This window comes from Tamandua tetradactyla, chromosome 14 (genome assembly GCF_023851605.1).
Source record: "Tamandua tetradactyla isolate mTamTet1 chromosome 14, mTamTet1.pri, whole genome shotgun sequence".
Taxonomy (NCBI): domain Eukaryota; kingdom Metazoa; phylum Chordata; class Mammalia; order Pilosa; family Myrmecophagidae; genus Tamandua; species Tamandua tetradactyla.
Window position 1 is genome coordinate 43,032,091 of NC_135340.1, and position 63,801 is coordinate 43,095,891.

Sequence of the window (63,801 nt, forward strand, 5' to 3'; positions counted from 1 at the left end):
CTGCTGTAAGAATGTCTCGGCCCCATAGGATTTGATTGATTGTGGTTAGGAAGAGGGGCCTGAAGGTGCCCGATCAGCCTTCCCCATCTTCCCATTTTAGGGGAAGGGCGGAGCGCAAGGAGGGGCCGGAACCTGTGGCTCCGGAGACAGAGGGTCCCTCCTCCACTTTCCATTTTATTTTTAAAGAGACTGGTAGACATGATATTTCTGCACCAGAGTCGAGGGTGCCCGTATACCAGCACTTGTCTATTTTAAGTGAGAGGGTAGATTTGTTGGGTGTTATAGGGATTGTCCACATTATGGCTGGGGACGTGATTTGAGCTTGTGCCTCTTGGGCGTGGGGTTGAGGCGTGCCCCTTCTGGAGTTTAAATGCTGCTGTGTGGTAGATGAATGGCAGTCTCGGGCCCAGTGGTAGCCCTTATTACAGCGAGGGCAGGGTGTGGGAGGCTTGCGCTGGGGCCTGCTAGGGGGGAGGTCAACTGTTGGACAATCCCTTACAAAGTGGCCGGTTTTGCCACACTTGAAACAGCCTGAGGTGAGAGACATGGCGGTGGCGAGGGCTTGGGCCAGAGAGGAGGTAGGGGAGTCCACATTACTGCAAACTAGCACTCAGTCATGCAATCCCTTTTCTTTTATTGGGATGATCGCTTGTTTACAAGCGGGGTTTGCTCCCTTGAAAATGAGCTCTTTGGCGAGTGCTAGCTGGGCCTGCTCACCTGCGACTTTTCGCTCACAGGCTTCGGTAACCTGCGAGATGAAGGAGGTGAATTCTTCCTCCCGGCCTTGAGTGAGTTTAGTAAACTTCTCTGGCTTAGCGGCTGAGCACGTGCGGAAGGCTCATAGCGTTACTTCTCTTAATTGGAGCCAGAAGCCTGGTGGGGCCTGCGCGTATTGCGCTGGGAGGGTGAAGGGGCCTGTTCCGGTGAAAGCCTCACCCGGGAAGTCAATGCCAGAGGCGTGGTTAGAGATAATCTGTTTTTCCTCTTCTGAATGAAAATGAGCCCGCCAGTCAACGTATTGACCGGGGTTGAGGATGGCTCATGCTAGGGAGATCCAATCAAAGGGAGTACAAAATTGCTGAGACAGTTCTTCAAGGAGATGAGTAGCACAAGGGCTGTTAAGGCTATCCTCTTTGACTGCCTTGCGAAGGCGTTTAACCTCGTCAGCATTAAATGGGTACCAAGGGAGGGGGCGTTGGGGAGAGGGTTGGATGTTCATCGGGAAACAAGAGATAGGCTGCTGAGGCACGGGCGGTGCGTGGGTGAAGGGGTTGGTATGGCTAAGGGGTTTGGGGCAATGATTCCATGCAGAGTTGTGGGAGGGTTCCCAGGGGTTAATAGTGTTTGCGGCCTGCACGGATGGCGGCCAAGGGGATGAGTTTACAGGGGGGCGGTAGTAGAAAATGGCGGATAGGGTGGGGCAGAGGCATGAAATGGCTGCCGGGGTTTTTCCCCAGTGAGGGCTGGGGGAGGGCACATCCTGTCTTTGTTTGTGGAAGAAGGAGGAAGTGGCTCGCTAGATGGCGGGAGGGAGGGGTAGAGGCAGTTCCTGTTTTTGTCTGAAGAAGAAGGAGGAAGTTCGTCATCTTGTTCAGCATCGAGGTTGCTTAATTTGGGGGGATCGAGTTCAAGTGCATTATTTAATTGCTGAAATAGGGACTCAGTGTCAGAATCCGAGTCATCATGAGAGTCCTTTGGCTGAGACGATGGTTGCTGAAATAGGGCCTCTCGTGGGGAGGCGCAGGATGGGGGCCGAGAGCCTTGAAGGCAAGATTGGATAGTAATTAAGGTGGGTAAGAGTCCGGGGGGAAAATGTTTATTCTCGTGCTCTATGGCATGGGCGACCCGATCGATTATAGGTAGCAGGGTCCCACAGGTGGCATGTGATGAGCCATGGGTTAAACGGTAATAGAAGGTCCCAATAAACCTGGAGCTGACGGACAGAAGAGCCAGTAGATCATGTAGTGCTAGTATTGGGGTAAAGGCAATATTGGGATTATTTTAAGAAGGGAGGTTGCCGGGCTTATGAGGCGGGGCCCTTACCTTGCGAGTGAGGTGCTGTCGAGCAGGGCTGAAGAGAGGATGAGCGGTGGGGAGGTCCCTGTTCAGGCGCCACCTGCGGGAGCCATTTCCTGTCCTGGTTTCTGTGACTCCCGCTTGGGGTCCGTCTCTTAGCGAACGGGGGGACTCGGGCAGTCCGGATCTGCTTTCGGTCCTGGGGGCTCGAAGGTGTGGAGGGTGCACGATGCTCAAGGAAGAGTCACAGGAACGAGTGGAGGTGCACATTGAACGTTTATTAGAGGAAGTGCAGTTGCTTATATAGGGTGAAGCATTTAGGGGAGGGGTGAGCGAGAAGGGCTTAGAGCAATTTTTTGATTGGTTGGGACAGGTTTTATTGCCATAAATGGAAGGCTCAGGCGGGGGTTTTAGAGGAAGGGCTGGTCCTCACTTGAAGGACCAATGGGATGGTTAGAAATGTGCTGTAAATAGTTGCTAGGTAAAGAGCTGGAGGAACGGGGACCGAAGTGATATCCGGCACAGTATTTTGAATATTTCACTCCATTGTCTTTTGGCTTGAGTAATCTTCTTAATTCTTTGTTCTTATATATGTAATGCAGGTAGCTTCAAGAGATTCTTCTTTTGGTGTTCATCAGTTGAGTAAGATAGGCCTATGAGATGTTTATTTGCTTGTATTTATCCTGTTTGTATTTCTGAACTGCTTGAATTTCTGGTTTAGTAACTGTCATTAGTCTTTTTAAAATTTAAGTATTTCTTAAAATCCTCTTCTTTCCTATATTCCCTCTTTATTCTCTTTTGAGATTCCAATAACACACAAATTAGACTGCTTGATATTTTTCTACAGATCTTGGATACTCTGCTAATATTGTTTTATTTCACTCATTTATCTTCTTTTTAAGTTTGACTAATTCCTTTTGGTCTATCTTCATGATTACTGATTCTTTAGTTGTATTAAATCTATTAATGAGATTGTCAAAGACATTCTTAATTTGTTACTTTGGTTTTTAATAGATTTTAAATATTAAAAAATAAAATAAATAAAAAATAAAAAATAATTAAAAAATAGATTTTCATTTGATTTTTTTCTTACAGCTTCCATTTATCTTCTGCAAGTACTCGTTATATCCTATATATTGGTCAGCTTTTCTGTCAGAAGCTTGACTGTGTTAATACTATTTTTTTCAATTTCCTTAATATTTTCAACATCTGTGCCAGATCTATAGTTCTCTTGATTCCTTTGACTCTTTTTCCCTTTCTTTTTTTATTGGTCTGTGTATGCCTTATAAAATTTTTTGAAAACCAAAAGCCTCAGGTAGGACAGTACAGACTGAGGCAAATGCATTTTATGGTTGGAAATGAGTAAGCCTTTCCTTCCATTAAGTCTTTAGCATTAGAATTTGTGTCACTGTATAGTCAAAGTGTGAACAGGTTTCGAATTTTTTTGTGTCAGTGCATCACAGATTTCATATTCCTTCAACAGTACCCTGTGTTTTGGATAAAGTATTGTCTGTTGGAATATTTTATAAAATGCTTGTTCTAACCTCAGGCTTAGGTCTTCATTTTGAACTGTTTCTTAGAGAAATCCTTTCAAGTCTTTGTGAATTCCCGAGGAGTATATCATAATTACTTGTGACTTAGTGTTTTATAGTCTGTGGTTGAGTGTTGGGTGATTGTTCTATGTTGTTATGACTCAGCCTTGGTCTTAGATAAGCCCTGGGTTCCTGGGTCTTATAATTCAATCTGCTCTGTCCTTTTGTCCCTTACCTTTTGTATTTTTAAGTCAAACACTAATTAATGACTAATTGATATTCGTTAAGTGAAAAATGACAAATCAAATTTGAAGAAAATAATGTAAGCTCTAAATCTATTTAGCTATACTATAAATATCCAAATAATGTTAACAGAATTTTATATTAATCCTTACCTGTAGGCCTTTGTGACAGAAAAATACTAAACTAATACAGTAGTGGATATAGTGCCTTAATTAATGAATTAATAAATATTTGTATATATCTATATTTTCTATAGAATATCTTTTGAAATTACTATATTCTATATTTCTTATGAGAAATGAATGTTCACTTTTTAATCTTTCCACTAGAATTCCCACTTTTCTTTTATAGATTCAGTGTTTGTAATGAAATTATCTTAATCACCTCTCTTTTCACATAATTTTATACATTATCTATTTTCTTGAGCATTTAACAATAATTACTTAAAATCCATTATTTTCTTACATATCTGAATTTCTTTGCTTTAACTCTATTATCCCTTTTATTTTTTTATTAGTATGTGGTCCTTCCTCTTGGTAGATTGGATACATCTTATTTTTATTGAACATTTTGTATAACAAATTGAAGAGGTCCTTGTGATGTTTCCAACCTCTAGAGAACATTTACTCTTTGCTTTTCCAGGTAGATAGTGTGAAGTCTCATCAGCATTTATGGAAAAATAGATTTAATTTAGTCAAAACTGTAGACAGACTCCTAAGAAAACCTCCCTACATGAACCCAATCTTCTAACATTCCTATGTAAATGATCCCACATAGGCCTGAAGTTTTCTTTGTATGAAAGTTTTCATCTAAAATTATTTTTCAAATAGATACAAAGACTACTCATACTATCGATTTCTTCTTCAGTAAGGTTTGTTAGTTTGTATGATTCAGACAATCTATTTTATCTAATGTTTGAAATTCACTGCCATAATTTTGTTCATAGTTCTCTCTTATTACCCTTTGCTATGTTTAAAATTTATAGTATTGTCATATCTACCATCATGACATTGGTCTTTTCTGGTATCTCTTTTTCCTGATTGGTATGCAGACAGAAACAACTAGAAAAGCTTTAGAAATGAGATATCCATGCATTACCATTTAATGTTTAAATATCTTCACAGAAACATTTATAGATCATATTATGTATAGCAACAAAAATACAAAATAGGCAAAATTGCAATTAACAAAAATTTTTAGTGTTTATATAATGAACATAACAAAATGTAATTGTGGTTCATAAAAGAAGACAAATTATTTTAAAAGATATAAAATATTTCTGAATGAAAAAATCAATTACATAAAGATGTTAATTTTTCTTATATTTATTATAATTTCAAAATCATGAGACATTCTAACTTTAGAAAATAATTCTATTTCATTTAGCTAAGGTAAATAGCTAAGAAAACTTTGAATAATAAAAAAATACAGCATACTTACTGTACCAGACATTAAAATGTACTATAAAATATGAACATAAGTTGCACTCATAATTATGAGCCTCACTGCCTTGTTATTTTTTATAAATTCTTTTTCTGTGAATTGTTGCTTCTTTTTTTCTCTAATCTAAACAGTCCTAGCAAAGCAATACAAATGGATAAATGGATCTCATGAATAAAAGACCAACTGTTTCTGACTTCATCCTCTCAGGACTTACCAGTTCTCAAGAAATTTGTATCATTTTTTGTAATCTTCTTTCTTGTTTATATAGCTAAGAAATTTATGCTTTTCTTCTGTGGCAACTCCCAAAGTGATTGCAGATTTCCTTAGAAAGCACAAGATCATATCCTTTTGGGACTGCATGGCCCAGATGTTTTTAATGCACTTCTTTGGGAGTCATGAGATGTCTCTCCTGATAGCAATGTCCATCAACAGGTGTGTTACCATATGCAAACCCCAGCACTACAAGACCATCATGAATCACAGGGTCCTCATCGTGTTTCTGCTGCTCTCAAAGGTTATGGGTTCAGACATACCACAATGAATACCACAGATGGTATTTACAGTAGATTTACCTTTCTGTGGCACCAACCAATCATCCTCTCTGACTTCATGAGAGGATGAAGTCTGAAACAGTTGATCTTTTATTTATGAGATCCATTTATCCATTTGTATTGCTTTGCTAGGACTGTTTAGATTGGAGAAAAAAAGAAGCAACAATTCACAGAAAAAGAATTTATAAAAAATAACAAGGCAGTGAGGCTCATAATTATGAGTGCAACTTATGTTCATATTTTATAGTACATTTTAATGTCTGGTACAGTAAGTATGCTGTAGTTTTTTATTATTAGAAGTTTTCTTAGCTATTTACCTATTTAGCATTTTCTGTGACATTCCCCTTGTCATTAATATTGCATGCATTGAGACATATATACTGGAGCTCTTGTTATTACAGGTAGTGGGCTTCTGTCACTGGTCCACTTCATTCTCTTGCTGAAATCCTACATCATTATGTTAGTCACCACCTGGTAGCACTCCTCCAGTGCATCCCCCATGGCTCTATCCACTCTCTTTCCTCACATCATCATAGTAACTTTGGCCCAGCTATATTCATCTATGCTTTTCCATTCAACAGTTAATCTTCTTTTTAACATTCTTAATTTTTGATCATTCTGTTCTACATATATAATCAGTAATTCACAATATCATCACATAATTGCATATTAATCACCATGATCATTTCTTGGAACATTTGCATCTATTCAGAACAAGAAATAAAAAGAAAACAGAAAAAAAATTCATACATACCATACCCCTACCCCTTCCCCTAACCAATCACCAGCATTTTAATCTAAGTTTATTTTAACATTTGTTCCCCTATTATTCATCTTTATCCCATATGTAGTACTTGTCTCAACAGTTACTCTTAATAACTTTCTTTCAGTGTTTGCTGTATAATCATCCCCCTTTACTTAATCTAATTATTTATACTCTGAGGGGTCAGGAAATGAAGGCAACCTTAAGAGACAGAGCAGTCAGCATATCAGTTTCTGGGTGCCCCCATTAAATGATAATTTAGATTATCATTTCTACATTTCTATCATTTCTACATTTCTACATATTAAGTAACATCACTTTTGTTCCTTTCAAATGCCTAGAATTATTATTAAGATATTTTTGATCTAAGAATTTTAATGGAAAGTATACAAGTGCAGTCACAATACATAAATCAATATTCATTTACTGGCGACCTACTTGTCTTTAAAAAGGCAAGTAAATCCCCAGTAAATGAATACTTATTTAAATGTATAAGCATAACGTCTGCTTGCAAAACTTTTATAGTGTTTCAGTGAATCAAGTTGCAAAATGGGAAACTTCAGTAAAATGCCACCCAATTTGGCATTCAGTATAAATTTTATTGTATAATTTATATTATGTTTTAATAGGTGTTAAACAGGATGGGGATGATCAGATCCCAAGTTGGTGGCAGCAGTTAATCATCATAGACAAGGTGGGTGAAACCACCACCATAATGGATATAGACTCAAAGCAGCAGTCAAAATTATCTGACTCACAGGGACTTGTGGTGTTGACTAGTAGATCATGGGGTACCTAGAAGTAAAATAAATGGGCAGTCTACTAAATTCATGTTTGAGCTGTATTAGCAGAAGAGCTCTAGGCCAAGTAAACAGAAGTCTAACTTGAATTATAAAAGCAGGGAGTCGGTCAGCCCACGGTTGCTCAACAGGCAGAGTTCTCACCTCCCATGCCAGAGACCTGGATTCGATTCCTGCTGTCTGCCCATGTAAAAAAAAATTGCAGGGAGTTATGGCCCCTTAATACCCAGATTTGAGTCAGTTTACAGGCCCAGAGCCCTTTGGATGAGGGGAGGGCTCAGTACTCTTGGGGAAAGATCCTTTTAAAATCCCCAAATTTTACCCTGTTAAACTTCCTCCCCATGAGAGGAGATTATTGTTTTGTCTGGGGTGATTGATCCTGACTATCAAAGGAAAATAAGACTGTACTACACAATGGAGGTAAAGAGGAGTTTTCCTGGAATACAGGTGATCCCTAGGGCATCTCTTGATACTACCAAGATCAATGAAAAACTGCAACAACCCAATCCAGGCAGGACTACCAATGGCCCAGAAACTTCAGGAATGAAGGTTTGGGTCATCCCACCTGGCAAAGGACCACAGCCAGATGAAGTGCATGTTGATAGTAAAGGGTATGTGAGATGGGTAGAAAAAGAAAGTGATAAATATGAGCTACAACTATGTGACCAGTTACAGAAACAAGGATTATGATTGTATGACTATTTCCTCTGTTTTTTCCTGAGTATTTTTGCATTTGTACAAGTCAATATTTTGATTTCCTCTTATCATATGACATAAGTTGTATTGTTCATGCTACAGTATTTAAGTCATAGGATATGAAGTATAAGAGTGAATGTTACCTAAGGACATGCACTTCATTCTGGAGAGATGTAGTGTGTTCCTGGTTGTATACAGCACAGTTGTGTATTGTCAGGCAAAACATTACATCTGTTATTGTGTTCTATTTGGAAGTTAAGCCTGTTTCAAGGTGATGTGTATAGTGCCAAGTTGAGACAAGGTGGACTGTGATGGTTACAGTCTGGTGTCAATTTGGCCAAGTAATGATGCCCAGTTTTCTGGTCAGGTAATCACTAACCTAACCACTGCTGCAAGGATATTTTGTGGCTGGTTGATAAACCAGAAGGCTGGTCTATTAAATTATCTGTCAGTTGATTGCATCTGTGGCTCATTACATCTGCAATCAACTAAGCCATGCTTCCCACTAATAAGATGATCCAATGAGGTGAAGACTTTTCAGGGGAGATGGACTTTTTCACTGCTTCTTCAGCCAGTAAGCCTCTCCTGTGGAGTTTTTCCAGACCTTCATTGGAGCTGACAGCTTCCCAGCCTGCCCCCACAAATTTTGGACCCTTACATTGCCACGGTTGTGTGAGACACCTTTATAAATGTTGTATTTACAGATTTTTTCCCATTGGTTCTGTTTCTCTAGAGACCCTGAATAATACACCAGATGACAACAGAGACTATATTCAACGTTATTTTCACTGAATTCGGTGATACATAAAACAATTTTTTTTTGCATGAGCAGGCACTGGGAATCGAACCTGGGCCTCTGGCATGGCAGGTGGAAATTTTGCCACTGAGCCACCATTACGTCAGCAAACAAAACAATTTAAAAAATATTTACCATGTTCCATGCACTCTGGCCTGAAATAAGGATGCTCTGCTATAATGCAGACCTTGCCCTACTCAAAATAAAATCATTAGGCTGGGAGTTATGTACGTTAGGCATTGTGGTCTCTGAAGTCTTTTCTAAGGAGGAGACTTTTAAACAAAAATATTGAAAAAACAAAAAATTAGTAGTTTGGAAGAGTGAACACATTTTCCAGAAGAAGGACCCATATACTTAGATATTGTGGAGTGAGAAAGAGCTTGTAGGTGCTGAAGGTAGATCTTTGTAAATGGATAAAGGTGAATAAAAGTGAGAATGATCCATGCTGAAAGTCTGCATTTGTTCGATGATATAGAATACTAACTGTGGGCTTACTGAAACAGTACAAAGAGGACTTCCAAAGGTTAGTATGAAACCTAATATTATGTAAACATCCACAGAGCCATCTCCCAGGTGATATATTTTCTTTTGAACTATAACCTACTTCAAAAGTCAAACGTATGTATTCCCTCCTAACCCCTTCCTCAAAAATACTTCGTAAGTATTTTTGTCCCTACTGAAATTTGTCCATAATCCATGTTCTCTAAAAATTCTTACCTCTATTCTTGAAAATTCTACCTACATTATGCTTTCCACTTGCTTGGATAATCAATTCTGGGTATCCAATTTTGTGCCTGTATTATATTACTTAACTCTGTATTTAAGAATTTTCTCCTTCCATACAAATAACTACTCTAACAGTGATACAGCCCTAAACCCTGATATGTATATCCTCACCAGTGAAATATAAAGGAGGTGCTGTTGTTGTTGTTTCATGATAGCTGTGATTGACTGTTAGAGGCTACATGGGATACTAATAAAGAAGAAATCCTAATGCTGACTTTGAAAGAGCATCTACTAGAAACGTCTGCTAAATGCTTAGAAAGTGAATGGAACCATATTTACCATTTATTTACCTCTTTCATTTCTGGTAATATTTTTCAGATGGTTGGAGATGCTAGGGAAATATGGAAGAGTTGTGTATAAGTATCAATTAAAAAAAACACTTTTCCTGGCACATGAACTGATTAGCATCATTAATTGTCATTCAGCTTTTTAGCATGGTGATTTTTTTACCCATAAATGTTAATAATAAAAAAAATTAATACTAATACTCGTCTTCCATGTGGGAGATCCAAGTTAATTCCAGATCATGCACCCACCCCCCAAAAAAAGTTAATATCCAGTTCTGCCTCCATATTCTTCTATTTATATTGGTGGGTGGTACATTATAAAGTTCTACATTTTACCAAAGCATTTTGTAAAATTCTAAATTCTCACAATAGTTGATTGCTAAACTCTAGTAGTGTTACCATTAATCAATAAAAAACATTAAGTTGATAAAAACTCTCTCTTTTAATTACTCTTTCCCACCCTCCCTTATCTCTTTTCTTTTTTATTAATTAAAAAAAAATTAACAAAACATTTAGAAATCATTCCATTCTACATGTACAATCAGTAATTCTTAATATCATCACATAGTTGCATATTCATCATTTCTTAGTACATTTGCATTGATTTAGAAAAAGAAATAAAAAGACAACAATATAAGAATTAAAACGATAATAGAGAGAAAAAAAAACTATACCTCACATGCAGCTTAATTCAATGTTTTAACATAATTGCATTACAATTAGGTAGTATTGTGCTGTCCATTTCTGAGTTTTTTTTAAATTTTTTTATTTTTATTAATAAAAAAATTAACTAACACAACATTTAGAAATCATTCCATTCTACATATGCAATCAGTAATTCTTAATATCATCACATAGATGTATGATCATCATTTCTTAGTACATATGCATCGATTTAGAAAAAGAAATAGCAAGACAACAGAAAAAGAAATAAAATGATAATATAGAGAAAAAATAAAAATAAAAATAAAAAATACAAAAATATATAAGAAAAAAAGCTATACCTCAGATGCAGCTTCATTCAGTGTTTTAACATAATTACATTACAATTAGGTAGTATTGTGCTGTCCATTTTTTTTTTAGAAATCATACTATTCTACATATGCAATCAGTAATTCTTAACATCATCACATAGATGCATGATCATCGTTTCTTAGTACATTTGCATCGGTTTAGAAGAACTAGCAATATAACTGAAAAAGATATAGAATGTTAATATAGAGAAAAAAATAAAAGTAATAATAGTAAGAACAAAACAAAAAAAAACAAAAACCTATAGCTTGGATGCAGCTTCATTCAGTGTTTTAATATGATTACTTTACATTTAGGTATTATTGTGCTGACCATTTTTGAGTTTTTGTATCTAATCCTATTGCACAGTCTGTATCCCATCAGCTCCAATTACCCATTATCTTACCCTGTTTCTAACTCCTGCTGAACTCTGTTACCAATGACATATTCCAAGTTTATTCTCGAGTGTCGATTCACATCATTGGGACCATACAGTATTTGTCTTTTAGTTTTTGGCTAGACTCACTCAGCATAATGTTCTCTAGGTCCGTCCATGTTATTACATGCTTCATAAGTTTATCCTGCCTTAAAGCTGCATAATATTCCATCGTATGTATATACCACAGTTTGTTTAGCCACTCATCTGTTGATGGACATTTTGGCTGTTTCCATCTCTTTGCAATTGTAAATAATGCTGCTATAAACATTGGTGTGCAAATGTCCGTTTGAGTTTTTGCCCTTAATTCCTTTGAGTAGATTCCCAGCAATGGTATTTCTGGGTCGTATGGCAATTCTATATTCAGCTTTTTGAGGAACCACCAAACTGCCTTCCACAGTGGTTGCACCATTTGACATTCCCACCAACAGTGGATAAGTGTGCCTCTTTCTCCGCATCCTCTCCAGCACTTGTCATTTTCTGTTTTGTTGATAATGGGCATTCTGGTGGGTGTGAGATGATATCTCATTGTGGTTTTGATTTGCATTTCTCTAATGGCCAGGGACATTGAGCATCTCTTTATGTGCCTTTTGGCCATTTGTACTTCCTCCTCTGAGAGGTGTCTATTCAAGTCTTTTTTCCATTTTGTAATTGGGTTGGCTGTCTTTTTGTTGTTGAGTTGAACAATCTCTTTATAAATTCTGGATACTAGACCTTTATCTGATATGTCGTTTCCAAATATTGTTTCCCATTGTGTAGGCAGTCTTTCTACTTTCTTGATGAAGTTCTTTGATGCACAAAAGTGTTTAATTTTGAGGAGTTCCCATTTATTTATTTCCTTCTTCAGTGCTCTTGCTTTAGGTTTAAGTTTCATAAAACTGCCTCTGATTGTAAGATTCATAAGATATCTCCCTACATTTTCCTCTAACTGTCTAAGACCGTGGTTTGAGGGACTGCCTGTCCAATTCTCCCAGCCGGCCCGGGAAGGGGGAAGGGAGTGACTCCGGCCGCTTGCCGCCCCACCCGGTGAAGCCCGTGCCCCTCGGCGATCTCACCAGAGTGGGTTCTCTCAGCCAGCCAGCCGTTCCAGGATGGGGTACGCTGTCTTTTTATCTCTGTCATGGCTTTGGGAGCTGTTTTGTATCGTTTCTACTCCCCTAGTAGCTGTCCTGGAGGAGAAACTAAGATCTGCGCATCTTACTAAGCCGCCATCTTCTCTGGAATTCCCCTTCCTTATCTCTTAATCTTCTTTGACTGGAAAAGCCCTTTGTATAGTAAAATTAGATTTTTCTCATTGTGTAAGGAATTTTTTCTATGAATTTCTATTATAAACCTTGCCAATACTGCTTATTAAATTTTACTCAAATAAAATTATTCTATTATCAGATTAATTACAAATAATTTTAGTTATTAAATCAAGTTAATAGAATTATATTCTCCCCAAACTATCATCAACAACAGGTTCCTTCTCTGTCAATGTGCTCACCCTCCACCAAACATGCTGGTTTAATGTTTTCTAGAAAAAACATTTTCTAGGAAACTTCCTCAAAAAATTCACAAGGTTAATACATGTGGTAAATTCACAATCCACTTAAATAATGGAGGATGTTCTCATTATGAACATAAAGGAAAAACAACAGGTTCATTTTAGTAATTCCCTCTGGTGGTTGATCATCTGTCTGAATCTTCTGTATATGTTTCTCTCTCTTTTTTTTATTTGCAAATCATTATCCTGGATATTCCTCATGGTAAAAACAATAACTCACATATAGTCAGAATCTCACTGTGCCTATATTTCTCTGAAGCGGCCACCTCTCTGCTACAACTGGTAGGTTAAATAGTAAGGTTGACAGGTTGCAATTGAATGCTATATTAAAAGGTGATACATTTTATATAAAACTTGCACTGAATGTGAAACATATTATTCTGATCATGGAAGGAATAGCATACAATTTATTTTGATCAACTAGCATCTGAAGAAACTCACTCACTTATAGAAGAAGCAATAAGCTTACTCTGTATGTGATAAATAGCCTTCACATTCTTCATCAGATTTCAGTTTTATGAGTTAAGCTTGAGCTTTGAAATATAAATGGGATTAACTTAATCCACAGGACATAAAGGAGAAATAGTTTAAAAATATAAATTAATGGAGAGTCAAGTTCTTCTTTGGCAAAGTATCATATCTGTACAAGTCTGAAATTTCTAATAAAATAGATAAAAATGGTAAATAATGACTTATTTTAATATTAAATGCAAGTATTTTTATTTTACTTCTCTATGTTGAGTATTCATTTTAATTCAGAAAACTTTTCAACAATGCCAAGTAAAATAAATGATTTTTCAATTAACTTATTTTTATTTTCCACTCAAGTCTATGTTATTGTCTTGTTAACTTATATGACCTTTTACTTAATACAATTATCTAAGAAATTGCTCATATCTTCATTTTTGATAATTTTGCAACCCAAGGGATATTTTTAAACTCAATGGTCCTCTCTACATTTAAAACAATTCATTTAATATTTTATTCGATCAATGTATAAAAACAAAATCCTTTTGTCACTTAAAGAAATTGAGGTATATTTCAAATAAAAGTTTATTATTTTAAATAGGAAAACAGTAATAGTGGTTATTTTGGCAACTAATCTGATTTTTCACCTTCCAAACATTTTGTTTGTTGATAAGTGAGCATTACTTGTAGATTACACATGGTATCACACTTTCATAACTAGAAAATAATGAAAACTCATGATCACTAGAAATGGTGTAGCCCTAGTTCTATAAAAAAAACTGTCAGTTACACTTTTTCTTTACACCAACAATTGTATATAAGTGCTTTTGTGGAGATGTATGGAAATGACTCTGTCACTAAACTGACCACACCACCTAGCTCTTTATTACCCCCAAACAAGCAAAGGAGTGGATTAGTTTTTCATCTTTTAGCCCCATGGCATTGAACTAGTTTGGCTCTCTCATTTGCCAGTCATTCTTTCCTTTTTCAGATAACACTTAAGAGAAAACAAATTCGAGGTGAAGTCAAATTTATTCCTTTATTTTTCATTCCTTTTCACTTTACTCTTATCTGCATAGTATATGCTACTCAAAATTTAAGTTTGGTGTTTGAGCTTAAACCTGGCTCAAGTTAAAAAGACAACTTTTCTTATTCTTATTTTGACTTATTTTTAGCTGTGTCTGATTCAAAGGGTATTTTTAGATATTTAATCTGAAATGTTTATACACAAATTATTATAATGAGTTACTCCATATGTTGTAACAGATTTGAATCTACATATATGTAGATTTAGCTATTTTCAATAAATATGCTTTTAAAAACAGAAGAGGCTTAAAGTAATAAATATCCTTTTCTATTTTTAATTTTCCAATTTTATATACTGAACTTAAAAAAGTAATTTTTTATGAGACCTCAAGATTTTTTTCTTATTGGTAGTTTGAGATCAAGGATTGCATAACTTTGAGAATGATTTCAAAGTGACTATGTAGATATTACTTACATACTGCAAGAATGAGGATACAAAGAATGACAACAATAATTACTTTTAAAGAAGACATCTAGGAAATTATATCAATTCTACTCAATGGAGCAAAATGCTTTCATTATTACAAATTCTACTTTATCATTCTTCTGGACTAAAAGTCTTGTTTGATCTTGTTAGTCTCATATCCTCATAATCATTAGAAAGTGAGATTAAATTAAATACAATTTTGTGAATCACATACATAGTGCATAATAAATGTATATGTATACAATGAAACATGCAAATATATTCCACATATCTTACCCTTGAGAACTCATAATCTGTGAGATTGAAAAGCAGATATATTTAAATTTACAGGAAAAAATCAACCTTTAAAGGAGTTGACTGTATTTTCTAGTAAATATCAAGACCAATAAAAGAATTTAAATCTAACTCAGTTCATTTTTCTTATATTATGATATTTAAGCAAAACAATGTCATTTGAATACTTGATGGAATTGCTCAGGAACCAAAATTTTTGATACACACTGTTCACAAAAAATCTGGACAGTGAGAAATGTTTATGGACTATCCAGAAAGTTCCTGGAAAGTTCATTTTATTTTATAATTTTCTTGTTTCAAGGGCAAGTAAAGTGCGTATTGCAGACTATGGCCAATTAAGAACTAGGAATAAATGAAAAAAGTGATATATTTTGAGAGATGAAAGGGAGGCTAACAATATACTATATCTTATAGAGGAAAAGCACTAAAGAATTTGCTAATTAGGTATATAATTCAATTCAAATGTATAACTCTGAATAATCTAAATTGATGAAAGAGATGGAAAATGAATGACATAATTATATGAAAGATAACTATGTTTTCATCCATTTGAGCTAATTAATTTCACTGGTTCTGATTTGATTCATTTACCCATTCATCCATTAAACTCATGGGTCATGAACTCATGATAGACAAATGAGTTCTGCATGCAAAACTACGTTTAGAGAGTTTAATAATATTTTTTTTCATCTTTTGCAATTTCTGGTAGGAAAAAATGCAGAAATGTAAACATTGATTGACATCAATGTGAATATTGATTGCCATCAATGAGAATATTGATTGAATCAACAAAATATGTTTCTCAGAAATTCTGTCTCCTCATCTCTATAGGAATCAAATATTCACTTTCTATATATAACCTAACCTTCAAAACTATCAAAGATTAAATGATGACAATTTCCAGATTATCTTCATTTTAAAAACATTCTGAAATACTATATAGACTGGATGGATATGAAGAACAGCTCAATGATATTTGGGTTTGTTTTGTTAGGACTCACCAGCAACTGGGAACTTGAAATGTTCTTTCTCTTCACATTTTTGTTGGCCTATGCAGCAATCATGACAGGAAACCTTCTCATTGTGGTCACCATAATCTTTGACTCTCACCTGCACTCCATTCCAATGTACTTCCTCCTTGGAAAACTCTCCTTTCTTGAAATGTTTATTTCCACAATTACAACCCCTAAGATGGTCTTTGATCTCCTCAGGGAGAATAAAACAATTTCCTGGTGGGGCTGCATGGCTCAGATGTTCTTCCTCCACTTTTTAGGGGGCAGTGAGATGACTCTTCTCATAGTCATGGCTGTGGATTGGTACATTGCAATCTGCAAACCTCTCCGCTACACAACCATCATGAACCACCGGGTTCTCGTGGGCTCAGTGCTGCTGTCATGGGCTGTTGGTTTTGTGCACACCATGAGCCAGATGGTTTTTACTATCACATTGCCCTTCTGTGGTCCCAACGTGGTGGACAACATTTTCTGTGATCTTCCCCTTGTTCTAAAGCTCGCCTGCACTGACACCTATGTCCTGGAGCTGCTGGTGATTGCTGACAGCGGACTGCTGTCCTTCATCGGCTTCATGCTCCTGCTCATTTCTTACACCATCATCCTGGTAACTGTCCAGTGTTGATCCTCTGGGGCTCTCTCCAAGGCCCTGTCCACCCTGTCTGCTCACATCACTGTAGTCACTCTGTTCTTTGGGCCTTGCATCTTCATTTATCCTTGGTCATTTAGTAGCTATTCAGTAGATAAATTTCTCTCTGTGTTTTATTCAGTTATCACACCTTTACTGAACCCCATTATTTGTACCTTGAGGAATCAAGAGATGAAAGCAGTGATGAGAAGACTGCGGACCCAGCACATCAGCTCCAGACAGGACTTCTAGGCAGAACCATGATGATCAAGATGTTTAGTGCAAAATCCGGTATACACTACATCTCAGAATGATATTATCAATTTACTTTGCTTGTGCATATTTTAAAATATTGACAATTATGTTGAAATTACAAAATGAACTATCACTTTCTTTCTATGAAAGACTGTTTCTGTTGAAAGACTAATACCTTAATTGAAATTCAAATCAGGTTTTGAATGATAAATTATAAGTATTTCTAAAAATGAATTCAATAAAATAACTGGGTTATTATAGTGGGAAACACATAAAATTCCAAGACTAAATGCCCTTAAGTAAAGATAAATCAAATATGAATTTTGTTGTCTAACTTTAATTCAGATTTAGGTGTCTTTCATTTAAATTCTCTAAATTTTCAAGTATGCACCCTACTGAATGAACTCCTATGAACCCATAACACATGTGCATACATCCACCTCTTTGTGGCTCTTTGTACATGAAATGATTTTTTTTTTAATTTATAAAAGCAAACAGGCTAATTTTTAAGAGTGGGCACATCCATACAATGATTGTGAACCAGTGATATGAAGTAAACATTTATTTCAATTTTAAGAAAAACAAGAATTCCACCAAGAAAATAGCTTAAAATGAGTTTCATTCTGCTTCATTCCTTCATTCATATTTATATTTACATTTGCTCATGTCTCTCTTGAGAATCCAATAAGAGCTTTACTTTTGGGCTAATCCCCATGGACAAAGAATTAATTACAGTGCCTCTCCATATTCCATTTATTCACTTCACAACTCATAGGATATAATGGAAGTTCAATTTGTTTAAGTTGCATATATAAAGTCAGAAAGTGTACTGAGTTATATAGACAGATTTATAGTCTATGGACATTAGAATAAATAGACATTCTATATACTTGTATATATTGCATTCATGATGTTATACTTTCTCCCAATACCTAGTGGCATTTTATACTTCTCTTCAGCACATTTCCTTTATTGACTCTCCACAATAGGTATATAAATTATAGTAACTAGGGGCCTTCAAGGACATATACCTGCCATAAATGCATTATGTGTTTCAGAGTATGACATTTTTTAAAAAGCACATAAGAGGGTAGAAACTGGGCCCTGAAATCATTGGGTATAATAACATCGAATGAAATAGTTCAATAATAGAGTTAAAAGTAGATATTGTTTTATATGTAGTTTTTCAATTTTATAACATTTTTCCACATCCATTGTAGATTCTTTTTTATTCCAAATGTTTATTATTGGATATATTATAAAACCCTAAGCAGTCCATCACATCAAATTATTTTATCTTTGCCAATATAATTATTATCAAGTCCATAAGCTTCATTCCTTTGTAGCACTTTTAAATTATTTTCTCATGTATGCTCATATTGTGCATTAAAATCTATCTTTTTTCATATTATAAAATGTGATACATGTGAAACATATAGATATTATTTTTTCCAAATGCATTTTAACTCAAATTTATATTTTTAAGATTTATATGTTTAGATATGTGCCATTCCATTCCATTCATTTTAATGGTACAGAGTCTTCTATTTTAGGGATATGCCAGAATTTATTTAAATCTTCCTTTGGTAGACATTTTGAGTATTTCCAATTGTTTACTGTTATAATGATTCAATTACATATACTTTTATTTTTTTTGCACACACAGATAATAATTCTCTATAAATTATATCTAGAACCAGAAATTCTGAAATGAGTGGTATAAGCATTCTAAGCTTACTAGAAATTGCCTAAATTGATTCCCCAAATTACAGATACTTATACTTCTACCTGCACTATGAGGGAATCCTAGTTCTCCATGGCATCAGCACTATAGGATTCTTATGTCTTTGTGGTTGTTGTCAATTTGTCATTTAGATGGGTACATCTAATATCTTATAGTTTTGTTCCATACACTATGTTCAGAATGAATCTGTGCATCATTTTGTATATTTATTGGATAGTCTTTTTCCCCTCAGTGATTTCCCATTCATACTGTTTGCAGGTTTCTCTTTTGGGATGTTATCTTTTATACATTGATTATATTATTAATTATTCTGATATATGTTCTATAATTTTTCACTCCTGTAGATTATCTTTAACATTTTTCATGTTTATGCATATACAAATCTTGATATCATCACATTTATTAAACTTTTCTTTTGGTTTGGGATTTTGTTTCACATGTGAAAATGTTTCATATGTCAAAATATGCTATTGTATTTTCTTATAATTTAAAAATTTTCTTTTTCATATTTAGTTACTTTAACTAGAATTTAACTTTGTTATCGGTATGTGGTATGAATTTAATTTATTTTATATATACATACTAAACAATCATCCAATAATAATTATAAAATATTAAAATTCTGTACTATTTATAATGTTACTTTTACCATTTATCCAATGTCTATATATACCTGGATCTGCTTCTTGATATATTATTCCTTCCATTGATCATTTTGACTCTGAGATAACACATCCTCCTATATATAATTGTTTTATACTCAGTCTTGACATGGCGAATAAGCCTTCTCAAAACAATCTATTTTATTTTTATCCTGAATCTTCCTCTAAACTAATTCCTGCAGATGGTTTTAGGATAAGTAGTCAAGTTTCCCAAAAACACTCTTAGGATATCAGTTGGAATAGGAAAGGATTTATCAACTAATTTGGGGAGATTATAGAACTTCAAGATTTTTATTGTTCTAATTTTATTGTTCTAATTCATGAAAATATTTTTATCACTTTAGTTACACTTTTTATAATATTTAACAATATTTTAATTTTAATTGTTTGACTATTATCAGGCATCACAGTTTGTTGCTGTTACAAATGGACTTCCTTTTGCATTACAATTGAATAGTCTATTACTGGTTTAGAGAAACACTGCAGATTTTATATGTTGATTCTAAATACATAAAATTTGTTGAAATGTCATATCATTCATTCTTCTCGTTTTGACAGTAGATTCTTATAAATTTCCTATTTGGTTTATCTGGAAATGAAGGAGCATTTTTTTTCTCTTCCTTTCCGATTCATGTGTGTATTTGTTCATTGGCTCTACAGCATTGGCTAGAACCACCATTCAGCACAATGCTGAATGGAAGGCATTTTCTTTTTTCTACGCTTTTACAGTTTATATAAAAAATACTGCCATGGATGCTACTCTTCAGAAATTAGGATATTTACTTTCTGTTCCCAGTTTTCCAAAGGTTTTTTTAATCATAAATGTTTTCAAAATTACAGATCTGGTTATCTCTCCTTTGAGATAATTATATTTTTCTCTACTTCATTAAGCTAATGTATTGAGTTAATGTTATTAACGCTTCTTTGAATTTTAAATCTAAGCTCTAATTTATAATAATATGGCTTTTCATCTTTCCAGGTTTGATATGCTAGATTTTGCATTTTAGTTTTAGAACAGTTCATTAGATAATGTTATCTTTTTATCTGTAAATGTTATCTTTTTTATTCTGTAAAACTATTTAAATTAAATGGAATGACTTATTTTTAAAATCTGAGTATTAGCTTCTTTACCACCTACTTGCCCTTCTATACAATGACTCATAGTCATTTTAAAGATAAAAGTTAGCATAATCTTCTCAGAAAAGCCTTCCCTAAACCTCCAATCTTGATTAAGATCTTTCATTCAGTACTCTATAGCAACCTATATTGTTTTTTTATAAAATATATCACATTTTACATTACTTAATTAAATATTTGTGAGTATATGTCTATATTCCCTGTTAGATCACAAACAAGCCATGAAGTCAGGAAACATGTCTATCTTAATTGCTGAAATTGTGCCAATGCATGTTTGAGATATTTAGATATCAGGAACATGACTCACTGATTTTAGATTGTTATGATCATGAACTCTCTCACTGAGTAAAAGAAGGTCACTCCTCTATGTAATTTTAAAAAATATTTTATTCATAAATCTTAACATACAAACATACAAGCATTCTTAATATGCAAATATTCCATATAAAGTTATGATCAATGGCTCACAATATCATCACCATGTTGATGCATATTCATCACCATGATCATTTTCCAAGATATAGAGTGGTTTGTATATAAACTAGGTCATTCCCAGAAACTTCAGGTATTTACGTGACACCTGAGACTCAGAAGCTATGAAACTCAGTATTATCCCTTACAGGGACTATTTACAAACTTGAAAAAGTGATCATACTTTGACTAGAGATATAAATGAAGATTATCTGGCTATGACTAATGTATATTAGACTGTAGGATAAAGGATTGTATGATCCATATTTTAAAATTTCAACTTCTGTGTGAGACTAAAGGGAGAGATGTTTATTTGGTTCAAAATTTGTATTTTGGGTAATGCATTATCTAATTTAACCTGTGTGGTTTAGTTAAACACCATAAGTACATGGAATCTTAAATAAGGCATGGGATCTTGTAGCATGGAATTTATTCCTGCAAAAGAGAAGATAAGCCTACTTATAATTATACTTAAGAGTTACCCCTGAGAATCTCTTCTGTTGCTCAACTATGACCTCTCTCTCTAAGCCAACTTGGCAAGTGAACTGACTGCCCCCATGCTACATGGGACATTACTCCAAGGGTCGTAAATATCCCTGGCAATGTGGCATCTGACTCTTGGGATGGGCCAGGACCTGGCATCATGGGATTGAGAAAGCCTTCTTGTCAGAAAGAGGATAGAGAGAAAAGAGACAAACTAAAGTTTCAGTGGCTGAGATTCAGACATAGTCAAATAATTATCCTGGAGGTTATTCTCATGCATTCTATAGATATCTCATTTTTAGTTTATGGTGTATTGGAGTGGCTGGAAGGAAGTACCTGAAATTGGTGAACTGTGTTCTAGTAGCCTTGTTTCTTGTAGATGATTGTATAACAATATAGCTTTTACAATGTGACTGTGTGATTATTAAAATAAACAAACAAAATCCTGACAACCTCCCCTTTGTAATTATATTTTTGCTAAAATAAAAAAAAATTATATTTTTACTAAATATCAATGACACCATCTGCTTCAGCAAGATATTATTAGATTTTGATCTAGTTTTTCAGGTCATTACATTTCTTCTCATTTCTGCAGTATTTCTGAGTTGGACATCAATGATGAACCTCTATATCCTTAATAGTGCAATGCCAACTCGTCAGGGGGAAAAAGTGTTTCCTTTCATTCCAATAGACTAAATTATAATGTTCTGTGTGAATTAATTTCTCACTCCCTTTTTGATGAAAGTTCATTCTTCAATTTATTCAAGTTAAAACTCTGAAACAACGGTCCCCATCTCTCCATCCATTCATAGAATGATTGAACAAAGAGAGGGTTGAAACATTTTCAAATTTCATGGAATTAATCTGGTCACATCATCTCCAGGGTATAGAATAAGGATGGAGAATATTCTTTCTTTTGTATTTGGAATAACTGGTGGTTAAGTAAATGGAGACCCTACTCTCTTATGAGTTATTAAGAGCATTTAAACATCCTCTTCATATGCTTATAATACTCACATTATAATCCCTTGTGAGTTTATAACAATAAAGAATAAAAATAGACTACATTGTAGAAAAAAACTTGCTGCCAAATTGAATATATATGACATAGCATGTACTCATTATATGTATCTACCTGTGGTGAATTCAATTTGAAATAAGCTATGTATAAAACAAGCATGAAAATGGGATTTCATTTTGTTGGCATCAGTAGCAGCAAAGGCTGCATATTTGTAAGGTAAGAAATGCTAGTGGCATTTTATTTATTACTGTAGAAGGAGAGTGAATTTGAGGTCAGTATTTAGAGCAGGTCTCTTAAGAAGGCTTTCCAATGTAATTTTAGTTTTATTCCTTTAAGTAACCTAAATCTTGGTGTGCTGGTTTGAAATTATTATGTACCCCAGACAAGTGATTTTCTTCTTATCCATTCTTGTAGGCCAGACCTGTTGTGGGTGGATCCTTTTCATCAGGTTGCTTCCATGGAGATGTGACCCAACCAATTCAAGGTGGGTTAAAATCCTCTTTACTGGAGTCCCTTTGAGAAGATAAAAAGACATAAAAAACAAGGAAATCTAGAGACATTTAGAGAGAGAAAAGAAATGACCAGAGACATTTTTGGAGAGAGCCAACCCAGACCTCATAGAGGTAAAGAGTAGCCCTGCAGAAAATGAGAGCTGACAGAAGTGTCTCCAGATGAGCAAGCAAGGACCCAAAGAAGCTCAGAGTGAGAGCCACTGGAGACAGAAGGTGAAAGCAATGCAACCCAGATGAAGGCCCACTAGATGCTAGTCACATGCCTTCCTGGGTGACAGAGGAACTACAAATGTTGGTGGTCTTTCTTCAAAGTCAAGATATTTCTCTGGATGTCTTAATTTTGACATTTTCATAGTCTTAGAACTGTACATTTGTAACCTAATAAATCACCTTTAAAAAACCCAACCAATTTCTAGTATATTGCATTCAGGCAACTTTAGCAACCTGAAACAAATTTTGGAATTAGAAGAGTGTGGTCTTCATTTTGAAAATACCAAAAATACTGGAATGGCTTTATAAATGGATAAGGCAATGATTCTGGAAAAATCGTTAGATGCTTGATAGGGAAGGCCTAGACTGTTTTGAAGAGACTGCTCTTAGAAATGTGGGCTCTAAAAATACTTATGTTGAAGCCTTAGATAAGAATTATGAATTTCTCATTACCAGTTGGGAAAAAGGCATCCCTTGTTTTAAGGTGGCAGAGAATTTGACAAAAATGAGCCCTGATGTCAGATGGAAGAAAGAATTTGAAAGCAATGGTCTTGGATATCTAGCTGAGGAAATTTCCAAACTAAATGTGAGAAATATAACCTATCTTCTCCATGTAGCTTATAGTAACATGCAAAAGGAAAGGGATAAGCTGAGAACAGAACTCTTGAGTACAAAGAAACTGGGAATTAATGGTTTGGAAAATTCTGAGTTTCCAGAAAGTGAGTCCCCAGAGAATAGAACCCCATGTGAGGATTTAACCAGTTAGTCATGTTAGTGGAAGTCAGGATTGAAAATGGAGTTATCCAGAAAGGATTTGTGGAAATAACTATTGTCTGATCTTTTGGGCCTTTGTATGCTACATGGACAACTGACAAGTTTGTTGTAGGATCTGTATGTATGCAATTACTGCCAACCTGGACTAATAGGTAAAGAAAAGGGAAATATTGAATGAAAAATTATTTCAAAGGAGAAGGAATGGAAGCTTAAGTTCTGGAGTCAAGAAATCTTGGGCCAGGAGAGTGGAACAATTCACACATATGGAGAGGGTGAGTTTGCTCTGGAGTTTACAGACAGAGGGTTTTTCAGTCTTATTTATTTGGGAAAGCTTTCAGTTTCCTGGGAAATTCAGAAAAGTTAGGCTTTCCCGTTGTTCAGGAAGAAGGTTGCTGCTCCAAGACTCAGAGAGGATGGAGCACATTCCGTAGAAATTGGGGAGAGCCTGGCCACCACTTCACTGATCTTAGAGAATGGAGAGTGTGCCATGGAGATGGCCTGTGTGCCACCCTGAAGCTTGAGGAAGGTGAGGCAGAGAAGGTGGTCTCCACAAGCTTGAAAATGCTAAAACTCTCACCCCAGTGTTTAGAGAGAGCAGGGCTGCTGTGCAAGCCCTTAGAGAGGGTGGGACTGCTGCTCTCTTAAGCTCCAAGGATAAAAGGCCTTTCTGTAAATGATGCTAAGACTTTGAAATGTTTGCCCTGCAGGTTGTCAGCACTGTTTCGGAGGTTTGACCTTGTTTTCCTTCCAGCTTGTCCTTATGAAAATGGGAACATTTATCCTATGACTATATGTCCTTTGTATTTTGGAAACAGATAACTTGTTCTATGTTTCTAAACAGCCAAAGGAGAATTTTGCCTTAAATAGAAAAGGCAAACTATGCCTGTAGCTGATTTTGATGAGAGTTTGTACTGTTTTTGATGTTGTATTATATTTGTATTGTTATTGAAATAGTTTAAGGCTTTTGTGATATTGTGATGGAATCAATGTATTTGTATATGGAAAGAACATTACTTTTGGGGATCCAGAAGATAGAATGTGTTGGTTTGAAATTGTTATGTCCCCAGAAAAGTCATGTTCTTCTAATCAATTCTTGTGGGTGCAGACCTGTTGTGGGTGGGTCATTTCCATTAGGTTGTTTCCATGGAGATGTAACCCACCCAATTCAAGGTGGTTCTTAGTTCTTTTTACTGGAGCTCTTTTTGGGAGCATAAAAGGACAAGAAAAGCTAAGAGAACCCAGAGATGTTTAGAGAGAAAAAAGAAATGGCCAGAGACATTCTTGGAGATAGCATATTCAGAGCCCAGAGAGACAGAGAGAAATACCCTGGAAACTTTAAGAGTAACTCTCCAGGACACAGCTCAGAGTGGTGTCCCCAGAGGAGCAAGAAAGGACCCAAAGAAACTAAGAAAGAAAGCCACTGGAAACAGAAGATGAACGGAATGCAACCTGGGTGTAATGAACAAACAGATACTGCCATGTGCCTTCCCATGTAACAGAAGAAACTTGCATGCCATTGTTCTTTCTTCAGAGTTCAAGTGTCTTTCTCTGGATATCTTAATTTGAACATGTTAATGTCCTTATGACTGTAAATTTGTAACCTAATAAATATTTAAAAAAACAGTCCATTTCTGGTATATTGCACTCCAGCAGCTTTAGCAAAGTGAAACCCTTGGTCCAATGATTTTGTACGATTTCTAAAGACTCCTGTCTATCCTTACTTGCAAAACCAGATGGAAAAGATTATATAGTCTGCAAATAAAAACACTAAAAGTTACAATATCCCTTCTGAGGTCTTATCTGTCTATAGGACTCTCCATTTATTCTCCCTTCCCAATATGACCCACCACAATAACTGCTTTTTACCACCTTGTGATAGTGTTAGCATTTACCACACAGAGGATAGCCCTAAAAGCTCCCCTCCCAGAATCCTCTTATTTTCATATTTCTTCTCAATGACCTTAACCTCATGTTTTCACAATTCAGAATCAACATTAATATAACCCTGCAGCTAGCTGAACATGAGAGAAAAAATGAAGCCACCTGCTCTAAAACTCACTCCAATTCCCTTATGGGGTCTGAATTCTTAAATTTCATCCAAGTTTTTATTAGTACAGATGAAATTGCCAAGACAAAACAAACAAACATAAAACCAATTTACAGCCCTGCAACACTGTTTCCTCAACATACAGAATTCCCATTAGAATCACTGTTTAAGGAATCCCAGAGTTTCCTAGTGATGATTGGACATTGCCTAATATTAACAGAAACTACATTAGTGTGTTCTTAGGTTGGATTTTATATAGCCTTGTGACCAGTTCATTCTATGGTGCAATTAAATCACACCTCTTGCTCTCAAGACACTTTCTCCTCCAAACGCGTAGCCTGTTACTGCATCTGAACTGGTAAGCAGAGGCAATATTTCTAAAATAATGAAATGATATAGATGCCTTTTATAACTCATGCAAAATTTGGTGGATTTATTATAATCAAACATGAAAAGGTACTGTCTCATGGACAAGGTGTCAGAGATTTTGGAAAATGCCCACTGCCAAAAAATAAAAAAAAGAAACACAGAAAGAAAAAAACAAAGAAACTCAGAGCTATGAAAATGAATTTGCAAAATTTATGTGAAATTCCTAGTGCAGATATTGGCAAATAGAGAAATTCATTAAATGATTGCCCTTATTATCATTAGGGAAAAACTTTGAACCTCTAATGCATGTTGGGTATTATACCAGCTGCCAAGTTAATGGTAATGAATAAAACAAATAATACACAATCTTGGAAGGAGGACAAAAATATCACAAGTTACATTGTCAATACTATGGAGCGCAAAGGCGAGAAGAATCAATTCTGACTCAGTTTGTTAGGAAAAGTTCCTATAACTTTACTGAGGCATTGTAGGCAAATAGAAGGCAATAGAAAATAAATAGAATGATTCATTGATTTGGATAAATGCATTTCCATTTCCTAGGGAGTCGAATTTCCTGAAACTATCCTTTCTAGAAGCCTTACTGAGGAAAGCTGGGCCACTGCTATTTTAAAGCATTAGTACAAGCATTCACCTCTCAGTAACTAATGCCAATTTGAAAGAATTAAGTATTTTCTAAGCCAAAATAGGCACATATATTTTGGTTTTTACTAGTTCCAGGGGAGAAGTTCTAGAACCAGAATTCTGGATGTTAGATCTCTTCTTGAGGAGCTATACAGAATAAATAAGAGCTTGGAAAATACAAGTGTTTAGTTGACAAATAATACACATCTGTCTACAGTACTTATCTTAATTCTGCATAAACCACAAAAATTAGAAGAACATGGGTTCAGTTTTATACAAATGACCTTAACCATAATTGCCTCCCCTCTCTGTGTCCAGCTTCCATCAACAGCTATGATCAGTAATCATGCCAAACTCTTCTTCCAAATTAGAAGATCAACAATTCAATACCAATTTTCTTTCATTATAAATTGGGTTATAGAGCAGATGAAAGAATTGTAGTACTGAAAGGGCTGGTTAGGTAGAAAGTCAGGAAAACAAGTTTACACCTAATCATTTTATCCAAGGGACTGAGGAAAGAATGGGGCTAAGGAGTCAAAAAAAATGAAGGTCAGAAGGTTGGGTGGGGAGCCGGTAAGGGGAATCTCTAGTAAAGAAAGGGATTGAAGATCCTGAAACCTGCAACTGAATTGCAGAAGCAAAATTGTATTCCTGTTTGTTGCTTTTGTTTATTTCTTTTGTTATTAAATCCTATATAGAACAAAATCTTAAGACACCAAACTGGGCCAAAGTCATCTGAATTGGTGGGAATCAGATCTTAGAGCAGTGTTCTGCCTTCATAAACTTGAGCAGGTTAAGCTATCAAGGAAGGATATTTAATTAGGAAGATTTATAAATTTGGCAAGCAATGTATACAATTTTTAGTCACTGTGCTCTGGAAACCTTTGGTTTCTATCCCACAAGAATTTACAGAGGATTGCATCACACTCAATTGGCAGGTGAGCTGAATGGAGTCAAGCATACTTAGTTGCTTCTGATCAGCCCAGAAACCATGTGTTCATATCTACAGGGTAGCACTAAAGTCAGAAACTAAGAAAACACCAGAGTCCTAAGGTAAGATAAACTAGTTAGGTGAAGTCTTAGTGCACAGTTATCCAACAGGCCCTCCACAGAATCCAAATGGCAAGGACACAATCCAAGAACATCAACTAAAGTAAACTGAGAGGGGCTGGCAAGGAGTCAAGGAGGGAGTCAGCAACCTAAATTCAGAGAAAACCAGAATGTCAGATGAAGGAGTCCTAGGACCTGAAATAAAGGTTTTGCCCAGAAAAGATTTCCAAATATTCCTTCTGTGTCAATACAAATGCTTGCAGACAGGAGGAGGTAAGTTTGTTCTGGTATAAGAAGTACGGGAAAAGTGAGAGGCAACATTCTAACTCACTTGGTGTTTTCCTGCCTTTCAAAGTATTTCAGAAAGATCCAAAGTATGGAAATATGAATTCTGTGATATAATGATGACAAAATTATAAAAATTAATTTATACCCGAATAATTTTGGCATTCAGGGAGTCTCATTTGTTGTACTATGTACTATGGTAAAGCATCATATTCAGTTCATGTTAAAAGTCAATTTTTGGATGCAGCTAGTCGTACAATTTGTCGTAGTGAAAGGTAAAGTCCAGTACAGAGTAGAATATAATTTGTTGTGATTTAGAAGAAAAGTCTTATGGAAAGAAATCAATTCTATTCCAAAAAAACATTTCCTGTTAACTAGGTCATGCAAGAATTTTGACAGAGGGCGGCAGACAGTTCTACTCAAATTGCCCAAGGATTCTAACAATAACCTAGTGTACTAGTATGATACACCACAACTGTTTCAGTTTTCTGCTGTTTCCATTCTTTTAGATATTTACTTATTAATACTAATAATTTTATTATCAAAACTTCTGGTATTTGAAAAATATAAATACAAAAATATTCATAATTACTTATCTGATGCAAAGATATACAATGTTATGCTGAAGTTAAGCCTTAATTCTATGGATAAGAGTACTTTTGTGTCACAAGTCATGATTTTTCATCCCAGTCTGTTATCTATATAAACTTGAGGAAGTAAATAGTAAACTAACATTTATTGCTTTTCCAAGTATATACCAGTTGCTGTGCTAAGTGCTTTTAACATATAATTTCATTTATGCTATCTATCTCCAACTCTTGTATTGCTTGTAGATAAGATGTAGTCATTGAAATATGGTACAATTAATCATTAAAAGGCCTCTCCGAAGTTTATTTCTGGGAAAATTAATTTTCCTTATAATGTTTAGGTTTATGACCCATTTTAGAGTTAATTTGTGGAAGGTGTGAGGTATAATTTAGGCTTCTTTTTTTAAGTTTTGCATATTGAGAACCAGTTTTTCCAGAATCATTTTTTGTAAAGACTTTGGTTGTAATTTTTAGTCCTCCTTATGTTTTGGCTATTAAGCATTAATATAGGAAGGTACTTAAATCATTAAGAAAATCATCTTGCAGTTCTGTTTCCTTCAGTCCACTATGTCATCTTTCTTAACTCTTCTCCCTGGAGCATCACTATCTTACTCATTGTCTCAACTTCTTAGTCTTTCACTTGTTTTTATTTCCAATTCCTAATTCACACATGAAATGTTTGAAAACTGGACTTATTCACCTCTACTAAAAGTATTTTCACTGAGATCAATAGTGACCTGACTAATTTCAAATATAACAGTGCAATTTTTCATTATCTGTGAAAAGCCTAAAACATTTGATTCTATTAATTCAAAACCTTCGTTTAAACTCTCTTCTTCCTGGGTTGTTGTGATGCTCTTCAAAACCACCTCTTCAACAGTCTGCTGCAATCTCCTTAGGTATCTCCCATCCCAAGATTTCATCCTAAAACACTGCCTTTCATTATTGTTCACTCTGGCTTTCCTTTCTCTCTCCACTCTCTGATTCACTCCTTTTTATTGCAGGATCAGCCTCCATACCTTTCTTACTGTCCACCTGAAGTGTTGTTTCCTCTTTCTCTTCTAATTGTTAATATCTCCTCTTTGTAATGAGATGAACTTATTTCACCCATTTACAAACCTGGTATGGGCACTTTTTGTAGTTTCTATTTATTTATGGTAGATGTATAACACTTTTTTTCTCATAAAAAAGGAAATCAACGTTAAGGTTATATGCCATCACCATCTCTGTAAATAGAAAATTTTTAAGTTGATGCTTATTTGCATTATCTTCCTTAAAGCCTCAACCCTTAGCTCTCATGTGAGGCCTGTACAGGTGTCTCCAGTCTAATTAATCTCTCCATTCTCTGTACCACCTCATCATCAGCTTGTGTAATGGTAAAATTTATTATAGCATGACTTTATTTAAGTTCTGAAGTTAGTACTGAATCCATCTCCTCCTACCTCCAGCAGAGGGAATCCTACATCACAACAGGAATCCTATCCAGTATGCCCTAGGATTGCTTAGGTTCCTCACAAAAAGGCTTATATATTAATGGGGCTAAAAACAAACTGTTTGGAAACAGGTAAACCTTACTCCCCAGCATTTATATATATGTTATTGTGGACATATATATATTTTTTCTATTGAAGCAGTGAAGAATAAATTATTTGGTTGGAAACAGGTAAATATTTCTCTTAAAACTGATATATTTTATTGTAGAAATTATATTAAAACTTAAGGAATTCAATGCAAAAATTAGTCAAAATACAATTTCAAAATCAAATTATTATTATGCTAAAGAATTTTCAATTCTTTCATTTATGAACTTTTATTCTTTATTGCTTTCAGATTCCTGGAGAAATTTTACATTTTCCTCCTGTTCTCCTACCTTTAGTCTCCTTTCTTTTTCCCTTTCTTTTACCTTACCTCACCTTCCCAGAAATCAATGTTAACAGCCTGATGTATAGTCTCCTTATGATTTTATAAACTTCAAAAAGAAAAAAATACCAGGTATGTTTTCCTGAAAGTAGTTTTTCCCCCTTAGCAATATATCATGGGTATTCTTCAAGATCAGTAAATTCAGTTCTGATTTTACCGTTTTTTTTTTTTTTACATGGAAAGGCACCGGGAATACAGCCCTGGTGTCTGGCATGGCAAGTGAGAATCCTGCTACTGAGCCACCACGACCCGCCCTGATTTACCCTTTTAAGAGCTGTATAAAATTCTATGGCATGGATATAGCATGTTGTAAATTCCCTTACAGATGAGCAATTACTTTGCCCCTACTACCCTTTTTCAACATAGAAGCAGTGATAAAATGAGTTACTGTAGACGTATATTTTCATATGTTATTCCTTTCAATTTTGTGGTGCTGGGAACCAGAAAGAAGTCAAAAGTAGGTGCTTTGCACTTTAATGGATGATCCCAGTTTTCTTAAAAAAATGATCTTTGGTAGTGTGAATACCTTTTCATCACATTATCATGTGATGTGAATGTTTTCATCTCTTGTATTGTTTAGCTATCAGATGGATGGAAAGTGGTATCTTCTTATTTTATTGTGGATTTTTGACCACTAATAAGATTATGCATTCTTTCCCACAGATTCAACAATTATTTTCAGTTTCACTCTGTGAAATGCCTATTTGTGCATACCATTTTTCTAAATTTTCAGTGGTTTCTTTAAATGTAAACAGTCAGGGCATGTTTTTTATAGATTGTGGACATTAACATTACATTTGTCAGATCTTTTGACATCATTTACCCTGTCAAATGTTTGCTTTCATATTTTACTATATTATTTGTTACTTTAAGAATAGTTTGTCATACATGTTTATGTGTGCTTTAATATGTATAATATGCTATAGATATTATGTATAAAATCCTTTATACTTCTGGATTTTATGTTTTTCTTTTAAAATCACTTAAAACCTATTTTTTATCTTAAATTTTCTTTTTGCCTGTAATAATTTGCTTTTCAAGTTTTCTGTTTTCAAATTCTATTTCCGTGTGAAAGAGAATAGTTTACATGAACTCAAAATGATGATGTCAAACCTAATTGTTAGAATATGGGCCAGTTATGATAAATTTTGTATTGATGGTAGTAACCATATATGTAGAAAAGTTCATATAAATAAATATTCATAATGGTCTGCTAGGCATACTGTACTTTTCTAAATTAAATTGTGTAAGTAAATGATTAAAATGTACAGAGAAAAGTCACATATATTTTATTTTATTCATTTTATAATTGGCAGTGGGGTCTGGGTATAGGGCTCTGATAATTGTGAGAAAAACAACTGGGAATGAGCAATGAGCTCAGAATAGAACTAGGAAAATAGACTTACAAACAGCAAAATAGAGAGAATTCTGAACCATGTACATTCATGCACTGACCTACACTCTTTAGATATGAACATTTATTTTTTATTTCATTCAGATTAGCTGATGGCACCAAAGTCAGTAAGAAAAAATATGCGATTTAATACTATTATTGAAAAATATAAAGTTTAAGTGAAAATCAGAAAAAAAACCCCATAGATCAGACAGAGGGACAAAGGAGAAAAGCTAGTAATTCAAAAATTCTGTTCAAATAATGAATTATGCATTTATTTCATAGATTTTTGATTTACCTCATCATGACATTTCCTTGAGAAACTAAAGTTGAAGAAATTTAAAGTGGTCAACTTCAGCAGGCCCTAGTTTTAATAATGGAGATCTTGGTATTTCCATGCACTCACTACATGTGAACACATATGCATTACCTGGGAATATCAGATCAAAATGGTTTTCTCAGCCAATTTTGGAGCAATTTCATGAGAATGTACCGATGGAATACAATTTACTCTGCCCACATACACTTAAGAGTTAGGCAATGTCAAATGACCGTCTCGACGTTTAAGAGTAAATCTGCATAATTCAGGTCTATTAATCCTTATATTTTCTTGAAAATTGTGTTTAATATCAATTAACTCTATAGTTGATTCAGCATTCAATTTAAAATCAAATCATGGTCTCAAATTAGTGTTTTATGGTTCCATTAAAGGAAACAAATTGTGAATTGTATACTTTCAGCAGTATCTTTTTAAATATAGAAGAGAACACAAAATTTGTACTATATACTGAGGATGTGACACAAATAAACCAACTCATTTACTTTATGAGAGCTGGAAAAGATAATCTGCCCTCTTTCTGCTTCTCAAAATCTTTCCTATCTCTCCAATGACCTAAGTGTTCATGTGTAGCCTGAGCTGGAACTGAATATGAAGGAAGACCAAGATGTACAAATGTGTTACTAGCCTCACCTTTCAAACTAACCAAAAGGTAATTTTCATTGATTTGGCACTGTATGCCACACAATTTTTATTGGCTTTGTGGTTCTGTGCAAATGATCAAACTGAAAATTTCACAGGAAAATTTAAAATACAGTCTTAGTGCTAAAAAGACTGTTTCCTTGAAGAAAGGGTAGGAGTCTTAAGTCATGATTAGGGTTACTGCCTTGTTAATCACTATGAATTCCTTTTGTTGTTTCTTATTTTCCCTCTTTATACAACATCTAGCAAAGTCGTGCAAATGGACACATGGATCTTGTGAATAACAAATCAAGTGTTTCTGAGTTCATCCTGATGGGACTTTCCAGTTCTCAAGAAATTCAAATTTTGTTTTTAGCAATCTTCTTTCTTGTCTATGTATCCACCATAGTGGGGAACTTCCTCATTGTGATATCTGTGATACTTGATAAACTTCTTCGTTCCCCCATGTATTTTCTTTTGGCAAATTTATCAGTTTTTGATTTATGCCTATCCTCTGTGGCAACTCCCAAGGTGATTGCAGACTTGCTTAGAAAACTCAAGACCATATCCTTTTGGGGATGCATGGCCCTGATGTTTTTCATGCACTTCTTTGGGGGTGGTGAGATGTCTCTCCTGATAGCAATGGCCATTGACAGGTATGTTGCCATCTGCAAACCCCTGCACTACAAGACCATCATGAGTCACAGGGTGCTTATTGTGTTTCTATTGCTCTCATGGGCAATTGGGTTCCTATGTACCACAAGCCAGATGGTGTTCACAGTTGGTTTACCCTTCTGTGGTCCCAATGTTGTGGACAGCATTTTCTGTGACCATCCCCTGGTCATCAAGCTTGCCTGCACCAGGACATATATCCAGGAACTCCTGATTATTGTGGACAGTGGGCTTCTGTCGCTGGTCTGCTTTATTCTTTTGCTGATATCCTACATCATCATGTTAGTCACCATCTGGTAACACTCCTCCAGTGCATCCTCCAAGGCTGTGTCCACTCTCTCAGCTCACATCACTGTAGTAACTCTCTTCTTTGACCCAGCTATCTTCATCTATGCTTTTCCATTCAATAGCTACCCTTTGGATAAGTTTCTTTCAGTGTTTTAGTCCATAATCACCCCTTCCTTAATCCAATTATTTATACTCTGAGGAATCAGGAAATGAAAGCAGCCATTAAGAGACTATGCAGCCAACATATTGGTCTATGGCTGGCCCATTAAATATTGTCTATCACAGCATGATTTAAAATTTTTGTTTTCTGTTCTTTTAAGATTTTAAGACAAATAATTATTTAAATAATTACAATGAAGATATTAACTAATATCAATTATAGTACTTCAAAATGCTTAGCAGAGAGTTGATTGAAAAATTTTAATGAAAAATAATAACAATTACAATTAATTGACATTCATTTCCATGCCTGAAATTATTAAAATATGAATATATAATATCCCCTTATAGAAATATTATAATGTTTTTGAAGTTCAAGATGCAAATATGGAAAACTTCAGTAAAATAACTCAAATTGGTATTCAGTTTAAGTTTTATTTTTAAATTATAACAATTGTTGTTAAAAATATGTATCAAATACCAATGTTATTATTCCTGGAGGAATTATGACTTGAATTAGGATGAATAACTTTTTTATTACATTGCCTCAGTAAGAAAATCACACAAAGTTGAATGTAAAAAGATGCTTAGAAATAAATATTTCAAACATTTCTTGAGTACTCAATTTTCTAAAAGTCAACATCATCTGAAATATTATGGATTAAAATCAAGAGCTCTTTCTATATTGCAGTGCCAAATCATGAAGTTCCATAAAGTAGTAGGCAACAGAGTAATTATAAATCTTCACCATGGTTGATTTTTTTAACTCTACTAAGATTACCACTAATCAATACAGACCATAAAGTTGAAGAAAACTCTCTCCTCTCTCTGCTCTCTCCATCCTCTTTGTCTGCAAATGCTTTTGATATGATAATACAAGATTTTTCTTCTTGTTAACAGAAAACTTGTCTATGAATTCACTTATAGGCCTTGGTTGGCAACGACATTGCCTATTTTAATTTTACTTGAATGAAATCATTCAATTATTAAATTAATTATAAATATTCAAATTCATAAATTATTGCAAGTACAGTTTACCCAAGCATATCACGTATGATAGACTCATTTGTTATTAATGCACTCACTATTTAAAATTTTTAAACTCTAGGAAATTTCGAGAGAAAGTTTGGATGGCTGATACACTTGGTGAATTCACAATCCACTTAAATAATGAGAGAGTAAGCCCTTGTTCTACTTTAGGGAAAACCAAGAGGTTTACATTAATAATTCCGTCTGGTAGTTGACGACCTGTATTCGTCTTGTGCATAGGTTCTCTGTCCTTTTTTTTTTTTCTTTTTTTACCTGCAAATGATTGTCCTTTATATTCCTGGAAATAAAAAAGATAACCCATATATATATTTAGAATCTCACTGTGTTAACATTTCACTGAAGCCATCACTGTACCACAGCTACAACTGGCAGGTTAAATAGCAGTGCCAAAGAGCTGATGCAATCATATATTTTTAAAAAGATGAGACAATTTATATAAAATTTGTTTATTGAATGTAAAAATAGTATTCTGATGATGAAGGTAAAAGGATGCAAATATCCAGAGAAGATGATGGCTTAGTAAGACACGCGGGTCTTAGTTCCTCCTCCAGAACAGCTACTAAAGAAATAGAAACAGTACAGAACAGCTCCCGGAGCCACAACAGAGACCAAAAAGACAGTAAACCCCATTCAGGAATGGTTGAACCAGCAGGGAGAATCCGCAGCGGTGAGATGACCAAGGGGCCCGCGCTTCGCTGGGATGGAGTGGCTGGTGGCTGGAGTCCCTCCCTCCCTCTTTCTTGGGCTGGCTGGGAGAATTGGACAGGCGGTCTTCTCAAGCCGCAGTGGCTGGTGCCCCCCATGCGTGGCCCCCCGGACCGGCTGGGAGAATTTGATCGGAGGTCTCCCAAGCCATGGAGACTGGCGACTGGCGTCCCTTCCACACACAAGGCTTCCCAGTCCAGCTGGGAACATTGGATAGGCATTCCCCAAGACGCGGTGGCCGGTGTCCCCCTGCCACGGTTGGCATCCTGGGCCAGCTGGGAGATTTGGACCAGCACTCCCCCAAGCCGCAGAGGCTGGCGAGCCTCCCCACATGTGGATTCCCGGGCCAGCTGGGAGATTCAGATCGGCACTTCTCCAAGCCTCTTCGACTGGCGACCCTCCCCCACAGTGAGAGTTTTCCAAAATTAAAGGAGCCACAGCATCTTTTACTGGTGGGACCCACAGAGAGACGAGCACCACGAGCGCCACCTACTGGGCAGGATAAGAAAAACAGAGCCCAGAGATTTCACAGAAAAATCTTTCAACCTGCTGGGTCCCACACCCAGGGAAATCTGATTAAATGCTCAGACAAGGCAGCAGAAAATGACGGATCACCCACGGAAAATTGAAGATACGGCCCAGTCAAAGGAACAAACCAATAGTACAAATGAGATACAGGAGCTGAGACAACTAATGCTGAATATACGAACAGAAATGGAAAACCTCTTCAAAAACCAAATCAATAAATTGAGGGAGGACATGAAGAAGACATGGGCTGAACAAAAAGAAGAAATAGAAAATCTGAAAAAACAAATCACAGAACTTATGGGAGTGAAGGACAAAGTAGAAAAGATGGAAAAAACAATGGATACCTACAATGGTAGATCTAAAGAGACAGAAGCTAGAATTAGTGAACTGGAGGATGGAACATCTGAATTCCAAAAAGAAACAGAAACTATAGGGAAAAGAATGAAAAAACTTGAGCAGGGGATCAGGGAACTGAATGACAATATGAAGTGCACAAATATACGTGTTGTGGGTGTCCCAGAAGGAGAAGAGAAGGGAAAAGGAAGAGAAAAATTAATGGAAGAAATTATCACTGAAAATTTCCCAACTTTTATGAAAGACCTAAAATTACAGATACAAGAAGTACAGAGCACCCCAAAGAGAATAGACCCAAATAGGCGTTCTCTAAGAAACTTACTAGTTAGAATGTCAGAGGTCAAGAGAAAGAGAGGATCTTGAAAGCAGCAAGAGAAAAACAATCCATCACATACAAGGGAAACCCAATAAGACTAAGTGTAGATTTCTGAGCACAAACCATGGAAGCTAGAAGACAGTGGGATGATATATTTAAATTACTAAAAGAGAAAAACTGCCAACCAAGACTTCTATATCCAGAAAAATTGTCCTTCAAAAACGAGGTAGAAATTAAAACATTTTCAGATAAAAAGTCATTGAGAGAATTTGTGACCAAGAGACCAGCTCTACAAGAAATACTAAAGGGAGCACTAGAGTCAGATATGAAAAGACAGAAGAGTGAGGTATGGAGAAGAGGGTAGAAAGAAGGAAAATCAGATATGATATATATAATACAAAAGGCAAAATGGTAGAGGAAAATATTATCCAAACAGTAATAACACTAAATGTTAATGGACTGAATTCCCCAATCAAAAGACATAGACTGGCAGAATGGATTAAAAAACAGGATCCTTCTATATGCTGTCTACAGGAAACATATCTTAGACCCAAAGATAAACATAGGTTGAAAGTGAAAGGTTGGGAAAAGATATTTCATGCAAATAACCACCAGAGAAGAGCAGAAATAGTTATACTAATATCCAACAAACTTGACGTCAAATGTAAAACAGTTAAAAGAGACAAAGAAGGACACTATCTACTAATAAAAGGAACAATTAAACAAGAAGACATAACTATCATAAATATTTATTCACCGAACCAGAATGCCCCAAAATACGTGAGGAATACACTGCAAACACTGAAAAAGGAAATAGACACATATACCATAATAGTTGGAAACTTCTATTCACCACTCTCATCAATGGACAGAACATCTAGACAGAGTTTCAATAAAGAAATAGAGAATTTGAATATTACAATAAATGAGCTAGACTTAACAGACATTTATAGGACATTACATCGCACAACAGCAGGATGCACCTTTTCTCAAGTGCTCATGGATCATTCTGAAAAATAGACCATATGCTGGGTTGCAAAGCACGTCTTACCAAATTTAAAAAGATTGAAATCATACACAACACTTTCTCAGATCATAAAGGAATGTAGTTGGAAATCAATAATAGGCAGAGTGCCAGAAAACTCACAAATACGTGGAGGCTCAACAACACAATCTTAAACAATGAGTGGGTCAAGGAAGAAATCACAAGAGAAATTAGTAAATATCTCGAGGCAAATGAGAACAAAAACACAACATACCAAAACCTATGGAATGCAGCAAAGGCAGTGCTAAGAGAGAAATTTATTGCCCTAAATGCCTATATCAGAAAAGGAGAAAAGGCAAAAATGCAGGAATTACCTGTCCACTTGGAAGAACTGGAGAAAGAACAGCAAATTGACCTCAAAGTAAGCAAAAGGAAAGAAATAACAAAGATTAGCGCAGAAATAAATGAAATTGAAAACATGAAAACAATAGAGAAAATCAATAAGACCAGAAGTTGGTTCTATGAGAAAATCAATAAGATTGATGGGCCCTTAGCAAGATTGACAAAAAGAAGAAGAGAGAGGATGCAAATAAATAAGATCAGAAATGGAAGAGGAGACATAACCACTGACCCCAAAGAAATAAAGGAGGTAATAACAGGATACTATGAACAACTTTACGCTAATAAATGCAACAATTTAGATGAAATGGACGGGTTCCTGGAAAGGCATGAGCAACCATCTTTGACTCAAGAAGAAATAGATGACCTCAACAAACCAATCACAAGTAAAGAAATTGAATCAGTCATTCAAAAACTTCCTAAAAAGAAAAGTCCAGGAGCAGATGGCTTCACCTGTGAATTCTACCAAACATTCCAGAAAGAATTAATACCAACTCTCCTCAAACTCTACAAAAAATTGAAGTGGAGGGAAAGCTACCTAATTCATTCTATGAAGGCAACATCACCATCGTACCAAAACCAGGCGAAGATATTACAAAAAAAGGAAACTACAGACCAATCTCTCTAATGAATATAGATGCAAAAATCCTCAACAAAATTCTAGCAAATCGAATCCAACAACACATTAAAAGAATTATACATCATGACCAAGTAGGATTCATCCCAGGTATGCAAGGATGGTTCAACATAAGAAAATCAATTAATGTAATACATCATATCAACAAATCAAAGCAGAAAAATCACATGATCATCTCAATTGATGCAGAGAAAGTATTTGACAAGATTCAACATCCTTTCCTGTTGAAAACACTTCAAAGGATAGGAATACAAGGGAACTTCCTTAAAATGATAGAGGGAATATATGAAAAACCGACAGCTAATATCATTCTCACAGGGGAAAAATTGAAAACTTTCCCCCTAAGATCAGGAACAAGACAAGGATGTCCATTATCACCACTATTATTCAACATCATATTGGAGGTTCTAGCCAGAGCAATTAGACAAGGAAAAGAAATACAAGGCATCAAAATTGGAAAGGAAGAAGTAAAACTATCACTGTTTGCAGATGATATGATACTATATGTCAAAAACCCGGAAAAATCCACAACAAAACTACTAGAGCTAATAAATGAGTACAGCAAAGTAGCAGGTTACAAGATCAACATTCAAAAATCTGTAGCATTTCTATACATGAGCAATGAACAAGCTGAGGGGGAAATCAAGAAATGAATTCCATTTACAATTGCAACTAAAAGAATAAAATACTTAGGAATAAATTTACCTAAAGAGACAGAAAACCTATACAAAGAAAACTACAAAAAACTGCTAAAAGAAATCACAGAAGACCTAAATAGATGGAAGGGCATACCGTGTTCATGGATTGGAAGATGAAATATAGTTAAGATGTCAATCCTACTTAAATTGATTTACATACTCAATGCAATACCAATCAAAATCCCAAGAACTTATTTTTCAGAAATAGAAAAACCAATAAGCGAATTTATCTGGAAGGTCAGGGTGCTCCGAATTGCTAAAAGTATCTTGAGGAAAAAAACGAAGCTGGAAGTCTCACGCTGCCAGACTTTAAGGCATATTATAAAGCCACAGTGGTCAAAACAGCATGGTATTGGCATAAAGATAGATATATCGACCAATGGAATCGAATAGAGTGCTCAGATATAGACCCTCTCATCTATGGACATTTGATCTTTGATAAGGCAGTCAAGCCAACTCACCTGGGACAGAACAGTCTCTTCAATAAATGGTGCCTGGAGAACTGGATATCCATATGCAAAAGAATGAAAGAAGACCCATATCTCACACCCTATACAAAAGTTAACTCAAAATGGATCAAAGATCTAAACATTAGGTCTAAGACAAAAAAAAAACAGTTAGAGGAAAATATAGGAGATATCTTATGAAAGTTACAATTGGAGGCAGTTTTATGGACCTTAAACCTAAAGCAAGAGCACTGAAGAAGGAAATAAATAAATGGGAGCTCCTCAAAATTAAACACTTTTGTGCATCAAAGAACTTCATCAAGAAAGTAGAAAGACAGCCTACAAATTGGGAGACAATATTTGGAAATGACATATCAGATAAAGGTCTAGTATCCAGAATTTATAAAGAGTTGTTCAACTCAACAACAAAAAGACAGCTAACCCAATTACAAATGGGAAAAAAGACTTGAACAGACACCTCTCAGTAGAGGAAATACAAATGGCCAAAAGGCACATGAAGAGATGCTCAATGTCCCTGGCCATTAGAGAAATGCAAATCAAAACCACAATGAGATATCATCTCACACCCACCAGAATGGCCATTATCAACACAACAGAAAATGACAAGTGCTGGAGAGGATGTGGAGAAAGAGGCACACTTATCCACTGTTGGTGGGAATGTCAAATGGTGCAACCACTGTGGAAGACAGTTTGGCGGTTCCTCAAAAACTGAATATAGAATTGCTGTATAACCCAGCAATACCATTGCTGGGTATCTGCTCCAAGGACTTAAGGGCAAAGACACAAATGGACATTTGCACACCAATGTTTATAGCAGCATTATTTACAATTGTAAAGTGATGGAAACAGCCAAAATGTCCTTCAGCAGACGAGTGGCTAAACAAACTGTGGTATATACATACGATGGAATATTATGCAGCTTTAAGACAGAATAAACTTATGAAGCATTTAATAACATGGATGGACCTAGAGAACATTATGCTGAGTGAGTCTTGCCAAAAACTAAAGGACAAATACTCTATGGTCCCACTGATGTGAACCGACATTCGAGAATAAACTTGGAATATGTCATTGGTAACAGAGACCAGCAGGAGTTAGAAACAGGGTAAGATAATGGGTAATTGGAGCTGAAGGGATACAGACTGTGCAACAGGACTAGATACCAAAACTCAAAAATGGACAGCACAATAATACCTAATTGTAATGTAATTATGTTAAAACACTGAATGACGCTTCATCTGAGCTATTGTTTTTTTGTTTGTTTGTTTGTTTGTGTCTTTTGTTTTTTTCTCTTTCCTTTTATATATATATTTTTATTATTATTATCTTTATTTTTTCTCTATATTAACATTCTATATCTTTTTCTGTTCTTTTGCTAGTTCTTTCCCTAAATTGATGCAAATGTACTAAGAAATGATGATCATACATCTATGTGATGATATTAAGAATCACTGATTCCATATGTAGAATGGAATGATTTCTAAATGTTGTGTTAATTTCTTTTTTTTAATTAATAAAAAAAGGATTCAAATAATTTAGGACACCTAGCTTAAGGAAAATTGCATCTAGTTACAGTAAGTAATGGAGAAGGCATTCTGTGACTGATGAATAACACATTCCTCTGATGAGAATTGTCAGTTTTGTTGTTGAGTTTTAATTTTCCAAACATAAATTTGGATTAGTTTAATCCAGACTGCATAAAAAGACAAAATAAATTAAGAAATAGACTTTATAGGAAAATTAAATTCTTCTTTGACCAAGTTTAGCATTTGCAGTATGTCTGGAATTTAGTGTAATAAGATGCCATATCAAAAAAATGATAAAAATTGATTTAATATTCCCTGTAATTATTTTCATATTTACTTTGAGTATTTATTTTAATTTGAATAGCATTTATGGAATGCCATTGGTTTATATTATTAAATTTAAGTCCATTTCTTCTTATTTTTCCCTTGTCTTCACTTATTTTCTTGATTAACTCTTGACATTTTACTTAAGGCAATTTTATTGCTAATACATTCATTTTTGTGAAATTTTCAAGTCCAATATGAAATCCTAATTTTCTAAATCCCCTGACTCTTTTCTACCTATTTCTAGATTGATGTTTTGATATTATTTTATTTGATCAGTATATGAATATAAAACCCTTTTCACTTAAAATTAATATTAAAACTATGTCTGTTAAAATAATATATAAGTATACTATTTTAATTTGAAAATTTACAGTGGTTATTTTGATTACTAATCTTTTCCCTTTCCAAGTATTTTCTTTGTTAATAAGTGAACTTTACTTGTGGATTACCATAGCCATACATGGCTTCATATGTTCATGAAAAGATAACATCAAAAACACCTGATCACTGCAAAATCTGATCCCCAATTATATTCAAAACAATTATATTCAAAAAATTCAAAAATTGCTATTACAATTTTCTACAGAAACTAATTGTTCAATTTAACTACTTTTGTGGAAAAGTATGGAAATGACTTTGTCACTAAACACAAACACAGGGGACTAAACCCGCCTGCCCTAGCTTTTCTTATTCCCATAAAGCAAGCAATTGCAGAGGAAAAAAAAATGGATGAAAAGATTTTTCATCTTCAGCTACATGAACGGCATGTCTAAGTTAGGTTCACCCATTTTCATGCCATTCAGTTCCTTTTCAGCCATACTTCCTGCTAGAGAGAAACCAAATACAGCTTGAGAAACTTTTCATTCTTTTTCAGGATACTAATATTTACATAATAAATGATACTTTTTAAAGATTTCCATCTTTTACATTAAAATTTATCTTAAGTTAGGAGGACTTCCGTAATTTTTCTTGCTCTATTTTCACTTGTGCCTGAGTAAAAAAAAACAGATAATCTGATATTACTGTATAAATTATTATAATGAATTATTTCATTTATCAGAACAGATTTAAATACACATATGTAGATATAGCTGGACATTTTTCATGTAATATACTTTAAAAATTAAAAAAGCTCCTAATTAATATATACCACTTTCTGTTTTTAATGTTCCTATTTTATATGTAACATACTTTTGTGAGTTTCCTTGAAGTATTCTACTCTTAGTATTTTCGTAAAAGGACTGTATCATTTAAAAAAAATTACAACTCGTATGTAGACTTAATTTCTGCATGAATAAGGATACCAAGGATGCTGACAACAATTCTTTATTTAAAAGAAGCTAGGTATTATGTTAGTTTATTCATTAGAGCAAAATGCTTTTGCTAAACTATTTCTTTTTTACCATTCTTCCTGAGTAAAATTTTTTTTTGATCCTGATACTGTGAATATCCTCACAAATGTTAGGAAATTAGAACTTGTTAAAGAACTAGAATTTTGTGAGCACACATACATAGCAAGATGTACAAAATTACACATATGTTACCTTTCAGAGGTTCCCTGTATCTCTGAGATTGAGAGTTGATTTATTTAAAATTTACAGAAAAATAAATCAATACACAAAAGGGTCGACAATATGTTTCCCTAGAAAATGTTGGAGGCCACGAGTCATTTTTGAATATTGACTTAGTTCATTTTTTTCTTAAACTCTGATATTTAGGACAAACATATCATCTGACTATTTGATGAACTACTAAGGGAAAAATTGAAATTTTGACATGATTTTCAACATTCTGTACTGGTGCTCCCTATGTAGGAAGTGGGATAAGTATGCATTTGTTTATTGAGTGTGTGTGTGTTTGTGAGGGGTGAATCAATCTATAAATTTAAAAAAAGAAGACAAGAAAAAATGAAAAGAAAGGTGGTATTCAAGGACCTAACTCAAGTTGAGGCCAAATATGAGAAAGGTGAGTAGAACGATTTAAATGGAGACTGAGAAAGTAAGATAGAAATCATATAACAGTCACTTAATCTGAGGTATCATCTAAATTCATTTGCTAAGTATAGGTACAAAGCATTAGGCACAAAAAGCTTGGACAATGCAAAATATATATTGTTGTCCAGAAAATTCCTGGAAAGCTCATCATATTTTATTGTTCTAATTTCTCTATGGGAAAGAGGCTAATAATAAATGGCAGAAAATAACCACTTTAAACCTGCAGGAGCCACTGAAGTCATTGGTATTTAATTGGAAGATATAATAGAGTGTAAAAAATTCAATGTATCTGGTAAAAAAGTACACTGATATACTGTGAGGTTATATAATTCCACTCAAATGCACATCTCTGAATCTTTCAAATTGAGGGAAGATAGAGGAGTAAAAATTGAATACCTAATGCAAAACTAAATGAGCATGTTCTTATTTACTAGAACTCTCTCATTTGACTGATACTCATTTCACTTATTTTGCTCATTGATTCGTTGAACTTATGGGTCATGAACTCATGATAGTAGTAATAATAAATTCACACAGGTATACAATTTATACAGGTAACTCCATTCATGTAACTTTACAACATATTTCTCATCTTTTTCATCTTTCTGGTAGAGGTGAAATACAACATATTTCTCATCTTTTTCACTTTTTTCTGGTAGAAAAAAGTGCAGTAATATGAATAAAGTTCTTATTAATCAATTAAAATAGCTTCTTCAGAAATGTCCATCTTCTCTCTTTCTGTAGGAATCAAATATTCACTTTCTAGATGAGCTAGCCTTCAAAGCCATTACAGTATAAATGATATCATTTTTCAGACTATCTTCCTTTAAATGAATTTCTGAAAATCTTACCTGATGGACATAATGAATTTTTCAATGATATCTGAGTTTGTTCTGTTAGGACTCACCAGCAACTGGGAACTTGAAATGTTCTTTTTCTTCATATTTTTGTTGGCCTATGCAGCAATCATGACAGGAAACCTTCTCATTTTGGTCTCTGTAATCTTTGACTCTCACCTGCACTCCACTCCAATGTAGTTCCTCCTTGGAAACCTCTCCTTTCTTGATATATCTATGTCCACAATTACAACTCCTAAGATGGTCATTGATCTCCTCAGGGAGAATAAAACTATTTCTTTGTGGGGCTGCATGGCTCAGATGTTCTTCCTTCACATTTTAGGGAGCAGTGAGATGACTCTTCTCATAGTCATGGCTGTGAATTGATACATTGCAATCTGCAAACCTCTCCACTACACAACCATCATGAACTGCCGGGTGCTCATGGACTCAGTGCTGCTGTCATGGACTGTTGGTTTTGTGCACACCATGAACCAGATGGTTTTTACTATTGCATTGCCCTTTTGTGGTCCCAGCGTGGTGGACAACATTTTCTGTGATCTTCCCCTTGTTCTAAAGCTCGCCTGCACTGACACCTATGTCCTGGAGCTGCTGGTGATTGCTGACAGTGGACTGCTGTCCTTCCCCTGCTTCAGGCTCCTGCTCATTTCCTACACCATCATCCTGGGAACTGCCCAGCGTCAATCCTCCAGGGCATTCTCTAAGGCCCTGTCCACCCTGTCTGCTCTCATCACTGTGGTCACTCTGTTCTTTGGGCCATGCATCTTCATTTATGCTTGGCCATTTAGTAGCTATTCAGTAGATAAATTTCTGTCTGTGTTTCATTCAGTTATCACAACTTTACTGAACCCCATTATTTATACCCTGAGGAATCAGGAGATGAAAGCAGTGATTAGAAGACTGTGGACCCAGCACATCAGCTCCAGACAGAACTTCTAGGCAGAACCCTGGTGACGAATGTGTTTAGTGCAAAATCAGGTATACATTACATCTCAGAAAATGTTATTAATTTTTGTATGTGCAGATATTTAAAAAATGTGTTAATAATGTTTATTCAAATATCAATTATTCCATCAGTATCTTTCTATGAAATGTTGGTTCTAGGTGAAAGTATTGTACTTAAATTGAAAACAGGTTTTTGGATAATAAGTTATAAATATTTGTAATTAATAGAAAATGGGCTTATTAATTGTATTTGGAAGCTCAGAAAGGTCCAAAACTAAATATCCTTGAATAAAGAGAAATCAAAGATACATTTATTTGTCAACTGGTAGTTCAGAATTAGGGATGTTTCTGCTAAATTCTCTAGATAAATAAATATGCACAAAATTATGTGAATTTCACCAAACCCATAATCTGAAAAACATACATCCACAGTTTTTCTTCATATATGAAAAGATTATTGGCTTTTCTGAAAATAAACACACTAATTTTTTTACAAGTACATGGCCCAAGTTGTTACTGTCTTCCATGGATGTGATGCACACATGATTTAAAAAAAAAACAGGATTTCCACCTGACAAACATGTGCCAGGCAGTTGCATTCTACTTCATTTTTCGTCTATGTTTGGATTTATATTTACTCATATTTCTCTTGAGAATCAAATAAGTTAATCCTCAAGTACTCACAATTAGTGAAAGGCTTTTATATATTCCAGGCAGTCACATCTTAGCTTATGGTGGAAAAATCAGTATTCAAACTGGTTGTAAGTTGCATTAAGAAAGTTAGAAAGTCTTCTGTGTTATAAAGGTTAATTTAAAGTCTTTGGCCATTAGAATAAATAGATTATATATCCTTTAGAAAATCAAATTCATATTGTTATTTTTTTGTAGTATATAGTGTCTTTAATCAATTTGTTTTCATTATTTTTCCTTCACTGCCTCAAACGATATGTACAATAGTATAACTAGAGGCCAAAGGATGCTTCAAAATGTTTTCCTAGCCATTTGTGCATGGCGTAGTTTAGTCTAAATTTTTATTTAAAAAATGCATTAAGGAAAATAGGAAACTGTTCCTTGGGGATCTTTGGGCATATTCACATCTGTTTCTTCTAAACTATTTCAATTAAAGTTTTAAATGTAGGTAACGATGCAGAGTGTAATATATCAAATTCACACCACTTTGCTACTTTTGTTTCAGACTTTTTCAATGTGAAAAAACTGGATTATTAGTCAATAAGTGTCTTTAAGCAAACTTCACAACAAATTATTCTGTCTTTCTAAAGAAAGCATTATTCCTCTGTAGAATTTTAAACTATTTTTCTCATGTATAAATTCACTGGCATTAATTTTGCTCATGTTAAAAATTGATATAAATGTTAATATTTTATTATTTAAAATATAATAATATTTTAAAATTTAATTTAACTCAACTTTATATTTTAAGATTTATTTATTTAAATATGCATCACTCTAGGCTATTCATTCTAATGGCTACAAAGTCTTCTATTTCACTTTGTATTTGCTAAAATTTATTTAGATCCCATCCTTTTAAGAGACAGAGTAATCCCATTTGTTTACTTTTATAAATAATGGTTCAATTGAATATACTTATATATTTTTCAAATACCCATGATAAAATCTCTCTATTATATACTTGGAAATAAAAATACTGATTTTTAGGTATAAACATTCTAATTTTACTAGAAATTCCCAGATTGCTCTCCAAAATTGTAGAAATCTTTACTTCCACTGGGTCTTTGAGGGGATCTTAATTTTTTCATGAACTTGCCAATACAGGGTTTTGCAAGGATTTTTTTTAAATGTTGTCATTTAGATGTAGATAAAAACACTTTACCCTTTAATTGTATTTCTTTGGTTTATAGTGTATTTGCATCTTATTTCAGATATTAACTGGATAATCTCTTTCTCTTTTGAAGATTTTCCAGTGCATGTCCTTTGCTGATTTCTCTATTGGCTTATCTTTTATAAATTGCTTTTAAATAATTTTATATTTTAGATCATATCATTTGTTATTCAGATAAATGCATTGTAAACATCTTCACTTCTGTAGATCATTTTTAATGTTTTGTGGTATTTATAAATATAAAAAATGTAATACAGTTACATTTATTAATCTTTTCCTTTATGTTTTTTTGAATGTAAAATATCTCTACAATTGATAGGTCAAAATAGTCTACTGTGATTTTTTGGTGGGTAGTGGGAGTGAGTGCATGGTCCAGAAATTGAACTCAGGTCTCCCACATGAAAGATGAGCATTCTACCACTCTACTGTGGTTTTTATGATGTAAAGTATTCTTCTTTACATTTGGTTATTTAGTCCAACATGTAGCTAGAGTTATTGATACCTGCTGGAGTCCAATTTCTTTTTTATGTATTGATATAAACAATCATATAGATACCACTTATTGCAGAGTGTTTCCCTACTGATTATAGTGTCACCTTTACACTTCATCAATTGTCCTTATATTCCTGAGTTTGTTTCCATCTTCTTTTATCCCTTCCATTGTTTTGATTCTGAGACGATGCTACACTGTCTTATGTATAGATGTTTTGCAATGATCTTGACATTTAGTGTGAAGTATCATTGATTTTATATATAACAAGTATTTATTTTGAATCTGTGGTCTGTTAATTTTGTTTCCACTTTCCTTCATTGAACTGAAATTATTTTTACAATTAATATGTTTATATTGATTAAAAATTTATCTTCGTATTCTTTTTTAAAGATGTGTTTATAAGATATCCTCCCCACTATAGATTACCAAGATGTATCTCAACATTTTATTCTATCAGTGTTTCATTAAATCTTTCACATTTGTTGTCAAATGTTTCTGGAGTTCACCTTTGTACACATGGAAGGTAGGAACCCAACTCTATTTATCTCCTTATAGTAACCCCCATTCAAGCAATATATACAAAATAACCTGCCTTTCTGCAATTATGTTGCTGTGTCAACATATAGGACTATCAAATCTATCCTCTCCCTCTCTCTCTCTCTCTCTAGTGTTTGTGTGTATCCGAGTTTCCTATTCTGTTTCACTAATTTTTTACCATTACTTTATTATTTTAGTACTATTACTTTGTACATGGTTCAGTATTTAGTTGGTGTGTTTACTCCCTTTATTACTCCATTAAAAACTGACTTAACTTAAAAGAAATAAAAGATAAAATAATTAAAATCAAAATAATTTTAAAAAATAAGGAAAAGAGGAACAAAGAAAAATATAATAAAAATGAAAAAAACTGACAACAACCTGCACATCTTTATTTATGCATGTTTTAAGATGAGTTTTTAAAAGGCCAGCCGAATTTTTATTGTATATATTTAGATAAATATAATATTGGTATTTTTGTTATATTATGTCATCCTGCTCATGACCAAGATACATTTCTCCATTGGTTCAAATAAAATTTTATGTCTTCTGATGGAATTCTAAATTTTTACCCATAATATCCTTCCTTTATTTTCAACTTGCAATTATTTTGCATGTTTGTTGCTTGTAGGTAAAATGTTTTTTTGCTGAAAAATAAATATTAATATTTAATATTTGTCATTTATGTATATAAAATATATATGATAAGTATAAAACATGTATATTATATATGTATTTGGATATGTTGATTTATGTACATACAAAATCTTATTTGTGTTTATATATATGTATATGTTACATATCATACATTTGACTTATATATGTGTAGATATTTTTCCTATGAACTTTGAGAGTAGATTAAAGATGTGACGCCCTTTTACCCCTAAATAGCTTTATATGTTATCTAAAACAGTGCAACTTTCAAAATCAGAAAATTAATATTAATATAAGATGAATATCTAATATAGACCTTATTCAAATTTTTGCCAATTGCTTGGATAACATCTTTTTAGAAAAAAATTAAAAACAAGCTCGTTCAGGAACCAACCAAGGGTCCCAAGTTGCATTTCATTGTCATTTATTTGGCAATACCTTATTACACTTTAATCTTTCTTTGATTTCCATAACCTTGACATTTTTGAAGGGTACAGATATTGAAATTTAGTTTTTTCATGTTTCCTCTTAATTAGTTTCAAGTTATTCATTTTGGTCAGTAATACCACAAGAACTATGCTTTGTCCTTCTGAATATTTCGTATTAGGAGGTAGATAATGATTTGAGTCATTACTGATAGTATTAACTTTGATAACTTACTTGGGGTGGTGTCTGTTAGGTTCTCCACTCCAAAGTTTACATTTAATAAGCAATTTCCAGGAAGCTAATTGGAGTCTATATAAATATCTTGTTCCTCATGAAAACTTTATCCAATGATCATGCTTGCCTGAATCAATTATTATAATGGTGTGTTCCTAATGGTTATTTTCTAATTCCACCATTTCTTTGGCATTTTTCAGTAATTTTGCTACTAAGGAAGGGTTTTAATTTCTCCACTGTTTATTTATTTATACATCTATTTTTACTGTATTGACTAATTTCTAGGTTTTTCATTAGTTCAGCATCTGTTACAATAACTGGCAAAATACTCAAGTTTTCCAACATGATGTTAGGGGGTTTCCCCTCAAATTATGTCCACTGTCTGGCATGCCCCCAGCATTCGTTGAGGACATCTTGGTTTTCTGGCAAAAAATGATGCTCCAGGTCATTATGGATATTCCCTACCTAACCCTGGAGAAAGCAATTTCTCCAAATACTCTAGTCTCATATAGTAGATATTGTCCATTGATAAGATTTTGGAACTAGTTTTTCTCATTGCTACTGCAGTGTCATTGTATTTAGAGCCCTCAGAAGAAATAGACTAGAAATAAAAAGAACGTATATACATATATACATTTATATGTACATAATTGTGTAAATACATGTGAATAGCAACGTATCAATATGTAAATATATTAAATAAAAATTTCATCTGATAAATACAAAACCAATCAATCATTCATACTTGTATCTTCAAGATCATCCACAAAACACATTTATTCTTGCCTTCCCCTTTCAATTCAATATTTTAACTTACTTTTCCAACACTGAGAAACCTGGCACCCTTTATTCACTGTATCTTTGCATGTTTTCTCAATTCTAAAATGTTCCAAATGTACCACTTGGAAATTTTAAACCACACCACTGTATAAAAAAAAATAAAATAAATTGTATAGCAATTAGAGTTCCTCACTTTTGTGGTGTGTGGTCTAAGTATTGTGATCAAAAGTTAATTTAGTTAGTTCCACACTTCCCTCTTCTGTGTGGTTATTTTATTCATTTGAAATAGTTAAATTTGTTCCCCTTCATTTCTAATTTATGATATGGTAGCAGTAGCACTCCCCTATCATAACTTCAAATCCTTTTCCAGTGTCCTATTCTTTCCAACCACTAATTGTATGCAGCCAATCTCGTTGCTTTGTGGTTTGTTTCCTATTTTTCTCTTTCACAGTGGCTTTTTTCTATAGCAAGCTATCAAAAGTTAGCTTGCTGTAGACCTTTTGCATTTTTTTCTCAAAACAATGTATCTGGAAAAAATTCTTTACTACAGTTATATATCTACAATGTTAAAATAAACATAATATGAAAGAAAAAAATGGGAACATAATTTAAGTGCTTTCTGGAATTTTATAGCCCCAGAAAGCTCTGCCTATCTGTAAAGTTTCCTCTGTATATTGGATTGGGTCACCATTGCTTCAGCAGGATATTTTTTGACCTTTCAATCATGTTTCTCAAATCACTATCTTTCTTGTTATTTCTGTGGCATTGCTAGGTTGTACTTCAGTGAAAGGGCGTCCCTCCTCATAGTTTTCTGACAACTTTTATTTTTATTTTTAGACTAATTTATAATAGCATTTTACATGAATTGTTTTTCACTCCTGTCCTGGGGAAACCTCTTCTGGTTTCTGTTCAAAATAGAAACACTAAAATGCTACTTTCACCTCTCCATTCTACTCTTTGAACTGTTGCACAAAGAGAGTTGAACCACATTCAAATTCCATAGACTTAACCTATTCATGTCTTTCTGGTCATATAGGTGGAGACCTCTATCTCTGGTGGCTGTTCAAAAGCTTTTGAATAACTTCATTATATGTTTTTAATCCTCATGGACTGTTCCCTGTCTTGCAAATGAAGAATAAAATAAAGACTATATCTCACAAACATCCTGGTGCCAAGTGAAAGATATGTGACCTAGCTTCCTCCCCATCAGATACATCTACCTGCAGGAGACTTTCACTTGAATATGAGTCATATACATAACGAAGCTGAGAATGTAAATCCATTGTGCTGCCACCGTGAGCAGCAAAGTTCTCATATTTGTAGTGTTAGCAAAGCCAGTGGCATTTTACCTATTATAACAAAGTGAGAGTAGGCATGATTTCAGCAATAAAAGCAGATATCCAAAAAGAGTTTTGTAATGTAGGTTTGGGCCTTGTTCCTATAAACAACATAAATCCTGCTTCACTGCTACTTCCTGCAATCTTTGAGGTTTCTAAAGATCCCCATGAACCCCTCCTGGTAAGAAAACATTAGTTAGATGATATGGTTTGAAAATAAACACCTGAAATTGACATCATTCAATTACATTTTCCTCTCTCATTTGGGGACCCATCAGTGGCTATATTCATGAGTTTAAATATTATAGTATTACAAGCAAGAACATGTTGTGGCATAGAATGAAATACAAAACCTTACTTGGTAATCATACATTTTGATTATATTTTACCATCATTAAACTTATATAGAGAACTTCTTGTGGACAAAAGAATACATCTGTGATATCAGGTGGTTGTGTTGTGGTAACCTGTTGTGCTGATTTGAATCTTGTGTACCCAAGAAAAGTCATGTCCTTTAATCATCATCCAGTACTGCTGGGTGGGACCTTTCTGATTGTTTCCATGGAGATGTGGCCCACACAATTGTGGGTGCTTACTTTTGATTAGATGGTTTCCATGGAGATGTGTCTCCACCTATTCAAGGTGGGGTGGCTTAATGGAGCACTTTAAGGGGAACCATTTTGGAAAAGCTTAAGAGCCATGAAAGCTCATACAGCCAGAGACATTTTTGAGATGAAGAAGAAAAATGCCCTGGGGGAAGTTTCATGAAACCAGAAGATGAGAGAGATAGCTAGCAGACATCACCATTTGCCATTCCAGCTGTGTGAGAGAGAAACCCTAAACTTCATTGACCTTTCTTGAGTGAAGGTAACCTTTTGTTGGTGCCTTAATTTGGACATTTCCAAGGCCTTGGAACTATATACTTGCAACTTAATAAATTTTCCTTTTTAAAAGCTGTTCTGTTTTTGGGACATTGCATTCAAGAAGCTTGAAATTAGAACACCTGTTATTGCCACTCTAACATTTTGTTGAATCCACATTTGTCCTGCAAAGGAAAAATGGTCAAATAACAAGCATCTTTTGAATCCTGATTTACTAGGAAGAATTTTTTGAGATTACTATCAAAGGACACTTGAAATTTGATGTCTGTCTAAAATATTTTATAGTGCAATTATAAAAATATATTTAATTTAATTCTATATGATGGTCATGGAGTCAAATTATAAAATAAAGGACAAAGGATTTGTCTTTTTTAATGGAAAGATAAGACATTTAGGTCATTACTTCTCATTTGCTGTGACTTTGGGTAAATTTATGAAGATTTACATGCCTCGTTTTCCTCATCTTAAGGTGATTAAAATAACAATGATCATATTGACAATTAAAATATTAGCACCAATGTTATGTGAGAACTAAAAAAATCTTAACATCAATGTTACAAGAGAACTAATAAGAGGATGCATATTAAACACTCAATCCAACACCTGTTATATAGAAAGCTCTTTATATCTTGGACATTTTTTATTAATTGATTACAAGTTTGTGGTGAGCCAGGAGTGTGTCTTTGTGCTTGTTTGTCCTATGACTAAGAAAGAATCTAACATGAATAATTTTTACTTTAGGAATTAGGAAATTAATGGATGAGCATGTGAATGAAACTAATGACTGCTTGGAGCATCAGAGAAGTGACATGGCTTATAGTGGAAATATCATTATTTAACTCCAAATTCACAAACAACTTCCTTCCTAAGATCTAGTCTCTCATCCTTCATATCCATTCTGAAGTCTTGTCTTTCTCTTTAAAGCACTGTCTGGATATTCTCCCTCCTTAACATGACCCACAATTAGTTTCCTCAACATGAGCACCTGAGGAAAAGTGGCATTCATCTCACCAGAAGTTAGCCCTAAGAGACTTCCTCAACATACTTTTATCTTCATATGCCTCTTAAGTAACCTTAGTTCCATTCTTACACAACCAATAGCCAAATATATAATGGTACTGCAATTAACTGAAAATGAGAGTAGAAAGAAATCCAACTTCTCCACCTCTATCAACATCTCCAATATCCTAGCCAATCTACCCTCATGTGTGTTATCCAAACTCTCATTGATATTAACAAACCAAACTACCAAAAAATACTTTGCAGCCCTGAAGCATCAGTCCCACAGCTGACAGAATTCCCTTTAGAATACCCTGCTAAGTGTTCTCAGGGTTTCCCATTACTAATAGTACATTACATAACAGTTACATGCACCATATAAGAAATTCTCAGGTTCGTTGGATTCTATATAAATTTTTGATGTGTTCCTTCTTAATGGTACTGAAATAAGAAGGTTCCTTCAAGATATTTTCTCATCTGAACTCATTGCCTGTTACTACTTTTGAACTGGTAAGTATAAGAGACATTTTTAACACATAAATTTTGTCTGTTATTCAAAATAACAACTCTTACTTGAATTTGTTATAATCAACCATGAAAGGCACAGTGTTATGATTGGAAAAATGCATCAGAAATTCTGGAAATGGGCCCCCAAAATAATTAAATTCAGAGTTATGTAAGCAAAATTAAGTGATTTTCCTATTAGAGATGCAGGTAAAGAGCAGAGAATCATTAAGTAATTATATTTATGATTATGAGGAGAGAATGTTGATCTTTTAGTATATGATAGGCACTCTGGTGCTAAAGTTTCAATAATAAAGGAATCAAAGTATTCATATTCTTAAAAGGAAGAGAAAAATATATACCAGTAACTACATCAAAGAACTATGGAGTAAAAAGGAGAAAATAATCAAGTTTGATTCAGTTTGTTAGGAAAAGCTCTTAATATGTTATTTAGGCATGGATATTGAATAGAAGGAATGTTAAAGGCAAGGGAATAATTCATTGATTTGGGGGTACACATTTCTTCTTAAAAGGTAGGTAATTTATTAAACCCTCCTTTCAGCGTTTTTTGAAGAGAGCTAGTTTGCTGCTAAATAGGTACCTAAATTTAGGGTTTTCTAGGCATTATTGTTGTTGATTATGAAGATGATGATGATAATTCAGGCCTATCCTGTACTTATATTAAAACTGCATAGTTCCCAGAAATAAGAACACTTGGTCTGAGTTTTACTCCAATGGCCCACCCATAATTGTCCCTACTTCCCTGTACTTGGCTTCCCTTAATAATCTAATATGATGAGTAGTTATGTCCAATTCCTCTCTCCAATTGGAGGAACACCAAGTCAATACCTGCTTTGTTCATTATAAATTGGATGAAAAGCCAAGATGGAAGAGGAGTTCTAGAAAAGGTGAATAAGTAAATGTGAGCAAAAAGCTTTGGATCCTGTCATTTTTCCAGAGGACTGAGAAAAGCAATTGAAGGTAGAGAGCAAAAAATATATATTTGGGATAGGAGGAAAAATGAGTATACTAAGGAAAAAGACCAAGGAATCTTGACATTTGAGAGTGAAATTCAGAAATGCAGTCATAGTTCCTGCTTGTCGTTATTTTTTTTTGTTGTTGTTGTTGCTTTTAATCTACTACAGAATATGCTCTTTATGACCTAATCAGTACCAGAGTCATCTGAATTGACAATAAACAGATGGAACTATCAGTTTTCTGGTTTCACAAAGCTATCCAAGAAAGTAATTTAATTAGGAAAGCTTATTCCAATTTAACAAGCAAAACATACAACTAACCTACTCATTGTTTCTCTGGGAATCTTTAGCTTCTGTGTCCCAGTAATTAACAGATCATTGAAACACATACAAAGGTAGGTAAAATAATGGAGTGAGGGATCCTCATTTGTTACTGATAAACACAAAGCCGTGTTCCCAGAGCCATGGGATAGTATTAGAGTCCAGGAAAAAACTAGGATCCTGAGGTAAGATAAACTAATGAGGTGAAGTCTTAGCATATAGTCATCCAATAGGCCATCCACAGGATCCAATCTGGAAGTACACAATCCATTCCAGCAACTAAATAAAATAAGAGAGGGTGGAGGAACCAATGAGGACCAAAGCAGCATACTAAAGTCATGGAAGAACAAAGTGCCAGTTGAAGGAGCCCTAGAACTTGAAATACATGTTTTCCCAGAGAAGATTTGCAAAATATTCTTTCATGGTGGAGATTCATAACCAATGCAGGCAGGTGGAGGTAAGTTCTTGTGTGAATATACGGGAAAAGTGAGAAGCAGCATTCTAACTCAATTGGGGTATTCCCTGACTTACAAAGTATTTAAGAAAGATACAAATGTAATAAAACTTCCAAGTTCATGGCTGAAAATAAGAATTCTGTGATGTAATGATGAACAAATTTATTGAATTTCTTATGTAAGTGTTCTTGGCATGCATGGGGTCTTAACCATTGTGCAAGGATACTCTGGTGAAGCAGCATATATAAATCAACATTAAAAGTCTATTTGTTGACGCTGCTGGTGATATACTTAGTTACAGTAAAGGTTAAATTACAGTCTTTTAAAATGTAATATTGCTTGTTTTAAGGAGAAAATCATCATGACTAACATCAATTCCATACCAAATAAAGATCTATTATTAACTAAGTCATGTGAGCATTTTGACCTAGGGCAGCAGAGAATTCTACTCAAAAAGCAACACAATACTGAGAAGCAACAAAATATGCTTGTGTGATAACAGGGAAGCTATTTGAATTACCACTTTTTCTTTCTTTATGTATATATTTACCTATTGATTCTTTAAAAATCCCAATATTTGAAAGCTTGTAAATATAAAAATATTCAGGATCATTGATCTGTTGCAAAGATTCATAAGGCTATGCTTAAGATAAGCATTAAATCTACAGTTCAGAAAACATAACTGTGATGTCACAATGCCCTGAGTTTGAATTCCAGCCTGTTATCTCTACAAGTTTGAATAAGTTAACAAGAATGAACTGAAATGTATTATTTACCATCTATATTTAAGATGTTGTGCCTAGTGCTTCTCACATTCAGTTTCAATTAAAGTACTCAATCTCTCCAACTCACATTGCTTGTAGATAAGATGTCTTCATTTTGATGTGGCACAATTACTCCTCAAAAAGTCTGATGAGAGAAACAAAATTTGATGAGTAGACCCTGAGACCAGCCCTTCTTATGGTCTGACATTAACACTCCAGGTTTGATGGGCTTTAATGTTCACATTGTCATGGTCTTTGGATATTTCCTTTGTTCTTTCTTTTCTCCATTAATAACCCTTTAATCATTTTTTGATTGAGGCCAGTTTTAGCTCTTGTCAGCATGAATAAAAAGAGGAAAATATTATAAAAGAATTTCTCATATCCAATAAAGAAGTAAATGTAAAATGTCATTTTCTATCAACCCTAAGGAATAAGCATTTGCATTGCTCCTCCTGTCTTATTTGTGCACCCAAACCATTTAAAGAAGTGTCTATACACACATATTTTCATATGTTGTTATTTTCATTTTCATGTGATAGACAACCATGCCATAGGCATTTTTCATTTTAAAATAGAGTATTGAGGCGAGGCCAAGATGGCGGCTTAGTAAGGTATGCGCGTCTTAGTTCCTCCTCAAGAGCAACTACTAGGTGAACAGAAACAGTGCAGAACAGCTCCCGGGGCCATGGTAGAGAATGGACACACAGCGTACCCCATTCTGGACTGGCTACACTGACTGCGAGACTCTGCTGCAGTGAAATCCCTGAGCGATGCGTGCTTCCCCGAGCCGCGGCAGCTGGCGGCCAGAGCTCCTCCCTCCCTCCTTCTTGGACCAGCTGAGAGTCTCAGAGAGGCAAGTTTCCCAAGCTGCGGTGGCCAGTGCCCCTCTTTTGCGGGCGGCTTCCTGGACCGGCTATGAGTCTCGGATCAGAGGGCTACCCAAGCCGTGGTGGCCGGCAACCGGTGCCCCTCCCTGCGGGCAGCTTCCTTGTCTGGTGGCGAGTTCCCCAGGCCGCGGAGTCTGGCAAATGGTGCCCCTCCCCCACAGGCAGCTTCCTGGTCCAGTGGTGAGTTCCCCAGGCTGCGGTGGCCGGCGACCGGCATCCCTCCAGGAAGAGGAGGGAATATCCGACAGTGGCAGGGACTGGGTCAAACCAAATACCAATAAGTGCATTAATAAAGGAGCCACAGGTTCCTCTCAAGCTGCGGTGGCTGGTGCCCCCAACACGCGTGGCTTCCTGGACCAATTGAGAGAATTGGATTGGAAATCCCCAGGCCATGGAGAACAGTGACCGGGGGGATCCCGTCCAAACATGTGAGACAAACGTGTGACACGAGCACCACCTACTGGGCAGGATAAGACAAACAGAACCCAGAGATTTCACAGAAAAATCTTCCAACCTGTTGGATCCAACACCCAGGGAATTTGACTAAATGCCCAGACACCAGCAGAAGATAACGGATCATGCTCAGAAAATTGAAAATATGGCCCAGTCAAAGGAACAAACCAATAGTTCAAATGAGATACAGGAGCTGAGACAATGAATGCTGAATATATGAACAGAAATGGAAAACCTCTTGAAAAACGAAATCGATAAATTGAGGGAGGACATGAAGAAGACATGGGCTGAACAAAAAGAAGAAATAGAAAAACTGAAAAAACAAATCACAGAACTTATGGAATTGAAGGATAAAGTAGAAAAGATGGAAAAAACAATGGATACCTACAATGATAGATTTAAAGAGACAGAAGATAGAATTAGTGATTTGGAGGATGGAACATCTGAATTCCAAAAAGAAACAGAAACTATTGGGAAAAGAATGGAAAAATTTGAACAGGGCATCAGGGAACTCAAGGACAATATGAACTGCACAAATATACGTGTTGTGGGTGTCCCAGAAGAAGAGAAGGGAAAAGGAGGAGAAAAAATAATGGAAGAAATTATCACTGAAAATTTCCCAACTCTTATGAAAGACCTAAAATTACAGATCCAAGAAGTGCAGCGCACCCCAAAGAGATTAGACCCAAATAGGCCTTCTCCAAGACACTTACTAGTTAGAATGTCAGAGGTCAAAGAGAAAGAGAGGATCTTGAAAGCAGCAAGAAAAAACAATCCATCACATACAAGGGAAACCCAAAAGGACTATGTGTAGATTTCTCAGCAGAAACCATGGAAGCTAGAAGACAGTGGGATGATATATTTAAGTTACTACAAGAGAAAAACTGCCAACCAAGACTCCTATATCCAGCAAAATTGTCCATCAAAAATGAAGGAGAAATTACAACATTCTCAGACAAAAAGTCACCTACAGAATTTGTGACCAAGAGATCAGCTCTGCAAGAAATACAGGGAGCACTAGAGTCAGATACGAAAAGACAGAAGAGAGAGGTATGGAGAAGAGGGTAGAAAGAAGGAAAATCAGATATGATATATATAATACAAAAGGCAAAATGTTAGAGGAAAATATTATCCAAACAGTAATAACACTAAATGTTAATGGACTGAATGCCCCAATCAGAAGACATAGATTGGCAGAATGGATTAAAAAACAGGATCCTTCTATATGCTGTCTACAGGAAACACATCTTAGACCCAAAGATAAACATAGGTTGAAAGTGAAAGGTTGGGAAAAGATATTTCATGCAAATAACAACCAGAAAAGAGCAGGAGTGGCTATACTAATATCCAACACATTAGACTTCAAATGTAAAACAGTTAAAAGAGACAAAGAAGGACACTATATACTAATAAAAGGAACAATTAAACAAGAAGACATAACAATCATAAATATTTACGCACCGAACCAGAATGCCCCAAAATACGTGAGGAATACACTGCAAACACTGAAAAGGAAAATAGACTCATATACCATAATAGTTGGAGACTTCAATTCACCACTCTCATCAATGGACAGAACATCTAAACAGAGGATCAATAAAGGAATAGAGAATCTGAATATTACTATAAATGAGCTAGACTTAACAGACATTTATAAGACATTACATCCCACAACAGTAGGATACACCTTTTTCTCAAGTGCTCATGGATCATTCTCAAAGATAGACCAAATGCTGGGTCACAAAGCAAGTCTTAACAAATTTAAAAAGATTGAAATCATACACAACACTTTCTCGGATCATAAAGGAATGAAGTTGGAAATCAATAATAGGCGGAGTGCCAGAAAATTCACAAATACATGGAGTCTCCACAACACACTCTTAAACAACGAGTGGATCAAAGAAGAAATTTCAAGAGAAATTAGGAAATACCTCGAGGCGAATGAAAATGAAAACACAACATATCAAAACTTATGGGACACAGCAAAGGCAGTGCTAAGAGGGAAATTTATTGCCCTAAATGCCTATATCAGAAAAGAAGAAAAGGCAAAAATGCAGGAATTAACTGTCCACTTGGAATAACTGGAGAAAGAACAGCAAACTAATCCCAAAGCAAGCAAAAGGAAAGAAATAACAAAGATTAGATCAGAAATAAATGAAATTGAAAACATGTAAAGAATAGAGAAAATCAATAAGACCAGAAGTTGGTTCTATGAGAAAATCAATAAGATTTGTGGGCCCTTAACAAGATTGACAAAAAGAAGAAGAGAGAGGATGCAAATAAATAAGATCAGAAATGGAAGAGGAGACATAACTACTGACCTCACAGAAATAAAGGAGGTAATAACAGGATAATATGAACAACTTACGCTAATAAATACAACAATTTAGATGAAATGGATGGGTTCCTGGAAAGACATGACAACCAAGTTTGACTCAAGAAGACATAGATGACTTCAACAAAACAATCACAACTAAAGAAATTGAATTAGTCATTCAAAAGCTTCCTAAAAAGAAAAGTCCAGGACCAGACGGCTTCACAGTGTGAATTCTTTCAAACACTCCAGAAAGAATTAGTACCAACTCTCCTCAAACTCTTCAAAAAAATTGAAGTGGAAGGAAAACTACCTAATTCATTCTATGAAGCCAACATCACCCTCATACCAAAACCAGGCAAAGATATTACAAAAAAAGAAAACTACAGACCAATCTCTCTAATGAAAATAGATGCAAAAATCCTCAATAAAATTCTAGCAAATCGTATCCAACAACACACTAAAAGAATTATACATCATTACCAAGCAGGATTCATCCCAGGTATGCAAGGATGGTGCAACATAAGAAAATCAATTAATGTAATACACCATATCAACAAATCAAAGCAGAAAAATCACGTGATCATCTCAATTGATGCAGAGAAGGTATTTGACAAGATTCAACATCCTTTCCTTTTGAAAACACTTCAAAAGATAGGAATACAAGAGAACTTCCTTAAAATGATAGGGGGAATATATGAAAAATCGACAGCTAATATCATCCTCACAGGGGAAAAATTGAAAACTTTCCCCCTAAGATCAGGAACAAGACAAGGATGTCCACTATAACCACTATTATTCAACATTGTGTTGGAGATTCTAGCCAGAGCAATTAGACAAGAAAAAGAAATACAAGGCATCAAAATTGGAAAGAAAGAAATAAAACTATCACTGTTTGCAGACAATATGATACTATACATCGAAAACCCAGAAAATTCCACAACAAAACTACTAGAGCTAATAAATGAGTACAGCAAATTAGCAGGCTACAAGACCAACATTCAAAAATCTATAGCATTTCTATACACTAGTAATGAACAAGCTGAGGGGGAAATCAAGAAACGAATTCCATTTACAATTGCAAGTAAAAGAATGAAATACCTAAGAATAAATTTAACTAAATAGACAAAAAACATATATAAAGAAAACTACAAAAAACTGTTAAAAGAAATCACAGAAGACCTAAATAGATGGAAGGGCATACCGTGTTCATGGATTTGAAGACGAAATATAGTTAAGATGTCAATCCTACCTAAATTGATTTACAGATTCAATGTAATACCAATCAAAATCCCAACAACTTATTTTTCAGAAATAGAAAACCCATAAGCAAATGTATCTGGAAGTGTCGGGTGCCCCGAATTGCTAAAAACATCTTGAGGAAAAAAAACGAAGCTCGAGGTCTCGCGCTGCCTGACTTTAAGGCATATTATGAAGCCACAGTGGTCAAAACAGCATGGTATTGGCATAAAGATAGATATATTGACCAATGGAATCGAATAGAGTGCTCAGATATAGACCCTTTCATCTATGGACATTTGATCTTTGATAAGGCAGTCAAGTCAATTCACCTGGGACAGAACAGTCTCTTCAATAAATGGTGCCTGGAGAACTGGATATCCATATGCAAAAGAATGAAAGAAGACCCATATCTCACACCCTATACAAAAGTTAACTCAAAATGGATCAAAGATCTAAACATTAGGTCTAAGACCATAAAACAGTTAGAGGAAAATATAGGGAGATATCTTATGAAAGTTACAATTGGAGACGGTTTTATGGACCTTAAACCTAAAGCAAGAGCACTGAAGAAGGAAATAACTAAATGGGAGCTCCTCAAAATTAAACACTTTTGTGCATCAAAGAACTTCATCAAGAAAGTATAAAGACAGCCTACACAATGGGAGACAATATTTGGAAACGGCATATCAGATAAAGGTCTAGTATCCAGAATTTATAAAGAGTTGTTCAACTCAACAACAAAAAGACAGCTAACCCAATTACAAATGGGAAAAAGACTTGAACAGACACCTCTCAGAAGAGGAAATACAAATGGCCAAAAGGCACATGAAGAGATGCTCAATGTCCCTAGTCATTAGAGAAATACAAATCAAAACCACAATGAGATATCATCTCACACCCACCAGAATGGCCATTATCAACAAAACAGAAAATGACAAGTGCTGGAGAGGATGCGGAGAAAGAGGCACACTTATCCACTGTTGGTGGGAATGTGAAATGGTGCAACCACTGTGGAAGGCATTTTGGTGGTTCCTCAAAAAGCTGAATATAGAATTGCCATATGACCCAGCAATACCATTGCTGGGAATCTACTCAAAGGACTTAAGGGCAAAGACACAAACGGACATTTGCACACCAATGTTTATAGCAGTGTTATTTACAATTGCAAAGAGATGGAAACAGCCAAAATGTCCATCAACAAATGAGTGACTAAACAAACTGTGGTATACATATATGTTGGATTTTTATGCAGCTTTAAGACAGGATAAACTTATGAAGCATGTAATAGCATGGATGGACCTAGAGAACATTATGCTGAGTGAGTCTAGCCAAAAACTAAAGGAGAAATACTGTATGGTCCCACTGATGTGAACCGACATTCGAGAATAAACTTGGAATATGTCATTGGTGACAGAATCCAGCAGGAGTTAGAAACA

At 34.8% G+C, this 63,801-nt stretch overlaps 1 protein-coding gene and 2 pseudogenes across 1 annotated transcript; all 3 read left to right on the top strand.

Annotated features, from left to right (window-relative positions):
* The first annotated feature begins 16,129 nt into the window (after nucleotides 1–16,129).
* Nucleotides 16,130–17,071, top strand: LOC143655029 (olfactory receptor 4L1-like). Its single transcript, XM_077126599.1, is given in 1 exon segment — nucleotides 16,130–17,071. A coding segment is annotated over 1 exon segment (942 nt).
* Nucleotides 17,072–33,627: 16,556 nt separating this feature from the next.
* On the top strand, nucleotides 33,628–34,568 carry LOC143655386 (olfactory receptor 4K13-like; annotated as a pseudogene).
* A 10,730-nt stretch (nucleotides 34,569–45,298) lies between these two features.
* LOC143655030 (olfactory receptor 4L1-like) lies at nucleotides 45,299–46,240 on the top strand (annotated as a pseudogene).
* The last annotated feature ends 17,561 nt before the right edge of the window (nucleotides 46,241–63,801 follow it).